General features: G+C 37.5%; 1 protein-coding gene across 2 annotated transcripts; it reads right to left on the bottom strand.

Annotated features, from left to right (window-relative positions):
* Positions 1–25,015: 25,015 nt before the first annotated feature.
* LOC128743216 (putative fatty acyl-CoA reductase CG8306) lies at positions 25,016–54,810 on the bottom strand. Of its 2 annotated transcripts, none has more exons than XM_053839747.1 (11): positions 54,570–54,810; positions 53,886–54,013; positions 53,744–53,824; positions 52,850–53,101; positions 52,145–52,290; positions 47,201–47,310; positions 45,312–45,504; positions 34,120–34,239; positions 25,661–25,780; positions 25,348–25,605; positions 25,016–25,259 (listed from the first exon to the last, which is right to left on the bottom strand). In XM_053839747.1, the coding sequence occupies exons 2-11, from the start codon at positions 54,003–54,005 to the stop codon at positions 25,121–25,123; spliced, it is 1,539 nt and encodes a 512-aa protein (XP_053695722.1). In that variant the 5' UTR covers positions 54,006–54,013; positions 54,570–54,810; the 3' UTR covers positions 25,016–25,120. The 2 variants fall into 2 exon arrangements, with proteins under 2 accessions (XP_053695722.1, XP_053695723.1); XM_053839748.1 differs by lacking the exon at positions 54,570–54,810 and adding an exon at positions 54,179–54,288.
* Positions 54,811–63,785: the final 8,975 nt, after the last annotated feature.

The raw sequence follows: 63,785 nt of genomic DNA, 5'->3' as shown, positions 1-63,785 counted from the left end.
TTCGGAACATAATTCATCTATTGGTTAACGTTGCGCAGGGCGTTGGTTTACATAAAATGTTTGAAAATTGAATAAGTTTACAAAATTGGAACAAAATAGGAACACTTTTGAATTTTGCTAGATCCTTTTTTCATGAAATTGCTGAGTAAGAATAAGTAAGTTGTTATTAATCTGATTAAGTGCAAATAAAAGTAAGTTGTAAGAGGAAATCTTATTCTTTAACACATATATTGCCTAGTAAAGGCCAAGTTTATAGGTTTTTGAACTATGCATAATTTCCTGTAATGCCATTCTATTTGATTCACATCAATAGAGTTTTCTTGAATAATTTTCATCAATTTTTATTAACCTTCGGTTACTTACGCTGTTGTATTTTGTACAACACGTGTAGGTTTTCCAACGCCATATTGTTATAAAGTTAAAAATCGGTTTTTAACTAACGTATATTCTTCAATAAACTTATTATGGGCAAAATGTCATAATTTTTCAATACATTAATAATTTAAATTGTTGGGAAAACAGATCAGCATAAACCGCCATTATACGTTGCTTTGGACTCCAACGCACCGAACATTGTATGGTCAGAATAACCCGCTGCACGCTTGTTGTAGGCTTTTTAACGAAGTATCTCATGTATTTGACTTGAATATCAGTAAAAGTAGGTTTAGAAAGGCAATTGTTAATTAAAGTTGATAGTACATAGTAATACTAGTCTGTACAGAATTTTAAATGAGTTTTATATTTCAGCTTTTGATTCTATAAATGTTATTGCTTATTTTGGAAGGAACCAACCACAGTAAAGATTAAAAACAATTATGAACCTAATTATTTTAGTGATGCGTGGAAGAAAATATTTCTCAATTATACGAGGTTTTGTTAGTAAAGGATTGGAGAAAACACTTGTTGCTTTTAAATTTTATAAACAAGACGTAAACCGAGAAAAAAACTAAAACATTTTATTTTATCGTTAATTATTTTTTTCATAATGTGTTTGTTCGATTACGTTTTGTTCCAAGCATCTACCAACAAAATAAAAGTTTGAGAGATTTTCTTTTTAATCCTAACTCGTTGTTCGTTTCAATTCGTTGTTAGAACCTAATAAAGAGCAGAAAATATATAAAAGATGGCTTAACAGGAGCGGCATTTTGCATCGAGTATATTTCTAACTGCAATAGTTTATGTTTTCATTTTATACACTTGCTGTTGTCGGATGCTTTAAAAAATTGTTATCCAAACAAACAAAAGTCTAGAATTGACGTCAAAATTTTCTTAATGCAAAATTGATAGATATAAGATAGATATTCGCTACATGTAATCGTTATTTCGTTCTGATGCACTGAAACTGAACACTGAAACTGAACAACTAAATAGGACTTAGATTGCAATTTGCAATTGCACTTGAAATTAAACACGAATTTCACTTTGAATTTCATTTGAAATTGCATGTCAAATGGACATGGTATTGGATTTGATATTGGACCAAAATTTAAACTTGAAATTGGACATTAAATTCGAATTAAATGTAGAATTCAAATTGAGTTCAAAATAAACATGAAATTTGACTTGAAATTTTACTTGAAGTTAGGCTGGTATTGCATATAAAATTTGGCTTGAAATCAGATTTGAAATTACACATAAAATTTGCGTTAAATTTTATAGAAAAGGTATGGCACGTTCCCCATTGTGTGTCCCGGGCACACCAGTAACACATGTAACATTTTTAGTAGTGCCCAAAGCCCTAATTCTTCCATATAACTCAATGAGTTATAACTATCAGAATCTGTTACAAACTTAAAACTTTTGTTTTTACTTCCTGATCAGTTTATTTCCGATTTGTAACACAATGTGTTATAAATATCAGAATGTGTTATAAATTTGATGTTATCTTGTTATGTCCTCCTGATCGGGTTCCTGATCAGTTTATTTCCGATTTGTAACACAATGTGTAATAAATATCAGAATGTGTTATAAATTTGATGGTATCTTGTTATGCCCTCCTGATCGGGTAGACATTGAGATACATTGATAACACATTTTGTTATTGAGTAGATATTTGAAACATTGTAAGATGAGTTTAATAACTGATTTTGTTATCATACCTTATTGTGATCTTAAAATGACATTCGATATATTTCATAAAAAACTTTTTATTGATTAAAGGGATTTTAAATTATAAATATTTTATAAAACAATTTTTTAATAAGTCATGTGCTACTACATTTGTTATTCAATACCTTAATAATACTAAAATATGTTATTCTAAACTCTGGATACAGTCATGTTATTGATTTGTTATTGAAATAACACAAGTAGTTATTCTTTTGGCCATAAAGGAGCAAAATTTTGATATTATTTTTTGGTATTTTACCAACTATGTCAGTCAAAACAAGACCAAATTTTGATATGAGTTATTAGATTTCCAATAATACATTTTGATATTATTTTGCTCTTCGCTCCTGCTCGGGTGGAATCGTTCAATGATAGGCAAAATACCCTATTATTGTAATTGAGATTCTTTTCTGGTTTAGGTTGTCTCAGATTGTCGACAATTGCTCTATCAGACCGTCGGCAAATAAAATTAGCTGAAAGAATAAGGGGAGAAAACACCAACCCCTTGGGCAGCTGCCCTAAGTGGTTAAAACTTGCAACTCGGACACGCCAACCCAATCAAATGAAAATAAAAAATTTATAACAGGATGAGTTCTAAATAACATTTTTTTTATAACAAAATCTGCTTTGCATTTTGCTATAAACTTAGGCTCGTTTAAAATAACAAAAATTGTAACAAAATCCGATCTAGGCATATCACAAATATATCAAATTATGGTGTTATTTGATCTAGTTTATATCAAGATGTCAAGATCAAAAACCAGCATTCTGCCCCTGCTTTATAACTAAAATGTAACAAAACGTGTTATAAATAACAGAAAGAGATAGAATCTTTGTAAAACATTTTATGTACCGCAAGTTTTCCTAACATATTTATAACAAACTTTGATAGAAATATCAACTGGAGCTATAATTCTGTAATAGAATCATTTGATGGGGAATCCAAATCCTTGTAATAACGCTAATCAAAAGTCCTGAATCAATAGAAAAATTTAAATCATGATTCATAAGTCAAATCTTTGAAAGTTATGCTACATTGAATTGATTTGAAAATACTTCATACTTTTGGCATCACTAGTATGCATCTTTCATTTGTGTAAAGAATTAAAGATACAGATCAATCCTGCAGTTAAGCGTTCCTCAAGGTTATGCCAAGTCCAGAATATATTATAGAATATATTCTGATATATTAAATCATATATACAGTCATCCCAGTATTATGGGCCAGTTAAGCATGATGATGCTATAAATTTATTGGTAGAAACACAGATTTAAATAATTTACAGTTTATTTTTAACTTAATTGGTTATAAATATTTCATAAATTGATGTCCTGTAGGCAATCTTGCTCCAAAATCCCATACTTTTTTGCAGAACAACAAAATGTAAGCATATTCCATTCCCAGTATTAAGGGCCACTTTTAAACCTGGTCAGAATTATGGGTCAATGTTCCCAGTATTATGGGTCAGTGAACCAAAATTGGTTTTATTTCGAGAAAAACGCGCGCGCTCGTGTGTGTGTGTGTGTGTGTGTGTGTGTGTGTGTGTGTTAAATTCTCGCGATTTAGGCATCTTGTTGTATCTTGTACTGAACTCAGCAACTGTCTGAGTGAGGTAAGGTTAGATTCAATTTTAGTTCTTCTTCAGGAAGCTCATCAAACTGATTCAATCTATGATGGATGGTACTAAATTCTGTGTTCGGATTTCGAATGGATTGTCAAGTTCACAGAGGGTTTCATCAACGTGATGGTCTCTATGGCAAACCAAGTATACAAAAAGCGACAAGCTAAACGGATACGATAGGCAGGACAAGTTGCAAGAATGCCGGACAACTATTCTGTAAAGATGGTATTTTCTTTAAAACCGGTAGGAATATGATGAGCAGGGGCGCAGTGAGCAAGATGGTCAGACTAGGTGCGAGATCTGGCGGAGAGTACACGGTGTCCGAGGAATTGGAGAGCGTTGGCCCGCAACCGAATGCATTGGAGAAACTTTGTTCATCAGGATTTGTCTTAGGACGGCTAGCCAACTAAGTAAAGTAAGTAAGTTCAGGAAGAGGAAAAGTATTTGGTCCTAGCGTATTAGTTTTAGATGGTTTCCAAAGTTAACGCGGAACTGTACTGTGCGGTAGATTGTGATCCCTTGCAAATTCCTGAACTTTTTCGGTTTGTCTTGCTAGATCAAGAGCGTGATGCAATATATCAGGATCATAGTGCTTCGATTTCTGTGTATTGATTTTCCTTGCACGTTTTTTCGTTTTACTGAAAACAAATTACAATTTTAGTCAAAAACAGCGAGTACTGTTGATCTATATGCTTGACCCATAATACTGGGAAAAGTTAATTTTGCTCCCAGTATTATGGGCCATTGTTAAACTTCGTATATTAAAGCGGAAAATGAATTTTTCTAGTTGGTTTCACCATAATTCAATTAATACATACCTATTCCCTCGATTCCCATCCATTTTGCGCCCAGGCATAAACATTTACGCCGCTATTCAGCTTATAATTCACTACCGACTTTTTATAACAACCGCAAAAATAACAACAAATCGACGGTCGATTGGAGCCTACTGACAATTATCGGAAAACTAGGAAAATTAGTGCATTGGAACTAAGTGTATTGTTGTCAAGCATGCAGCGGAATGTTGCTCCTGTCTATTAAACTCATACTCGATGGTTAAATATTAGTTTTCTATGTAGAAAACAAACGTAAAGTATAGATTGGCCCATAATACTGGGTGGCCCGTAATACTGGGGTGACTGTAAGTTCAACGAGCATTTAAACATTAAATTCTGTTTATTATGTATAAAAAACGTTTTAGTTTTGGCTAAATAAACCGAATACTATAATTTTAAACAAAAGTCAAGCGGGAAAATTTTTAAAACCTTCAAAGCAGTAAAAAGAAACAAGTGAATAAACAAAATTTTACGCGAAAATATATATTTTTGAATGATTTAATGGCCGTATTGTGTTAAATAATTAAAATTACATTTTAATCACCAATCGTAATTTAAATATTCATTAAAGCGCATTGACATCAGATTTGCTAATAGCATAACGGTCAGAAGAACATTATCGACACAGTTTCTTTCACCTTTGCTGTGCTGTGTGCACCCACAAAATCAGCAATCCATGCTGAACACATCGCCTCAATTCATCGCAGGTACATCGCGTGCATCGTCGAAGTACATCGCATGATGTTACCAATGTTTCGTACCAAAGTGTGAACCATTTGATCAGAGTATGCGGTCCGCAAAAAACTTTAAACGCTGCGATGAGGCAAGTTTGAGTTGAACGTGAATCAAAGAAAAATGACTTCGATTCAACTTGGGTTCAGCATATGCCAACACTGGTAATTATACACATAAAAATTATACGTTTATGAATAGTATGTGCAAATTTTTCGCTTGCACGTAAATGATAACTGTTTGGTACATAAAAATCTTTTACTGGGCACATTGCAAAAATCTATATGTGGGACACATAGAAATTCTACGAAAAGTTTTCTCAGCGCAGATTCCGGGAATTCAACTTGCAGAATCACCATTTGTTTATAGAATTCAAGGCGGCGTACGATTGAACGAAATGAGTTGTGGCAGATTATGCTTGAACATGGTTTTCCAAAAAAACTGATTAGGCTGATACAATTAAAATCAAGCGTCAGGATAGCGGGTGAGACATCGGACTCGTTTGTGACGTTAGATGGTTGGAAGCAAGGTGATGGACTATCGAATTTGCTGTTCAACATGGCATTTGAAAATGCTACTCGAAGGGCACGCGTGCAGAGAAGCGGTACCATCATCACGAAATCTCATATGCTCTTAGGGTTCGCGAACGACATCGATATCATCGGTGTTAACCGTAGAGCTGTGGAAGAAGCGTACATGCATTTTAAGGAGGAAAGTGCGAGGATAGGGCTTTTCATAAATTCTACCAAAACAAAGTATGTGGTGGCTGATAGAGAGCGTGGTAGCGTGGTTCGGATATTAGAACTACGGTGGTGATAGATGGAGATACTTTTGAAGTGGTTGACGAATTGGTTTACCTTGGTACGTTAGTGACATGGGACAACAATGTGAGCCGTGAAGCAAAAAGGCGGATAGCAGCTGCCAACAGGGCCTTGGTGCACCAGCCAGTGTGAACTGGAAGTGCGCCCGTAAGTACTAAAGATAGAGCAATACTTAGTTCAGCAATTTTATGGATAATAATTTACTCTATAAATGCCCCATATACTTACTTACTTACTTATTCAGCCGAGAGCCACGGTGGCTCTTGCCGTATCAAGAATTCCTCTCCATTGTATTCGGTCCTGGGCTACTCGTCGCCAATTCATTACGCTTCTCGACACACGCAAGTCGGTTTCAACCTGGTCGAGCCCTCTAGCACGATGAGCCCCTCTATTCCTGGTGCCGGTGGGTTTCTTGAAGAGAACGGATTTCACTACACAGTCGTCCGGCACCCTTGCGACGTGGCCGGCCCACCGTAGTCTCCCAACTTTCGCCAGGTGTACGATGGGAATCTCTCCAAGCAGTGCCTGTAGCTCGTGATTCATTCGTCTCCGCCACTCTCCGCTTTCCGTCTGTACTCCGCCAAAAATAGTCCGCAACGCCTTTTGTTCGAAAACGGCAAGTGCACGTATGTCTTCCGTAAGCAAAGTTACTGTCTCAACTCCGTAGAGGACTACAGGTCTGATTAGCGTTTTGTACATCGTCAGCTTTGTGCGGCGGGGTATGCTCCTTGATTGAAACGTCTTGCGAAGGGAAAAGTAGGCTCAATTTCCAGCTTGTATGCGTCGTTGGATCTCCTTACTCATATTATTGTCGGCGGTAACCAGATATCCCAAATATACGAACCCATCAACCACTTCCAGTTCATCGCCGTCAATAGTCACTGTCCGTGGGAGGCAAACGTTACTTTCTCGGGAGCCTCTTCGTACCATATATTTGGTTTTCAACGCATTAATTTGTTGTAACCCTATCCTCCTAGCCTCCGTTTTTAGTCTGGCGTAGATTACCTCCGCCGTCCCACTGTTTCTAGTAATGATGTCGTCTGCAAAGGCTAGGAGTTGGCTACTCTTACTGAAGATCGTTCATCTCGTTTCGATGCCCGCTCGCCGGATCACACCTTCAATATCGATATTGAATAACATACAGGACAGTCCATCCCCTTGCCGTAACCCTCTGCACGATTCGAAAGGGCTTGAGAGTGTTCCCGAAACGCGCACGTAGCACATCACTCGTTCCAGAGTAGCTTTGATCAGCCGCGTCGGTTTGTCCGGAAAACCGTACTCGTGCATTATCTGCCATAGCTGTTTGCGTTCAACGGTATCGTATGCTGCTCTGAAATCCACGAAAATATGATGCGTGGGCACGTTGTACTCTCGACTTTTCTGAAGGATTTGTCGGAGAGTAAAAATTTGATAGTAGTAGTAGGCCCGTAGTAGCACGGGCCCCCATAAAGTCCGCCTGATTCTGCCCTACGAATTCTCTTGCTATTGGGGATAGACGACGCAACAAAATCTGGGAGAGCACCTTGTAAGTGGCGTTGACCAGCGTAATGCCGCGGTAGTTACAGCAGTCTAGACAATCGCCCTTTTTGTAGATGGGACAGACTACGCCTTCCATCCACTCCTCCGGTAGTTTCTCTTCTTCCCAAATCCTTGAAATCAGCCAGTACCGTTACTAGCGGTTCTTGGCCATTTTTGAAGAGTTCTGCCGGGAGTCGGTCCTTTCCGGCGGCTCCATTATTCTTCAGCAGACCGATTTCTCGTCGGATCTATTCGAGATCGGGAGCCGGTACGCTGTTGTCGTTTGTAGGTACTCCGAGGTTAACTTCCATTGCGTCTCCTGCTGCTATATCGCCGTTGAGGTATTCATCGAAGAACTGCTTCCACCTATCGATCACCTCGCGCTCGTTTGTGATCAGATCCCCTACCTCGTTCCTACACATGTCAGGATTTGGTGTAGGCCTTGCGAGTTTGGTTCACCTTCTCGTAAAACTTGCGGGTATCATTAGCCCGGAATAGTTGTTCAAGCTCCTCACGATCTCTGTCCTCCTTCTGGCGCTTTTTCCTCCTCAGGATCGTGGTCAACTCATTCCTCGCTCGTTGATACTTGGATAGTTTTCCCAAGCTCTTTTTTTCCTCTCTATCGCTTCTTGTCATTCCCCGTCAAACCAATCATTTCGTGCACTCGAGGTTTTCACACCTAACACCGCGGTTGGGGCCTCGTTGACGGCCGAGCGTATCCTACTCCATCCGTTTTCGAGGGTCGAAGCATCTAGCTCTACAGAGGAAGGCAGAGCTTCATCCAGTATGCGCCCGTAATTTTCGGCAGTTCGCGGGTTGTCTAGTTGCCGGTAGTCCGTATTTAGTCGAGGAGGGCGACTTTTTCGCGAGGTATAAACCGTCGATAGTTTTGAGCGCACATGTACTGCTACTAGGTAGTGGTCCGAGTCAATATCCGCACTCCGTAGGGAACGTACGTTGGTGATGTTCGAGAAAAACCGACCCTCGATGAGAATATGGTCGATTTGGTTCGAGGTTCGTTGGTCAGGTGATCTCCAGGTGGCCTTGTGGATATCTTTGTGAGGAAAGAAGGTGCTTTTGAATGCCCCATAAATAATATTTTTGAATTTTGCTTGGCTGAGGTGCCACAGTTAAAAATGCAAAATAAGTTCACTGAGTGCGGGACAAGCCTACCCGGCATCAGGGAAACTATGCATTATACATTTGTGCAACAATATGTTTAAAACGAAAGTAAAGGCATGTGAAAATCGGTATCTTTACGGACTACCGGCATTCACGTTCGCCAAATGCGTGTCCAAATTAGTTGAACCGTTTTTGGGCACCTCCACATATGCCGTGAAAGGCGAATTGATAACATGGGAAAACACAGAAATAGTAATAGAAATACTATACGAATCAAACACGGGATTGTAGACAAGCTAAACAGTTTATCTACCCAAGCCCTGCAGTAGCTAAAAAACTACTCCATTTAACTCGTAGTGAACTACGTACAATCACGGGACTCCTAACAGGACACAGCCCCGCTCTTTATCATTCAAAGAATATCGGCAAGGTATCATCCGACAGCTGCCGCTTTTGTAACTCTGAACCTGAAAGTTCAGCGCATCTGCTCTGCAATTGAGGGGCTCTTCCATTATCAAGGCACAACTTCTTCGGAAGTTTCCTTCTAACTCTATATCAGATATGGAGCCTTAACCTCAAAACGGTCATTGGTTTTATTAACCATGTAGTACCGAATTGGGGCACAGGATTACAACTATCCGGCTCAACTCCATCAATGGGTATGAGCGGTCCGTAAACTGTGTACAGCAATCGGGGCCTGCCACAAAAGACGATCATTAAGACTGTCGCAGTGGCCTTTTTAACTTTTTAAAAACCCTGTTACTTATTGGGACCTCCCCTCCCCCTTGTTAGGGCCCACCCCTTACTTACTTATGTGTCCATGTCCGCCGGTCCGGCAGAACAAAGGGATGAAATCAGAGATCTCCACTGCTGACGGTTACCCGCCATGGCTTTTACCTGTCGCCAGGACAGGTTCTCGTCTACAGCCCGGATGTCGTTGACTAAGCTCCGTCGCCATAAGCCTCTGGGTCTGCCTCTTCTACGCTGTCCTTGTGGATTCCAGTCGAGTGCTGCTCTGCAAACCTCGTTCGCTCCTTTCCTCAAGGTGTGTCCGATCCACTTCCACCTACGTTCACGAATTTCTGTGGCTATCGGCCGTTGATGACACCGACGATGGAGTTCCTCATTGGATATCCAATTATCAGGCCACCAGGCACGAATAATGTATCGCAGGCACCGGTTAATGAATACCTGCAGTTTTTGCGTTGTCTCCGCTGAGACGCACCACGTTTCGCAGGCATACAGCAGTACGGATTTAACGTTTGAATTAAAGATTCGGGTTTTCGTACGTAGAGTGATCTGGTTTGGGCGCCAAATGTTTCGCAGACCTGCAAAGGCACCCCTGGCCTTCCTGATCCGTGTGGCTATATCAGTCTTGGTACCACCATCGGGCGTTGTTTGGCTACCAATATATTGAAAGGCGGTTACCTGCTCAACTTGTTGTCCCGCTACTGTGAAGTTAGTGGCATTGTCAGTGTTCACTACCATAGACTTAGTTTTCGCTACATTGACTGTGAGACCTGCTGCCTGGGAGCTCTCGGAGAGGTCATCTAACTTGCTCTGCATGTCGTTTCGGCGTTGTGCGAGCAAGACAATTTCGTCGGCTAGGTCGAGGTCATTTAGCTGCTCCATCGTTAGAGGATTCCAAGGCAATCCTCGATTTGGTCTACTGTCAATTGCTCCAACTAATATCTCATCCATAACGATGAGAAACAGAAGCGGTGATAAAATGCAGCCCTGTCTCACGCCAGCAGTAACCCTTATGGGGTCGGACAAGACGCCGTCGTGCAAAACTTTGCACGAGAACGCCTCGTACTGAGCCTCGATGAGATGGACTAGCTTATCTGGAACTCCTCTACGCCTAAGTGCGCCCCAGATGTTTTCGTGGTTGAGTCGGTCGAACGCCTTTTCGAAGTCAACGAACACCAGCAGAAGAGAGTCCTGGAATTCGTTGATCTGCTCCAATATAATGCGGAGCGTTGTGATATGGTCTACACATGATCGGCCAGCACGGAATCCAGCTTGCTGCCGTCGGAGAGTAGTGTCGATCTTCTCCTGGATCCGGTTGAGGATTACCTTACAGAGTACTTTGAGAGTAATACAGAGCAACGTGATGCCACGCCAGTTACCGCATTCCGTTAAGTCTCCTTTCTTAGGGACTTTGACCAATATGCCCTGCATCCAGTCCACCGGAAAAGTTGCGGTTTCCCAAATATTGCTGAAAAGCTGATGCATCATCTGGGCTGACAAAGATGGGTCAGCTTTGAGCATTTCGGCTGAAATACGATCTATCCCTGGCGCTCTATTGGATTTCATACTCTTGATGGCCGCTACAATTTCATCCAGCGATGGCGCCTCCGAGTTCACGCGATTTATTCGACGAACTGTAGGCGTCGTACGCTGCTGGTTTTGTTGGTCTCTGACATTTGAAACTCGGAAGAGCTGTTCAAAATGTTCAGTCCATCGCTTAAACTGTTCTGTACGGTCAGTCAATAGCTGACCAGCTCTGTCCTTTAGCGGTATCTTTGTATTCATTCTGGCACCACTAAGGCGGCGAGAAATATCGTACAACAAACGGATATCACCATTGGCGGCGGCGGTTTCTCCTTGTTCGGCTAGGGAGTTAGTCCAGGCTCTCTTGTCCCGCCTACAAGCACGTTTAACAGCCGTCTCCAGTTCGGCGTATCGTTGACGGGCAGCTGTCTTAGCCGATCTGGTCCGCGCCCGCTCAATGCCGGCTTTCGCCTCTCTCCGCTCGTCGATCTTCCTCCAAGTTTCATCCGAAATCCACTCCCTCCGCCCACTGCGCGCTTTGCCGGGGGTTTCATCACTGGTCGTGATGAAGGCGTTCTTGATGCTGGTCCATTGCTCTTCGACGGTTCCACCAGGTGGCAACTCCGAGGCTCGAGATTCAAGTTGTTCAACAAAGGCCCTTTTCACCTCAGGGTTCTCCAATCGGCGGACGTCGTAGCGGCACCCAACTTTCTCCTCCCATCGTTGGACACGTGCGACGCGCAGACGTATCTCAGCGATAACAAGATGATGGTCGGATGCAATGTCAGCGCTGCGTTTGTTGCGTACATCAAGAAGGCTCCTTCTCCATTTCCGGCTGATGCAGATGTGGTCGATTTGGTTTTCTGTTCGGCCGTCGCGAGAAACCCACGTGACTTTATGTACTGGTCTATAGGGGAAGAGCGATCCACCAATGACCATGTCGTTATTACCACAGAATTCTGTAAACAGCTCCCCATTTTCGCCATCTCTCCTAGGCCATGGCGTCCCATGACGCGTTCAAGGTCCGCGTTGTTTGAGCCAATCTTCGCGTTGAAGTCGCCCATGTGGATTTGGATGTCCCCCTTCGGGATTTTCTCAACCACGCTGTTCAGCTGGCTCTAAAAGCTCTCTTTCTCCTGCAGGTCGGCAGCATCTGTTGGCGCATAGCACTGGATTGCCGTAAGGTTCCTAACCCGTGTTCTGAATCTGGCAACGATTATTCGCTCATTTATTGGTTCCCGTTTCATCAGGGCCGCATGTGCCCCTGGGATCAGTAGGAATCCAACTCCTCTTTCTCGAGTAGCATTTTCACCTCGTATGCCAGAGTAGAGCAAGACTTGCCCGGATGATGTCCTGTGTTCGCCAGTGCCCGGCCAGCGGACCTCGCTCAGCCCCAAGATTTCAAGCTTCAGGCGGCTAGCTTCCCTTGCAAGTTGAGCCAGCTTGCCCAGCTGGGCAAGGGTCAGTATATTCCATGTTCCGATTCGTGTCCGTGTTTTCATGCTAAAGGTCGTTGCCAATAATCCGGAGAGATATCTTCTTTCATTTTCGGTAACTTTTTTTATGTTCTGGTACAGTAGGTTGTTAACCTAAGGTCCTTATCCCGCTGATGGGGCTGCCATCTTAATGTGGGCGGGAGCCACTGTGCCTGTGCCTTTCCTGTTAGCATACGACAACCGAGGTTGCGTACCCCAGCCGGCACCTCGTGGAGGTAGGAATAGGAGTTAATGAACAGAGGTTATGGAATGCACATGTTCACTCTTTGCCAGCCAGGGCCCACCCCTCCTTTCGTCAAATTTTTCTGTGCTGATTCTTTTATGTCAACGTTCCTTGTAACAAGTTTGATGAAGAACCGTTTCGGCGTTTCGGATTTATATTCACACTAGCTGACCCGACAAACTTTGTATTGCCACAAATTAACCTGTGTTGTACATAAATCATGAATCTCGGATGATCTTTTTCACAATCACGAGTTTTGCAAGTTTCTGAGGAGTTCAACCTTAGATGATTCAGTTTGGCAGTTACGTAACTATGAAAGCATCCCAGGTAACCAATAAGCATCACCAATGCTATTCAAATGTAGGCCAATAAGCATTTAAGTCGCCTTAAATGCTATTTTGGCAAAATATACAGCTACTTTACTGATAACCTTCTTATAGTGCTGACAATGCTAATTTACAGCTAATTACCGACACGAAGAATTTGAATACAATTTTGGACGTCAATTTACAACACCAATGCAGTCAAAAGGCTAATATACAACAACGTGCATATACAAATTTGCAATTTTCCCTCACACTAAAGTAGAAAACAACTCCCCTGTCCCCTCATTGCATAGCCAGCAAGCGGTTAGTAATATTCGCCATGATTGTACAACATTTCACACACTTGCGACCGTCTCTTCCTGAATGATCTAGTGTTACTATAGATAGTTTTTGTGGTCTTGTTATTGACTAATATTTTATGGAAGAGTCTCGAATTTCTCTTGTTCGATTAGTTTTTGAGTTTCGCAAAAAAAAATCTGTTTTATTTGTATGAGAGTCCATATCCCCCTACCACAGGGATGAGAGGTCTCTAACTATCATAAAACAAATTCGCCAAATTTGGTTCCATTTGCTTGATTAGTTCTTAAGTTATAAGGAAATTTGAATTTCATTTGTATGGGAGCCCCCCTCCTAAACAGGGGAGGTGTCTTAATTCATCATAGAAAAAATTTCTGCCATCTAAAACTCCTACATGCCAAATTTGGTTCCATTTGCTTGATTAGTTCTCGAAATAAGAGGAAATTTGCATTTCATTTGTATGGAAGCCCACCCTCTTAAAGGGGAGATGGGTCATAACTCGCTTTCTAAAGAGGAGAGGATTTGATTGATTAATTCTCGAGTTATGAGGAAATTTGCAGGGATGGTTAGATCACTTTGACTCAATTTTGATTCATCTGACAGTACCGTCTCATCCGAGCCAAATATGACAATATTATATATGGGACATTTGTAGAACTAGTTCTAATCTACAATTTTTGTGAACATAGTTTTTCTGTATCTTTTGTAGTTACGGCACTACAATGGTAGTAACTCATCAGTGACTAAATGAACGTTCATTTAGTCACTAACAAGATACTAGCATTGTAGCGCCGTAACTACAGAAGTTATAGCAAAACTTTGTTAGCCAAAATTATAGATAATAACCTGTTCTATAAATGTCCCATACATAACTTTGTCATATTTGGCCCCGTTAAGACGGTACTGCCAAATGAATCAAAATTGAGTCAAAGTGATCGAACCATCCCTGGAAATTTGTATTATCATTTGTATAGGAGCCCCCCCCCCTCCTAAAGTGGATAGGGGTCCTAATTCACCATAGAAAATATTCTTGCCTACAAAAACACGCGCATGCTAAATTTGGTTCCATTTGCTTGATTAGTTCTAGAGTTATGAGCAAAATTTGTATTTCGTTGTATTTCCCTCCTAAAAAGGTAAGGGGTCCTAATTCATCATAGAAAAAATGGTTGCCCCCAAAAACACCCACATGCCAAATATGGTTTCATTTGCTTGATTAGTTCTCGAATTATGAGGAAATTTGTATTGCATTTGTGTAGAAGCCCCTCCTCTTAAAGTGGGGAGGGGTACTAATTCACCATAAAAAATATTTTTGCCTCCAAAAACCTCCACATGCCAGATTTGGTTCCATTTGCTTGATTAGTTCTTGAGTTATGAGTAAATTTGTATTTCGTTTGTATAGGAGCCCCCCCTCTTCAAATGGGTAGGGGTCGTAATTCACCATAGAAAATATTCTTGCCCTCGAAAACTTTCACCTGCCAAATTTTGTTCCATTTGCTTGATTAGTTCTCGAGTTATAAGGAAATTTGTTTTTCATTTGTACAGGAGCCCCCCCCCCCTCTTAAAGTGGGAAGGGGTCCTAATTCACCATAGAAAATATTCGTGTCCTCGAAAACCTTCACATGCCAAATTTGGTTCCATTAGTTTTGATTAGTTCTCTAGTTATGAGGAAATTTGTATTTCATTTGTATGAAAGCCTCTTAAAGGGGAGAGGAGTCATAATTCCTCTTCTAAAGAGGGGAGGGGTCTCAATTTACCATAGAAGAAATTCTTGTTACCTAAACACCCACATGCCAAATTTTGTTCTATTTGCTTGATTAGTTCTCGAGTTATGCAGAAATATGTGTTTCATTTGTATGGGAACCCCCCCCCCCCCTCTTAGTAGGGGGAGGGGTATCTAACCATCAACCTTTCCTAAAACCTTTCCTGGCCCCAAAAAACTCTACATGCAAATTGTCACGCCGATTGGTTCAGTAGTTTTTGATTCTATAAGGAACATCCCGACAGAAATCCATTTTTGTATATAAGACTGCTGGTCCGCTCTTGAGCGACGTGAGCGACACGTAGGTAAGAAATAAAATAGGAAATAAATATACTAGAAGCACGCAATGAATGAACACACATCATTGTGAAAAAATTAGTTGATTATCTGGTTGTAGATTATTCAAAGAAATATTTTTGATATGCATTCATACTTCCACTAAAAAAAACTGATTTAATCCACCTAGTGGTGAAAGAACCTTTATTATACGGTCTTCATCTACGTTAACGTTGCGGTAGTGCGTTTGTTTACATATTTTTTTTGGAAATTGAAAAAGTTTACAAAATTTGAACAAAATAGGAGCACTTATAGTTTTGATAGATCCTTTTTTCATGAAATTGCTGAGTAAGTATAAGTAAGTTGTTATTAATTTGAGTAAATGCAAGTAAAAGTAAGTTGTAAGAGGAAATATTATTATTTAACATATACATTGCGTAGTAAAGGTCTAGTTTAAAGGTTTTGAACTATGCATAATTTCCTGTAATGCCATTCTATTTGATTCAATAAAGTTTTCATCAATTTTTATTAACTTTCGGTTACTCGCGCTGTTGTATTTTGTACAACACGTGTAGGTTTTAGAATGCCATATTGTTATAAAGTTACAAATCGATATTTAACTAACGTATATTCTTCAATAAACTTGTTATGAGCAAAACGCCATAATTATTCAATGCATTAATACTTTAAACTATTGGCAAAATAAATCAGCAAAAACTGACATCACAGAAATGAAGCAATCAGTATGTGAGGTGTACCGCAATCGGCCCCAACTGGAATTTTCTCTCGTTTCTTCATATGGAAAAATGGTGTCTGAATGCAACAAAACTATCAGCAAATGTAAAATACTTTAAATGTATCCGTATGTCGATAGTCGAGTAACTCGGGATCAAAATTAGGATATTTTTAAAATCAAATTTCTACAGTTCCTAAACAAGCAATCAAAGAGGTATAAGGTACCCCGGGGCAAGTGGGAATACGGGGTAAGTGGGAACGGAGCTCATAACTCTGTTCAACCTCATTTTCTCCAACCGAACCTTTCTAGAAATGAAAGATGCAGCTCAAACGCATGTTTTAAAATTATAGATTATTTATAACAGGCATACCAAACATCAAAATTGCACTTTCAATTTGAGCGTTATTTTCAATTTGCGTTGTAAGTTTGACGCACCTTTCTATAAATGATATTTTTGTCGTGTCCGTCGGTTATTTCCAACCGAGCCCTCCGGAATACGGAACAACGTCCGTCAAAGTCTACGTTCGTCCAAAAACTGACTTGTTTAGAGCATGCTATATCATGCCACAGTATGCGTAAGCCTCATATTGAACGATTCATTTCTCTCCTTGTCTCTCATCGTTCGTATGACGGTATTCTTCCTATGCAAGGGGTTTCAGTTACACTCAAGTAAATAATTCAGTTTCATTAGATTTGTTTTACGCTGATTCATCTAACTCGGCTCGTTCCCTACATTCACCCCCTCCTCTACTCTTCTGATTAATTGACCAAAAAAAATCTTATGACCATCATCATTTTTGACATCCGCATCGTTTTAATCATTACCACTATCAATTTCGTCATTACCATTATAATTACCATTACCATCATCATAATTAAAATCGTTAACATAATTAAAATCATCAACATCATCAAAACGTTCAAAATCATCATTCACGCCATCGAAATAATTAAAATCAACATCTATATCAACATCTTCATCAAATAGTCATCATTATCTAAACCGTCAACATTATCCACGACTTCAAAATCATCAGCATCATCAAAATGATCAAAATGATTATCATCCAGGTCAACAAAACTAACATCATTGAAATAACCAAATCGTCAATATCGTCTGCATATTTTTCGACATTACCATCATCATTTACGTCATTATCACTATCATTTTTATCGTCATCATTTTCTATCATCAATACTATCATTGTCGTCATTACCATTATCATTTTCGTTATTACCCTCATCATTTTCGTCATTACCATTGCTATTTTGGCATTACCATCGTCATTTTCGTTATTAGCATCATCGCTTTCGTTTCGTCTTTACAATCATCTCTTTCATCAGATTCGTCATTGCCATCATCATTTACTTCATTTCTATCTTTATATTCGTCATTACAGCCATCACATACGTCAGATTCGATATTACCATAATCATTTACCTCATTTTCATCATCACTTTAGTCATTATTATAATTATTTTCTTCATTGCAATCCTTACTTTCAATATCACCAGAATCAGTTTTGTCATTACCATAATTATTTCCGTCATTGCAATCATCATTTTCATCATCAGCTCTCAGGGAAACCTTCGCACACAAGCGATTTTCTACAGGCCAGATCAAACTACGTATATCAGCGTGTTTCAGTAAACTATTCTATTTCTACCTTCCTAGAGGCACGCGAATCACACACGAAGCATATGCAAAAAGTAGCCCTCACAGAGGCAGCTAAAAAAATAACCAGATGCATACAAGCATCTTTTCAACTTTCTCCGATGAACGTTTACCAGACACCGCTAATACGCCCATACCACCGTATTCCGAAAAGGCAGGCGCACACAAGCGAGTTACTAAAAGTCTCTCTCAGGGGAGCAATCGCATACAAACAAATTTGCACTGTCTTCCCAGAGGCGATCAACTACGCATACCAGCGTGTTTCAGCACGCGAATCACACACAAAGCATATACAAAAAGTCGCCCTTACAGAGGCAGCTAAAAAATAACCAGATGCGCACAAGCATCTTTTCAACTTTCTCAGATGAACTTTGCCAGACGCTACTAATACGCGCACACCAGCGTATTCCAATAAAGTCTGGCGCACACAAGCGAGTTACTAAAAGTCCCACTCAGGGGAGCTTTCGTACACAAACGATTTCGCACAGCCTTCTCAGAGGCGATCAAACAACGCATACCAGCGTGTTTCAATAGACAATTCTGCCAAAGTCCCTCTCAGGGGAGCTATCGCACACAAATGATTTCGCACAGCCTTCTCAGAGGCGATCAAACAACGCATACCAGCGTGTTTCAGCACGCGAATCACACACAAAGCATATGCAAAAAGTCGCCCTTACAGAGGCAGCTAAAAAATAACCAGATGCGCACAAGCATCTTTTCAATTTTCTCAAATAGACCTTTGCCAGCAGGGATGCCACATATAATTCTGTGTTTTTTGTTGGAAAAATCTGACAATCTGTACGGCGAGGAAAAATATCTGTGCAAAAATCTGTCCAATGCAAAACAATGAGAGTGAAAGAGATAGATAGTCATTTTGCTGACTATTTCCGTCTCTTTCACTCTCATGTAAAAGCTCAAAAATCTGTTTAATCTGTGTAATTTGGCGAAAATCTGTATTCTATGCATACAGATTCTGTACAGGCGATTTCTTTCAAATATCTGTTAAACACAGAATAATCTGTGCATGTGGCAACCCTGTTTGCCAGACGCCTAATTCGCGCACACCAGCGTATTCCAATAATAGTAAGACGCACACAAGCGAGTTACAAAAATCCCTCTCAGGGGAGCTATCGTACACAAATGATTACACACAGCCTTCCCAGAGGCGATCAAACTACGCATACCAGCGTGTTTCAGTAAACCATTCTGCCTTCCCGGAGGCACGCGAATCATAATCGCAAATCACACGCAAAAAACAGCCCTCACAGAGGCAGTTCAAAAACCAGCCAGATGCGCACAAGCATCTTTTCAATTTTCTCGAATAGGCGTTTGCCACACGCCACTATTTGTATTCAACTTAACATACTCACCACTTGGGAGCACTACGCCAATGTCGTGTCCGTCGGTTATTTCCAACCGAGCCCTCCGGAATACGGAACAACGTCCGTCAAAGTCTACGTTCGTCCAAAAACTGACTTGTTTAGAGCATGCTATATCATGCCACAGTATGCGTAAGTCTCATATTGAACGATTCATTTCTCTCCTTGTCTCTCATCGTTCGTATGACGGTATTCTTCCTATGCAAGGGGTTTCAGTTACACTCAAGTAAATAATTCAGTTTCATTAGATTTGTTTTACGCTGATTCATCTAACTCGGCTCGTTCCCTACAATTTTGACCACAGGCTTTACGTAAAAGTACATGTTTTTTTGACAGTAGGTAAACATAATGAGTGTATTAACAAATTACACCCGAAAACTAGTTGTTTAATTTGACAAACGGCATTAAAAAATGGGTCGAAATAAGGTCGGCACTTGAAAGCAGGATATTTTTAAAATCAAAATTCTACAGTTCCTAAACAAGCAATCAAAGAGGTATAAGGTACCCCGGGGCAAGTGGGAATACGGGGTAAGTGGGAACGGAGCTCATAACTCTGTTCAACCTCATTTTCTCCAACCGAACCTTTCTAGAAATGAAAGATACAGCTCAAACGCATGTTTTAAAATTATAGATTATTTATAACAGGCATACCAAACATCAAAATTGCACCTTCAATTTGAGCGTTATTTTCAATTTGCGTTGTAAGTTTGACGCACCTTTCTATAAATGATATTTTGACCACAGGCTTTACGTAAAAGTACATGTTTTTTTGACAGTAGGTAAACATAATGAGTGTATTAACAAATTACACCCGAAAACTAGTTGTTTAATTTGACAAACGGCATTAAAAAAATGGGTCGAAATAAGGTCGGCACTTGAAAGCACCCGGGGCAAGTGAGACCTATTAAAAATAAAGTGTTTCAACACAAAACTTCCTGTCTTAATACATTTTTTAGATGAACTATCGAACATTTTCAGTTCAACTACATAATATTTACCATTATCATTTTCGTTATTACCCTCATCATTTTCGTCATTACCATTGCTATTTTGGCATTACCATCGTCATTTTCGTTATTAGCATCATCGCTTTCGTTTCGTCTTTACAATCATCTCTTTCATCAGATTCGTCATTGCCATCATCATTTACTTCATTTCTATCTTTATATTCGTCATTACAGCCATCACATACGTCAGATTCGATATTACCATAATCATTTACCTCATTTTCATCATCACTTTAGTCATTATTATAATTATTTTCTTCATTGCAATCCTTACTTTCAATATCACCAGAATCAGTTTTGTCATTACCATAATTATTTCCGTCATTGCAATCATCATTTTCATCATCAGCTCTCAGGGAAACCTTCGCACACAAGCGATTTTCTACAGGCCAGATCAAACTACGTATATCAGCGTGTTTCAGTAAACTATTCTATTTCTACCTTCCTAGAGGCACGCGAATCACACACGAAGCATATGCAAAAAGTAGCCCTCACAGAGGCAGCTAAAAAAATAACCAGATGCATACAAGCATCTTTTCAACTTTCTCCGATGAACGTTTACCAGACACCGCTAATACGCCCATACCACCGTATTCCGAAAAGGCAGGCGCACACAAGCGAGTTACTAAAAGTCTCTCTCAGGGGAGCAATCGCATACAAACAAATTTGCACTGTCTTCCCAGAGGCGATCAACTACGCATACCAGCGTGTTTCAGCACGCGAATCACACACAAAGCATATACAAAAAGTCGCCCTTACAGAGGCAGCTAAAAAATAACCAGATGCGCACAAGCATCTTTTCAACTTTCTCAGATGAACTTTGCCAGACGCTACTAATACGCGCACACCAGCGTATTCCAATAAAGTCTGGCGCACACAAGCGAGTTACTAAAAGTCCCACTCAGGGGAGCTTTCGTACACAAACGATTTCGCACAGCCTTCTCAGAGGCGATCAAACAACGCATACCAGCGTGTTTCAATAGACAATTCTGCCAAAGTCCCTCTCAGGGGAGCTATCGCACACAAATGATTTCGCACAGCCTTCTCAGAGGCGATCAAACAACGCATACCAGCGTGTTTCAGCACGCGAATCACACACAAAGCATATGCAAAAAGTCGCCCTTACAGAGGCAGCTAAAAAATAACCAGATGCGCACAAGCATCTTTTCAATTTTCTCAAATAGACCTTTGCCAGCAGGGATGCCACATATAATTCTGTGTTTTTTGTTGGAAAAATCTGACAATCTGTACGGCGAGGAAAAATATCTGTGCAAAAATCTGTCCAATGCAAAACAATGAGAGTGAAAGAGATAGATAGTCATTTTGCTGACTATTTCCGTCTCTTTCACTCTCATGTAAAAGCTCAAAAATCTGTTTAATCTGTGTAATTTGGCGAAAATCTGTATTCTATGCATACAGATTCTGTACAGGCGATTTCTTTCAAATATCTGTTAAACACAGAATAATCTGTGCATGTGGCAACCCTGTTTGCCAGACGCCTAATTCGCGCACACCAGCGTATTCCAATAATAGTAAGACGCACACAAGCGAGTTACAAAAATCCCTCTCAGGGGAGCTATCGTACACAAATGATTACACACAGCCTTCCCAGAGGCGATCAAACTACGCATACCAGCGTGTTTCAGTAAACCATTCTGCCTTCCCGGAGGCACGCGAATCATAATCGCAAATCACACGCAAAAAACAGCCCTCACAGAGGCAGTTCAAAAACCAGCCAGATGCGCACAAGCATCTTTTCAATTTTCTCGAATAGGCGTTTGCCACACGCCACTATTTGTATTCAACTTAACATACTCACCACTTGGGAGCACTACGCCAATGTCGTGTCCGTCGGTTATTTCCAACCGAGCCCTCCGGAATACGGAACAACGTCCGTCAAAGTCTACGTTCGTCCAAAAACTGACTTGTTTAGAGCATGCTATATCATGCCACAGTATGCGTAAGTCTCATATTGAACGATTCATTTCTCTCCTTGTCTCTCATCGTTCGTATGACGGTATTCTTCCTATGCAAGGGGTTTCAGTTACACTCAAGTAAATAATTCAGTTTCATTAGATTTGTTTTACGCTGATTCATCTAACTCGGCTCGTTCCCTACAATTTTGACCACAGGCTTTACGTAAAAGTACATGTTTTTTTGACAGTAGGTAAACATAATGAGTGTATTAACAAATTACACCCGAAAACTAGTTGTTTAATTTGACAAACGGCATTAAAAAATGGGTCGAAATAAGGTCGGCACTTGAAAGCAGGATATTTTTAAAATCAAAATTCTACAGTTCCTAAACAAGCAATCAAAGAGGTATAAGGTACCCCGGGGCAAGTGGGAATACGGGGTAAGTGGGAACGGAGCTCATAACTCTGTTCAACCTCATTTTCTCCAACCGAACCTTTCTAGAAATGAAAGATACAGCTCAAACGCATGTTTTAAAATTATAGATTATTTATAACAGGCATACCAAACATCAAAATTGCACCTTCAATTTGAGCGTTATTTTCAATTTGCGTTGTAAGTTTGACGCACCTTTCTATAAATGATATTTTGACCACAGGCTTTACGTAAAAGTACATGTTTTTTTGACAGTAGGTAAACATAATGAGTGTATTAACAAATTACACCCGAAAACTAGTTGTTTAATTTGACAAACGGCATTAAAAAAATGGGTCGAAATAAGGTCGGCACTTGAAAGCACCCGGGGCAAGTGAGACCTATTAAAAATAAAGTGTTTCAACACAAAACTTCCTGTCTTAATACATTTTTTAGATGAACTATCGAACATTTTCAGTTCAACTACATAATATTTATACCAGTAAAGCTTTAAAATAAAGCCAAAAAGCACTAGACCAAGGGGCCCCAAAAAAGAAGCCCATATGCACAGTTTGTGAGGGAACAAACAGTTTGGTCACATTTTGGTTACACCTAAACGATGTTAATTGAATTTGGAAAGTCAAATTTGATATAATTGAGCGAATCTGCAACTGGAATTGAAGCAATAAAATGTTGTGGTTATTATAACGTAACTATCTCTTATGAGTAGCTCTACCGAATTGGGCATAATAGAACAAACAGATCATAATCGTATTTTCGAGCTTTTAAACAATGGTTCATCTTAAATTACGTCTCGCAAGAATTGGATACAACGACATATTCTACTACATTTCATTACAATAATGCTTTACAGCGTAATTGCTCACGATCTGTGGTTTATATACATTATAAAGTCGCCCGTTGTGATCTGATTTTGTTACGCTATTTTTGAATGAACCCTTCATCCAAATATTGTTTTTGATTGCTTCATGCAATGCTTTAACATTGCTGTATATTAACTTACACAATTTACTATTATTTTATGCTTTTTAATCAAATTTGAAAATAGGTCCCAGTTGCCCCGGTAAATGGGGTAAGTGGGACCTATCGCCATAATTTTGAAAATTCTTCTCCAGATTCATTTCATGTAAATTCATAGGCCTTTTTCGTAATTAATCCTTCGAAATGATACCACTGAAGAGTTTCTGTGCTGAAAGAATTTTGAAATAATCATAGGTATAGAAAAGACAGTGGAATAAACCCAAACTATGCATTTTTTAGGTCCCACTTGCCCCGGTGTACCTTACTATATTCAGCAAAGTTGTGTATTTATACTATTTGTACAACATGAAAAAGTCATGCAACTACAAAACGAGCTAAAATGGAAAAACTGATTTTACTAATTCATATAAAATAAATAAGATTTTTCTCTCTTCGCTGAAGAGATAGAAGGTTACTGTCTTCAGCAAAGTTTCTTGTAATAATATGCTCTTAAACTTTACAGAACACATCAATATTGAAACTGAAGAAAAATATTTGATGCCAAACTAATTTAAACTAGATAAATTATCTAAGATGAAATAGTCGAAAATAATTGTAAATTTTAATGTGTTGTATACAATTGCTCATGACTATTGAATTCAACGTCCGATCAAAAAACAAATCAATAGTGATCTATTAGGCTATATTACCTTTCAAATGAGAATAATAGCGCATAAATCGGTTTAGCCAACTCTGAGAAACAGGCAATCATTTGTACCTAGTCAAAACAGGTTTTTTAAGGCTGACTTTTAAACTGCCGTTTTCAATAAAACTTGGTAAAAAGTTTAGTAATAGCAAGAGCTTTCGTTTGGTACTAAGATCGTTAAAAAAAGGTTGTGTAGTTCCGGAGAAACGCGTGTCACGTAGTGTTTTTTTTTTGCTTATAACTTTTAAACGAAACGTCGGACCACAAAGCAATTCAATAGTGATATACCAGGCAATAATACCTTTCAAACAAAAGTAAAAGCGGTCAAATCGGTTCAGCCACCTTTGAGAAACAGGCGATAGAAAATGAGCTGCACACGCACACATACACACACACAGACATTGCTCAGTTCGTCGAGCTCTATCGATTGGTATATGTGATTCGGCCCTCCGGGCCTCGGATCAATTTCGTGTTTTTCGACCAATTTCTAAACCTTTGTTATATAGTATAACAAAGGTAAAAACTGAATTTTATGTACATCTGTGCGTCCGTCATCCGTACCTTTGTTCATCTATTCTGTTTCGCATAAGCAATCGCTTGCTTACGATTTCTTGTGAAGTCAAAAGTGAAATACCAGTGTCATGTATATTCGTCAGTGGAGTGGGATTCGCTGAACGTTAGAGAAGTGGGATTGGGTGAGGTGACTGTCAGCCCCAGGTGTAACTGCTGATTAATCTTACGAATCATATTGATATTTAAAGCCTAAGTGAATAAAAACAAATTTAATAGCTTTCCCGCACAAGTTTTTTTTTTATTTTGCTGCCTGTCACCACTCATTTCAAATTGTCACTCTAATTTCACATAAAGATTCGCCAATCCAAATAACAAAACATTATCTTAGAACAATTGTAACACAAAATACGCTATAGGAACTATGAAAATACAATTTAGAAGAGGTAAACTTAAAATTCTAGAAGCAAACATCCAAATCATGAAGTATAGAAACAACTGAAATGCCACGTGTACGATGTAAAGTCTGTGAAAAATAAATAAAATTATGCATATGTTAGATTGTAATGAATAAAGATTTTTACATGAAAAATAGTACAATTTTGTATACTTACACAAAATCTTTTTTTCGAGCCGACTCTAATGATTTGGGATGTTCGTTATTGAGATAGCGTCTCACTCCTTGTGCAAGAGCAACGAAATATTCAGGCCACTTCAAAGTAGTTATATTTATATTGAAATCATTCACATCCTCCTCAGACAAACGATTGCTGAGCTCCAACGTGTTCCTATTATTAAATTTCCATTCACTGAATATGAATTTTTCTAGTCGATTAAGAGACTCCCAAACATTTGTGTGTAATCGCACCAACCTAGCAAATATATATTTTGTAATATTACAAAGTTTATTTTACACACGTAACCTACATAGGTCTGCCACCTGATAGTTTTAATACGAAGTCAAGTAAATACGCTGGAAGAAAATGTACAAATATAGCTGAAATTTTGTACAACCATAAGCTTGACAAAAACTTCAAATGTGGGTACCTAAAAAAAAGTAATAAAATGACGATTAATAGATATTTTTAACAATACGCACAGGAAATAAAATCGATTTTAATCATCCTAACATTCATCCATCATTCGTCAATTCTACTACCTCCTCTAAACGATTTTTGATTTGGTCTGAGGTTCCTTACGGACTCTTCATAAACCTAAGAGAACTGATGGTCGAAAAACTATTTTGAAGAGTTATTTAAGACATATGGGTCATTCTACGTAAAGTAACCGAGAAAAAGATCAAACGTGTAATTGACCTTCTCGGATTTGAAACAAATTTTGATCGTAAACGGTGTCCCACAACAAATTGCACCACGGAAGAAACGCTGTAGAAAATTATCTAATTGACCGATCCTTTTCCAACTTTCAGACAACAAAATATAACCCATTAGTAAGCTTTTGGCATATTTGTTTCATTCAACTTGAATACCATAACCGTATGCTCGCACCTTACGCTTAACTCCACGCAAAAAGTTATGTACAACCTAGCTGCAGCTCCATCTGTACGGAAAGCCCCTTTTTCTTCATGTCTTCCTCAGACTTAACCTCCTTGGGATGCTTCCGTAATGCCTGCTTCATAATGGCCTAGTATTTTTCGATGGGTCTTAATTCCGGTGCGTTGGAGGCGTTCATGTCCTTGGGTACGAAAGTGACTCCGTTGGCTTCGTACCACTCCAATACATCCTTTAAATATTTGCACAAACGTAGATCCGGCCAGAAGATCGTAGGGCCATCGTGTTGCTTCGACAGAGAAGGCAGATGTTTCTGTAAACACTCCTTGAGGTAGATCTACCCGTTTACAGCCCCGGTAGTCACGAACAGCAATCCGTTTGTCACATGATGTATTTCTTCGCCAAATCATATATTTCTTGGCAAACTATGAAAGTTTCTGCATCCTTACTTCCTCCGGAACATCAAACTTGTGCTGGGCGGTGAAGTACAGTAGCCCCGAAAGCTGCCGGAAGTCCGCCTTGACGTACTCAAATTTTCAAGAGAAAATACCCAATGGGTAATTTTCTATAGCGCTTCTTAACAACGAAGTGCGGAACAACACCTGGATAATATAACAATAGATCAAAATGCTGGTCGTAGTGATAATATCCACACACACAAAAAAAATAGCGCTTCTTCCGTGGTGCAATTTGATGTGGGACACCCGTTAGATTGCTCGTTTCAAATCAGCAAGTAAAACCCCTAAGTTTGGTGCCGGTTGGACCTTCCCTCGATTAATTGGAACACCTGCGTTTTTGTCAAGTCCACTTATTTTCCTTTGTTTGTATTTCAGGAAATATTAGATGTAGAAAAAAAACTATTTTTACATTTTCAAATGTAAATTGCCCAAGGAATTCGAAAAAATATTAGTTTTTAGCGACGGTGCTGTCAATTTTTTTAAATTCGATTTGAAAATGTAAACTTAATTCTGCTCTCAATGCGTACAGTTTTATGTCAAAAATTGCAGTTTCATCGTATTCCACCGAGGTATTCTGTGCCGATTCAGTGAGACAGCGTTTTGAAGCATGCAATCCTCGATTTATTATGAATTACTCTAATGTAGGCGACGGAGTACCTGTGTACCCACGCTTTTTACAGTAGTAGTAGGGGAAAGCCACCATCATTTCAAGGACTTGTCAATGTATGTAGGTAGAATTACAGTAGATCCAAATTTGATTATCAAATGAATTTCACACTAATGCTGTTACAGAAGGGCCAAAAGGGATTGGGCGGACCCACAAGCAGAGGCACTTGTGCGCATTCCGGGGTTATGAGAGTCGCCTTCCAGCATTAGGATCCTACCATGTAATAATCAATTTCGCTGTACCAACTTTAACCCACGTGATGATTTGTTTGTTTTGAGTTGAGAAGTGCCATATTTGCTTCAGGCCTTAAGGATTCAGGTTGGCAATCCACTCCATCATCCAGCCTTCCACATTTATGACATCAATAATAATACTATTAATAATATAATATTAAGAGGAAATGTGGTATATATGGGTATATAATGAAGTTTGGTATATAATAGAACAATCTCACCAGCAGTCCTTCGTATGAAATAGAATAGCGTCCTTTGAAGTTCCATAAGTGCTTCTAATACTTAATTTAATTTTTTTATTCTGGTATCCATGTGCAGTATTAAAACTCGTTTTGGCCAAAGTTTTTACTATATAGCAAGAGATGCTTCATAAGCTAAAACGAAAAAAAATAATTACAATTAGAATTACTAAATTAGGCTTACCTATTAGCAAAGCTGTGTGGCTCCGCCGTCTGCCCAAAATCCCGGTTTTGAGATCAGGCAGCCGGGAACCACCCAGCATCGCACCTCCTAGCTTGGCTACTCAAAAGAACATTACCAGGTATGGCCACGTGGAGGCGCTAGGTAGGGGCTTGGGATGGCTAGAGCTATATTGGACGCTCCTCATTTGCCTTCATACCTCCCGTGTACCCATGCTTTTTACATAGCTTAAACGACACAATAGAATATTTCACAGAAAAGAAATGTTTGTTAAACTTTCTTAGGCCATTGCAAATCATTTTGAAACTTTTTGTCCCCCCCCCCCCTTGGAAATTGGCTTGAAAAATCGGGAGGCAAAAAAATAATTTGTAGGATATGAGTTAATTTTTTTTTATAAAATCAATTGTCTGTGGGCTCTACAGCCTGAAAACCTTGAAAAATGACTGTACGAGTTGAGTTAACGCTTCTAGCATGAAATAGAAATGGAAATTCAAACAGCGGAATTTCCGAAAATTAGCCAAAAATATTATCTTTCGTTTTTGTCTTTTTTTCGTAGATTTTTGCATGTAAATTAACAACGTATATATTAAATGCAAGAATAGATTTCGTTTTCACGTTTAAACTTAAAATAAAAATGCCTAAAATCCATTTTTTTGCTCGATTAAAAAATTCTCTTTGTTTTTTTGTCACCCCCCCTTCAGTGGCCCAACACTGGAGGGACAAAAACTTTTTAAAATATTTGTAATGGCCTTATTTTATATTGCTTATGTCTCCGGAAATATTTGGTTTAAGAAAAAATCATCTTCACGTTCCAAAGAAAATTGACCAAGAAATCCCAAAAAATATTATTTTTTTAACGGCAGTGCTACCAAATACTTTTTAATTCGATTTGAAATTTCTTTACGATAGCTCTTCACCAGATTTTAGAGGGGGAAGGGCGGTAAAGACGGACACTGCGGGAAAGACGGACACTTGTCATATTTCATAAACAATAATTTTTTGAAGCAAATCAATGATGGGAAATGTTTCTATAGACTGAGTTAACACTTTTGGACTAAACCGCCGATTTTTAGCACCGTAGCTGTCAAATTTATAAGCAAAACAAAGAAAAAATGCGTATATACGCTAACCAATGTAATTTTGTGTGTGAAGAAAATAGCTGGTAAATTGTTAAAAAACAACATATTCATACTAAACCGACGACATTGTGTTAGTTTGATCTTTCACTGAATATCCATTGGAAACCTATTGAATTTTCGAATATTCAATAAAAAGTTATCGGAGTTTGAAAAATGGTATCCAAGTCGGGAAAGACGGACACCCTACGGTAGGGAAAGACGGATTTTGAACCCATTTTGCCCAACAACGATTTAACATTGCAAATACTTACATATTATATCTGTAAAAGTAACCAGAAGTCATATAACAGTTGGAATAAGCCAACTTTTAGAAACGATGAATTCGTCATCACTTAAAATATTGAAGGGAATCATTCTATTTTCTCGCTCAAAGGGGAGATCGGGAAGGGGGTTTTCCCAAACCAATTCTTTCCTAAATCCATGATGAAATATGTTAATCTTTCTTAAGACTGATAATTCGACGACGCATGACACCTTTGTCCGTCTTTCCCATATCATGTGTCCGTCTTTCCCGCCCATGCGCAGAAACTCTGATTTATACAAGATGTTTATAATATTAAAAACCCGATTTAATCCACCTAGTGGTGAAAGGAACCTTTGTTATACGGTCTTACTTGCTATTTGAGATAGAAATCGACACATCTTCTGAACATAATTCATCTATCGGTTAACGTTGCGTAGTGCGTTGGTTTACATAAAATTTTTGAAAATTGATTAAGTTTAGAAAATTTGAACAAAATAGGAACACTTAAATTTTGATAGATCTTTTTTCATGAAATTGCTGAGTAAGGATAAGTAAGTTGTTATTAATCTGAGTAAGTGCAAATAAAAGTAAGTTATAAGAGGAAATCTTATCCTTTAGCGTATGAATTGTCTAGTAAAGGTCTAATTTATAGGTTTTTGAACTATGCATAGTTTCCTGTAATGCCATTCTATTTGAATCACATCAATAGAGTTTTCTTGAATAATTTTCGTCAATTTTGATTAACTTTCGGTTACTCACGCTGTTGTATTTTATACATCACGTGTAGGTTTTTCAACGCCATATTGTTATAAAGTTACAAATCGTTGTTTAACTAACGTATATTCTTCAACAAACTTATTGTGAGCAAAATATCATAATTATTCAATGCATTAATAATTTAAATTGTTGGGAAAATGTATGCAGCAAAACTATCAACAAATGTAAAATGTTTAAAATGTATCTGTCTGCTGGTAGTCAAGTAATTCGGAGTCAAAATTAGGGTATTCTTTATAATCAAAGTTCTACAGTTCCTAAACAAGCAAACATACAGGTATTTCAGCAAAGTTGTGTATTTTTACTACTTGTACATTGTACATGTACTACAACATGAAAAATTACAAAAAGAGCAAAAATAGAAAAACTGATTTTACAAATTCATATACAATAAATAAGATATTTTTATCTTCGCTGCAGAGATAGAAGGTTCCTGTCTTTAGCAAAATTTCTTGTAATAATAGGGTCTATAACTTTGCAAAACACATCACAATGACAACGAAGAAAAATATTTTTTTATTTTACTTTTAGGGGGACTAATCAAAATTTAAATTCCACCAGACGATAGAGCTTTCAATTTCAAGAAACTCTTCCAAAGGTTCGATAAACCTAAAACCAAGTTTTCCCAGTCAAAACCCCAGTGCACACGTTTTCTTTGGTTTGGGGCTATTTTGCGCGCGAGTAACCGTGTTATAAAAGTTGGCGCGAGTGTTCGAGGATTAATATCTTTTGACCGGTAAAACCTATTCTTATGAAATTTTGCATATATATTCGTAGCGTCAAAACCTCTCGTATGATATTAAAATAATTGAGATTAGGTAATTTATCTTGGTTAAAATCATTATATATTATTGTTAATTTTGGTGTGGTGTATACGGTTGCTCATAACTTTCAAATTAAACGTCCAATCAAAAAATCATTCAATAGTGATCTATTAGGATATATTATCTTTCAAATGAGACTAATAGCGCATAAATCGGTTTGGCCATCTCTAAGAAACAGGCGATAATTATTACCTTGTCAAAACAGGTTTTTTAAGCATAACTTTTAAACTACTTGTTTGTTTTCAATTAAAAATTCCTGAACAATTTAACTTTAATAAGGGCTTTCATTTGATACTAAGATCGTTGAAATCGGTCATGTAGTTTCGGAGAAACCCGTGTCACGTATTTTTCACATTTTTGCTTATAACTTTTAAACGAAACATCGTGTCACGAAACAACTCAATAGTGATCTACTAGACTATAACACCTTTCAAACAAAAGTAATAGCGAACGATTCGGCTCAGCCATCTCTGAGAAACAGGCGATAGAAAAAATCATTACATACATACACACACACACACACACACAGACATTGCTCAAATCGTCGAACCCTATCGATTGGTATATGTGACTTGGCCCTCCGGGCCTCGGATCAATTTCGTGTTTTTCGACCAATTTTTAAACCTTTGTTATAGTATAACAAAGGTAAAAAGCATAAATTTTGGAAGAAATTTTCCAGCACACGTTGTAACTTTATTAGACAGAGACATAAAGTTCGGTTTGTACGAAAATTGCGATTAATACAGTTATATTTGAGTAAATATTGGGTCTTTACCTTTACCTTTACCTTCAAGAAATATGAGACAAATCTAAGGGAACATGTTTTGAGATAATTCTCATTTTATGGTTTTTATCATGGTTGTTCATGAAATTTTGAAGTTTTTTCTTTCAGTGTAATTTTTTATTGAAAATACACTTAATTTTCGACAACTTTTTCTTTGACGTTATTTTGAACAAATAAGTAGGTTTTGAAATATGAATTTTTAAAAACATAGTATCCTCATTTCTAAATACGCCCGTTTGAAAAATTACGCTTGACGAAAAAAAATAAGTTTCATAGAAAATGAATCCTTGCGTAGTATCCAACATATCTGCAAAATTTCATTTTAATCAAAAATAGTTCGAATCAAACCGTTTTGTTAGTTGAGCTTGAATTGCTCTTCATTACTTATCCTGTATTTAAATGCAAATTACAAAACTGCAAATTGTTCACACATACATCATACATACACACATACATATACACACATAGATACATATACACATACATGCATACATGCATACATACATACATGCATTCATATATACATACATACATACATACATACATACATACATACACACATACATACATTATATACAATCGACCCTTGATTGATATATTTTGGTTTTGGACGTTTTGAAAGTTTTAATATACAGGGATACCTCGATATAAGACAACCTCGTTATAAAACAACCTCGATATAAGACAATTCGATATAAGACCATTTTTGTCTGATATCGAACAAATCCCTTTGACATAGCTGTTAACGATACCAGAGCTATATTTCCATTCCAAAATCGGCGCCATGAAGATGTTCATTATTTCAAAATAACACTAAAATTGTAAAAAACTAATCGGTAGTTCAAACAATAATAAATAGTTCAAAAAACGTTAACACACAACACAGAGCAAAATTGGCGACCGGTAGTTCAATTTTTTTTTGAAAAAAATCATGTTTCGATAGGACAATTTCGATATAAGACAACTTTTTGAAATTATAAATTGTCTTATATCGAGGTATCTCTGTACAGTGCTAAAGTGTTTAAGTTTGAATAAATTTTGAAAGAATCATCCGATTTTCAACAACTCGGTTTCGTTTGATAGATCTCAACAATAAATTTCAAATAATAATAATTTGTAAAGTATTTCCCATTGAATTAATGCTTATATGTAACAAAACTATGCTTTAAATACTTTAGTATCACATTTCTTTATGTAACTTTCAAACCACAAGCCCATTCATCATGAAATTTGGAAGTTAAGCTTGAAAGGGGAGCTTAACTGCAATTAATTTTGTTCAAATCAGTTAAGGGACCTATGAGCAGGGATGCCACATATAATTCTGTGTTTTTTGTAGAAAAAATCTGACAATCTGTACGGCGAGGAAAAATATCTGTGCAAAAATTTGTTCAATGGAAAACAATGAGAGTGAAAGAGATAGAGAGTCATTTTGCTGATTATTTCCGTCCCTTTCACTCTCATGTAAAAGCTGAAAAATCTAAACTGTGTAATTTGGCGAAAATCTATATTCTATGCATACAGATTCTGTACAGGCGATTTCTTTCAAATATCTGTTAAACACAGAATAATCTGTGCATGTGGCAACCCTGCCTATGAGATAATGAAGTCCCATATTTTTCGTATTTTTATACAAAACTTTTGAACTAAAAATCCGATCAGTATGAAATTCAATAACGACCTATGGGATACCTAGACCTTTCATTTAACACTAAGATCATAAAAATCGGTCCAGCCATCTTCGAGAAAAGTGAGTGAGATTGAAAAGCGTCACATACACATACACACACACAGAAAATGCTCAAATGCTTTTCGAAACTGAGTCGAATGGTGTATGACATTCGGCCCGCAGAACCTTCTTTCAATGTCCGGTTTTCCGAGTGATTTCTATACCTTTATACTAGATATTTATATAGTAGAAAGCCAAAAGATTTGAATTCTTGAGTTTCAAACACGAATCACTGATTTCTGGAATTTTTAAAATCAGTTTTTATACTCAAAACTCAAGATATGTTTTCTTTGTGATCTTTGCATCTGTCAGAACACACTGAATCTTAAGCTGCTTTTAAATTTAAATTGACGCCAGAGAACGACTATCATAATAATGAGTGTAAATACTAATTGTGTACGTTTTGCTCTGTGCATAAATTCATTTATTTCAAAATGGATTCAATCCATTATTTATTGGTCATTCGTCAATTCATTCATTAATTTCGTCGTTCGGTGGAGTAAATTACATATTTTAGCGAAGTAGGTGCAACACGATGGCATAAACTACTACTCTTTTTAAAGTATGATTATCAGCATATGTATCATACAAAATAGGTATACTCACCAAATAGCAGACTTCAGTGGGTATTTATGTAGGTATTCATTGACTTGGTCCTTAACTGAGTTCCATCGAAAGGGATTACATGTGCTTGACGTGCAATGGTAAATGGCGACTTCTTTGGAACTAAAAATAAACAAATAATATCAATCAATCTATAAGTATAATATTACAATCTTTATAACATCTACAATAATATTACAAGAAGAAATGGGCGATTTCAAGAAGAAATTTCGATTTCTTGTATGTTATGCATTTCAGCGTTGGTGTTATTTATAAATGAGTTACTAATATCAAAATGAAACACGTCACATCATGTTGGTCGTACAATTTACGGTGTAATGCGGAAATGATGTTTGACAAACTAAAAGTGATTCTGAAAATAACATGTGGAGCGCAGGTAACAGTAGTAGTATTGCGAAGCCCGTACTCGAGTGGTCTAATTTTCTCAAAAACGCGTTCTAGTTCTAATGAACACGCTGGCTTGAGCATTTTTCTCGGACTCCCTTTCTTATTTGTTCATGCCCTACGACTAGTTTTTGCGAGTGTGTATTTAGCTATCAGCCATTGTCCTGGCTCTCGCTCGTCATTGCAACCGGACTAGTTGATACCGAACGATCACAAGGGCTCGCCCTCTTACCCGAGTTAAGAAGAAAAGAAAAAGTAAAGTAAAATCTGCCACCATACATCCTATTCACGGTAGCAGGCTGTTGACAGCTCACGAACTGTTGGTTTCGTGAGCGGGCTGTGCAGAACGACGCTATGAGGCTATGTGCTCGCGTATATGTCGGTAGCTAAATGTATGCATAGAGCATCGCTTGTGGTTGTTTCTCGTACGCTTGCGTAGTAAGCGTTGGATGCTATGCTTCTTACACTCGCTCGCGTACGGGTCGATATCGTTTACTCGATTTGTAACATTGAACAGTAGTGCAGAGTTTACAAACATGTTTAAATAGGGATGATGAAAAATACGAAGCCACGTGACACGTCTTGTCCTTGCTTAAACCCGTAGCTTTTTTTAGTGTATGGTTACTAATAAAGTGGACATTGGCGGAACTAGCGCTCATTTCTAGGGGGGGCTATAGCCCAGATTTTTTTTTTCGACCGTTTTATTGATCGGCCAAGTCAATTTTTCTAGGGGGGGCTAAATCTCTCCTAAATAGGCCCCCCCTAGTTCCGCCAATGAAAGTGGAACGTCTGATCATTAAATTTAAGCAAATAATATTCAATATTGTTTTTTTTGTTAGATTATAGTCACTTTAACCAGCTTGGGTCATTCTTGACTTCTGCGGGGTTGGGATTTGAACCCGGGTCCTCGGCGTGAGAGGCGTGAATGCTAACCATTACGCCGGGACTGACCCCTCAATATTGTGGTTTCTGTTATTTAATTTTTTTTCAAAGCATATTTTTCCTAACTCACCATCTATCACTAACGATGCTATTTATCGTTTTTCTACATATTGCTCAGTTTTTTTTGGAAAATTATTTATTTAATTAGACGTAAAGCTTATTATATATGGTGATTACATTAACCCGAATTAGCCCAATGATGCCATACGGTATAACTTGACATTATTTTATACTTTCCGCCATAAAATAAAATCAAATCGATATTTCCAACATCTAGTAACATTTTTCCGAAGGCAAATGGATACAGTTTAACAAAAAATAGCACATTAGGTATTTGAGGGTTGTATTGTACTTCGATGCAATAGCGGGTATGAAATGGGGAAGGCAAACGAGAAAGCGACCAATATAACTTTAGCCAGCCCAAGCTCCTACCTAGCGCCTCCACGCGGCCATACCCGGTAATACTCTATTGATTGAGCAGCTAAGCTAGGGGGTGCGATGCTGCGTGGTTCCCAGATGCCAGACCTCAAAACTAAGATTTTGCGCAGACGGCTGAGCCACCCGGCCAGGTAAGTCTAATATGTTATTTTAATCATTTATTTCGTTTTAGCTCATCAAGCACCTCCTACGATTAAAACTTTGGCCGTAACAAGTTTAAATAATACTCATGGATATCATGGATATGGAAAAAATTAAATTAATTATTGGATATTAGATGCACTGATGGAAATTCAAACGACGCAATTGTATTTCACGCGACAGATTGCTGATGAGATTGTTCTATTTTTGCATATATATACTCAATATATACTATATACAGTTTATTATTGAATAAATCTTCCTCGTGATCCGTGGTCGCGAGTGGACGTCAAATATTTTCGCGTTCGAATTTTTTCTTGTTTTTTTGCAGGAGAATATTTTACTCAAAATACGTTATTATCAGTGATAAAGAAATTGTATTACAGTTGGGAAAATGCTTAAAGAAGAGTTGCTACTTGCAGTAGCTTGTTCAAGGCGCCTTCCGTTTGAAGAGATTGTTGCCATTTCTTTTTTGGTAGTTGGCAGGGCGGAAAGTGAATTCAGGATGTTTGATATTTTACGCTTGAATGAAATGGAAGAGATCTCAATCAGCGTCAATAAAAAAGGATGTGATACGAGGTCAGCCGGATTCTCTGAATGAGCTGCGCTCGATTTCCACAGAATTGGCACATGGAGTTTTTACTTCGAAGACGAGTTTTTTGACAGAGGATTCCATCGAAAAATATAAAAAAGTTTTCGCTGTCAATTTTTCTTGCGGTTTTTCGAAGGAATTGTTCGATTAACCGGACTGTTAATATTGGTTGACGAATTGTTATTACCGGATTGAAGGTACCGTAATAGATACAGGATGTACTGTAGTCAGTGACATGTCAGTGGATGATCGCTGTACTACTCATACTGAAGCGGTGAGAGCTTGCTGTTAGTTTTGGGAATGACCTTGAAAATTACGACTTAAGGAAAACCAAACTCTGCCAAACCCGGAGCTCCTGGCGGCGACGAACGCCGACAACCACGGAGTCGAAGATTCTTCCCTGCTATATAACTCGTGTTCCTTCCAACCTGACAGCAGGATGGCAGCAAATTCACAAACCTCACTGTGCTGATGGAACGGGCAAGAGAACATTTTGCAAATGCATGGCGGTGAGATCGTTTCGCATTTTAATTATTTATCATAACTATGATTTTCTCTATGCTAAATGTAGAATAGTGGATTTTACAATTCTTTAATCTGACTTATTGAAAATTGGTGTTAAATTTATTTATTTTACTTTTTTTCTTTCGCTGATTTGGTTTTGTATCAATTTTGAATAATTATTAAATTATTATGTCAGCATATTAATAATCAGTTATATGCATAATTTATTAATTAAGCTTTAGTATGAAACCGTTCTCATAATTTTTTCGTTTACACTGGTTTGTAGAACAATTATTTTGCTATTTTTATATCTTGTTCTATTCTAACATTTCGGTAGCTGGTGCGCCTTATCTATTTTCAGAAAGCGAAATAAGGCGCTATAACCTTGGCCTATTGCAGCCTGGCTTATGGTCGAAATGCCATAAGTTCATCCCCGAGGGTCCGGAGTATTATTTAATCTTTACTAGTTTGTATACTCCCAACGAGCATTAAAACTAAACAATAACAATTGACCAAAAACGGTTGGTACGAGACGTCCCCGTTTCTTCCTCCCCTGGTGATTCAGAAATGTATTTATGTGTGAATAAATTATTCACACAAGTTTCATCTCACAGAATCGTCTTTGCGGCAATACCTCACAGTTGACCTGGCCGATTTGATTTTTGTGATATATCTGGGATATTTTACAAATGTCAATACTGACAAGAAAATAGTACCATTAGTTTTTCGTTATTGCCTCCCCACTGCACCTCTCCTTACTTGACAAGCATATTTTCAATGTATTTAGTAAGTACAGGATAATTATTAAAAAACGAATTTGCGTAGGACTCTTAAAATTGCTGCCAGGTTGTTATATTTGTTGTGGTTGTGACTGCGATTGTAATAATAATTGTTTTAATAAGTAACCCTACAAATTATGCATCCCTAGTTCTATGATTCACACAATCTCACCACGCATTGTTGTAGGGAGACACATTGTCAAGCTAGGCAAGACTGCGTCACTCACCCACAGTTCAGTTGATTATTGTATTCACACAAAAAAGGTCGTTAATAACGTATCTAAAAACCTGACTTAAAACATGGTGTCAGAAGTGGGATACATTTGATTTTAGCTGAATTTTCATATTCCGCATGCTCGCTTGGTGTAGTTCGCGTAACGGAACCATAGCAAATGCTGGTATAGTTCTAATAGGCTTTGAAAATTGCACGACAAAAAATTATAAACTGAATCAAAGATGGCTACCGGATTGGATCTTCGACTGCCACAGCTTCTCGATTATGCCAATTTGGCTAAAGAATGGCCTCGTTGGAAACAGGCGTTCGGCAAATATTTGCGTGCAAATAGTAAAATAACTGAAAGTGAGGAAAACAAAATTACCATGTTTCCATGGCTAATTGGACCCCGCGGTGTCGAAATTTTCGATACATACACTCAAAAAAATCGCCACGTTGCATCCACGTGGAAACTCATGTAAACTTCTGTACGGCAACTCACGTGAACTTCATGTACTAGTTAATGGGAAAGTTGATAAAATTTACCAGGATCGCACGTAAACTGGTTAGTATGAGTGCGAGTTACCAATAATTCACGTGAAAATTACATGAAAAGTGTGATGGATGACAATTACGTATGTTTTCACGTAAACTTGACGTGCTGATTTTTTTGAGTGTAGTACCCGGATAGAGCAAGTGCCGAAAATCTTTTCAGTATTAATGTTGTTGTTAGTGCTATCGGCGAAGAAGAAGCTGGCTTTGATGATGCTGTTGAAAATGAAGTGCTTGACCAATCACTAACTTTTGCAAATGTGATCGAATCGTTCTATGATTATTACCTTCCGCGCAAGAATATCGCAATGGAAGGTTTTAAATTCAACACCATTGCGCAGAAACAGAGGCAAACTTTCAACGAATTTGAAACCGAACTTCGTGCACAAATACAATAATGTGAGTTCAAATGTCAGCGATGTCAAACTTCTTATTCTGATCGCATGCTGCGCGATCGAATAATGATTGGTGTGCAGGATAAGAAACTCCAGTTAAAACTCCTCGACCTCCTCGACGGACGAGATGATCCTCTCATGAAACTTGTAAAGTATTTGAGGCCGCTTCCGAAAACAAGCTTATCCTTGATCGCAAAGTGAATTTGTTGTTGTTGTTATTGGTTTATTAGGATTTTTAAACGCAAGGCGTTCATTCAAATTCTTAAAGAATTTACTGGATGTGAAATCGGTTGAAAAACAAACGGATGACGACCAAAAGGAGATTCTGTCCGGCGGCTAACGTGAAATGCTTTGCATGTGGTAATGCAGGACATTTTAGCAAGTGCTGTCGTCGCAAATTGGAGAAGAAGGAAGAACAGCGTAAAGCAACAAACGAAGCACGGACAACTGGATAAACAAAAATCGGTATTCACGTTAAACTGGAGTGACGTAGGTGAGTCTTTCGTTTTAGATGAGGTTATCATGTGGGCAGCATAAAAGTGCGTTTCAAACTAGACACTGGTGCCGATGTAAACTGTATACCGACTGATGTAGTAAATAAACTTGGCGTGCCGATTCATGACGTAAATAATGCTCTTGTTTTGGATTACAGTTCTAATAAAATTAAAATCCATGGAATGGTAAATTTGACTTGCTCTGAACATACAAAAGGTAGTATTCACAGTGCAGAATTTTTGGTTGTCGATTCGAATTTTGAGCCGTTGTTGGGTTTACAGACATTCGTGAAATTCGGACTAATCAGTCGGCTAAATAGAGTTCAGTTTTCTGCCAGTAAAACATAATTTCTTGTTAAGTACTGTGATGTCTTTGAGGGATTAGGAAAGTTTCCTGGGAAGTGTTCAATAGTGCTCAAAGAAAACTCTATACCAACCTTATTCTATAGAAAGCGCATACCTTTATCCTTGCATGACAGAATTAAAACTGTAGGTACTTAAGGTTCAAACACGGACCATCATAAAAGTTTGTTGCTATTATTTTTGCTTTCAAAAGAATCAGTACTCTTTTGTTGTATTTGTGAAAACTGGTAATATGTAGTATATGTGAGGTGTGCACAACCAAATTTCTGATTTGAAAATGACGCGCGACCAGAAATACTCCCTACACCAAAAAAAATCGTCACGTCTAGTTTACGTGAAAACATAGGTAATTGTCGTCCACCGCACTTTGCATGTAACATTCACGTGAATTCAACCGCTTAGTCGATTTCGAGGTACAATGATGTTCTAACAAGCCAGTCGTCGTATTTTCGAATCTCAACTAGGCGAAAAGCCTTGGGTTTAAACGTCTTTTCTAAATTTTGACCCTTATTTATCGACGGACTTCACAGCCAGCTATCAAAGTACAAGACATACGGGGCTACTGCAACAATCCTACTAGCTCTATCTAGCAGCACCGCCTAGACGATATTCGAAAATACGACGACTGGCTTGTTAAACCGGCATCATACCTTGAAACCAACTAAGCGGTTGGATTTACGTGGATATTACATGCAAAGCTAGGCGGTGCTGATAGATAGAGTCAATAGGATTGTTGAACTAGCCCCGTAACTGTTCTGTGCATTAATAGCAGGCTGTGAAGCCTGTCGATAAAAAAGGGTCAAGTCTTAGAAGGACGGTTAGCCCAAGGCTTCGCATTTTTCACTTGAATTATTAGTAGCTTGCACTCATACTAACCGGTGTACGTGCGATCCCGGTAAATTTTATCAACTTTACTCACATCGCTTTCGTAATTTCATAATTATTTCATAATTTCTTTACAATCATCATCTCTGCCGGTTATTGGACATCAATTCAATTCTCGGATCCGCTTGCTTGAGGCGTTTATTTACCTCTCGTAGTAAAGCCTTAGCCTTAGCTTTCCGCTTACGCTATACCGCGTCGCCAAAATTTCAAAGACGTCAGTTGAAAATGCTTCAACAGACAACGTTAGTTGAAAAGCTTCAACAACATACAAAAGCATCGCAACATTGAAACAAGAACAATGGTAACTCGTACCATTTTTCTGAAAACGTTTGCTTTTGAAAGTACCATGAACAGGTTACTATGATTCTTGTAACGTAACGTAACGAAAGTAACGTATAATAATTTTGACTAAACAACGTTAGGGCTAAATCTTTTTAGCCAATATTTACTGGTGCATCCTTTCATTTTTACGTTCTAATATAGTATACCCTACCATGAAATTTTCTGTGTAGCTTACTCTTGCGAGAAAACCCTGAGAGAGAGAGTTGCGAAGACGGTCCTCTTTTTCTCATACTTTGACTGTTCTTCTTCTTCCTATTGCGTTTGGTTTCAATTTCGGGTTGACAAATCCAACTTGTGCGTGAAATCCTCATTGTGCATGTAAACTGTGCGTTTTAGAATGATGAGAAAACAATGTGAAATTTAACATCTACAAGTTGCATCGACAAGTCGTGTTAAATTTATGGGAAATATAATCGGAGATGGAGTTGTTCATCCCTTAGAAAAAATCAGAGGGGTTGTGTACAAGACACGATCGCATAGGTGACACAGGACTACGTAAGTCTTTTTGTAGTGATAATAGCATTTATCCATACATGTAAGAATACGATTCTTCATTTATGCATGCTACATGCAGCGAAATTAACCTAAATGTAATGCTTGACTATTGAAACTATGTAAAGAATTGCAGGCAACTAACTGACACAAAGCAGCAAATGAAACGTTCAAAACTATTCTCTGATAAGAGAGTCGTTGATTTTCCTCGCTTTGAGAATTGCTGCGTCACGTCAAATGCACAAATATCCCTTCAACCCTGTTTTCGAGCAAGACAACAGTTCCGAACAAAGTCTTGCAGCATATGGATGCAATTTAGCAAAAGGGAAGGGTGGCCGCTCACTTTCCTATGAAGTTTGACTTTCAGGAAATCAAATTGGACTAGATTCACTAGATTTAATGTTTAAAGATGATATCAGTTGAAGGAAAGGGGTGGTTTTACATTTCAACTAAATTGTTTACGTTCAGGACGTCAAATTAGACAAGGTTTAATGTTTAATCGATTGGAGTAAGAATATTGAAAATCGATCAAGAAACCGCTAAGCTATTAGCGTTCAAAACCTGACCACTTTTTGAAAAAGATTTTTTGGAATCACACACTATCCCAAACCTTGCCGTAAGACGTAGTCCTACGTCAAAAGACGTAAAGGCTATCACTGGAATGCGAAAACCAGCGAATGTTGCGGATGTTACGCGATTCCTTGGTTTATGCAAATATTTGGGAAAATTTATTCCTAACCTTTCCCGGCGTACAGTGAATCTCCGTAAATTGGTTCATAGCGTTGCTCCGTGGGAATGAAGAGAGGTACATGAACAGGAGATGGGTGATATTTTAAAGACGATTTCGGAAGCACCAGATTTTTTTGACCAAAGTAAACCCATTACTATTCAAACTGATAGTTCCAAGGATGGCTTAGGATAGATATGTCATACGCTTCAAGAACATTAACTAAGACTGAGCAGCGATGGGCCCAAATCGAGAAGGAATTACTGGCTGTTGTGTTTGCTTGCCAACGGTTTCATTATTTCATTTATGGTCGAGAGTTTGTGGTTCAATCTGACCATAAACCACTTGAAACACTGGTCAAAAGAAATATTAATGATGTAACTCCTCGGCTACAGCACATGTTCTTAATTTTATTTAAATATCCCGGACTGTCTTTAATATATAAACAGTTTGCTAGTGGCTGATTGTCTTTCAAGAGCTGCTCTGTCAGAAAATGGCGTGGTTCAGGAGGATTTAGAACATGTTATTCATGCACTTGTTAAAAGGGCATGTATGTCAAAGGATAATTTTAACCTATACGCAGAACATCTAAATCAAGATGAACGCTATTTGCGTGTCATCAAATACGTCAAAAATGCGTGGCCTCCGTATCATAAGTTAGACGATTTTAACCAGCTCTTTTTGCAAGTACCGTGAAGAGCTTCATACGAGAACGGATTTCTTTTCAAGGATCACCGTTTAGTGATTCCCACAGAGCTACAGAAATTATACGCAAATGGTTGCACGCGCCACACTTGGGAACTGAGAATACACCATCCAGAGCAAGGAAACAGTTTTTCTAGCCAGGAATGACCAATGATATTAACCCTCTAGTTCCCAACCCTGCCAATTGGCGGGCTTCAGGAAAATCGTTATAAATCTACTATGCTTATTCGTTTTATGTTGATATCCACCCTAATGAAGATAGTCGGGGACAAAAGCGTGCTATTCAGAAACACTATTATGACCATCATGCAAAGCCATTACCAATTCTCAATCTAGGAGATAGAGTTCTCTTCAAGAAGAACACGCGGGAGTGACACTACAGTGCGGTAATTCGTGACGTTAAACGGTCATTCTTATGTAATCAAGGATATGTTTGGAAATCATTTTCGTCGGAACCGAAGTTTTATGACGCATACTACTAATAACGACGCTGATGCAAGTGAAATTCATCTTGAGGATTATGCCAAAATCCACCAAGAGTCGTTGGGTCACCTGAGAACATGGTTCGAGCTCATGATTTATTATCCTTTTGTCCAGCGCGTCTGTGTTTCATAGGTACACGGGTACCAACGAGCCACATGCCCTGGCGGGTGTTGTGGGTTCAACTCCGGTTATAATCTCAGATTATAGCTTGGTTCGACCCATGCACCTTCCAGCATTGGACAAAAGGTAGGAGTCACAAAGACAACTTGTTAAGCGTAGCTACCTATTATCCCCCCCCCCCCCCCTTCCTTTCCACTCTTTCTCCTCCATTCCCAAAAAATCCTTCTTCATTACTTTCCCTTACCTTCCCTTCATCAATTGTAGAACCATCGTTTCAAAAAATATCATGATTTATTGCCGAATACAAATATTTCGCCGTACAATCCGTCTACTGAAATCAGTCAATCATATGTTGCTAGTCCACGTACAAGTATTCCTAGAGCCGGAAACCGTCTTATAACCCCACATAGTATTAAACCTGAACCTACTGATTATTCAAAGGAGCAAGAGGCTCAACAACATTACGAACTCGATAACGATTGCCAATTCGCACATTTACCCGATTCTGAATCTGATCTGAATCTTCCCTTTGCTAGCTTTACAACTGATTTTTCATCCCATTCATCCCACGGGAAACTGTCAACCGACTCTCACTTTCTCTCTATACCGGTTACATGCTACCGGGGACTGTCATTAACGCACTACGCACATTCCAGACAAATCCTCTAATATGCTGCCACTGTTTTACAATTATTTGGTAAGCATACATAATAAGCATGAGACAGGGCAATTTGTCGGTATTTTTCGTAAGTGTGGAGGGTTTTGCTACTTGCTCAATAAAATTTTTATAGAAAGCTACACACTTAAAAAAAAGTACCGAGTTCTTTTACTGTAAAGTACTGAGCAGCAGAACGTTCGGTAAAAAAATTTCATGATGCCAAACATTACTAATGATCCGTAAACGTCGATTGGCACCATCGAATTTTACCGAACGTTCGGCTGCTCAGAGTTCGGTAAAAAAATTTAAGTGTGTATGATGTCAATTTCTTTCAGATAACGGTGGATAAGCAGTTCTTTACATTTAAAAAGATAGATTAAGTTTGAGCCCACTTTTGTCTTCAGGGAGTACGTTGGGATGCATAGGTAGCAGGTATGGCACAATCACTTTGACTCAATTCACATTCATTTGACAGTACAGTCTCAGCCGAGCAAAATTTGAAAAAAATATGTATGAGACGATCGAAGTACTAGTTATTATCTACACCTTTCCTGTTTGAAGTTGGGCTGTATCTTTTGTATTTACGGTGCTACAATGCTAGTAGCTCATTAGTAGCCAAGTGATCGTGCACTTAGAGCTACTAGCATTGTAGCACCATAACTACAAAAGATGCAGCAAAAGTTTATTCAGAAAAATTGTAGATAACTGATTCTATAAATGTTCCATCTAAAACTTTGTCAAATTTTGCTCGGCTGAGACTGTACTGTCAAATGAATGTGAATTGAGTCAAATCGTGCCATCCATGATTGGTAGTCGTGTTATCTGCTCATTTCGTATAAACGTGTGATCATTTTTTAATAAAATAAAAAATCTAGACTATGAAATGCACAAAAAAAATTAAAAATTAAGAGACTCACGTCACTTCCCGAATTTATTACAGATAAATGTTTCATAATTAGCCTACCTGGTGTCAGATATATAGCATCCTGTAACTAATATTTGGTTAACAACAGTATCCACCGGAATGTAATCGTATATAAGCTCAGTTCCCACTGGTAGCCGTCTTATTACACCCTTAGCTGCCCCCATAAGAAAGCCTTGTGGGCCGTTCTTTGAAATAGTCCATCCAGGCACAGGTTCTTTCCACGCTCCAGTGACTGTAAATAAACAAATTGAAAGATGACGTATTAGGCAAGTTACGACTCAATCATCTCGATATGATTTAGCATTCATAACTATAAGGTATAGAGCTCTGAGACTGATGAAAATGATGAAGATTGATGTAAAGTAACTTCCTGATATGTGTATGTTTACGATGTTGATGTACCTCTGAGTATTATAGTTTGAGTATAAGCTTGGAAAAGATAGCGACAGAGAAACATTCCAAATTTAACCTTCTCTTAATTGTAACTATTTTTTGATTGACTGATTTACTTACAGTGAATACAAGGCTAATCCAAAGAGAAACAAGCAAGTTTACAAAAGATAATCACCAGGCTCTTTTGTAGCAATTAAAACACCAAATAGTCCGCTAACCACTTCTTATATAAATGTCAGGGCAAGTTGATACTACTTTTGGTATGATATGATAGTGATAATGTTAAAAGTTCTATATTAAATATGATTGTTAAAACATGCCTAGGAATGTGTTCAATCACTCCAAAAATCGCCTTGTCGTAACCAAGTCGACTTTTATTGTGAGCGAGGTCATTGTGAAATTGATGGAAATGAAACAGCTAACGCGCTTGCAAGACTTGAATCTTTTCATCAATTCGTATGGCTTGAGCTCTTTTGTGACTTATGTGGTTCTGCCTTGAAAATGGAGCTGATTATACGATGTATGATGCGGATGTACGAAAGTAGAATTAAATTGCTATAACACTTTCATCGCTAGGCTGTCAAAAGGACTTATCTCTCCAAACGTGTCTGTGACTTGTAAAATTGTTTCAAAAACAGACATGACCTAAGCATATAATATTATTCTTAGTTAAGTTATCAATTAAGAAGACTATTTGAACAACGATTTAAAACATTTGTAACTATGTTTGATTTAAGCGTAAAACTGTCCAAAGAAGCCCGGCACGACGGTACATCCTCTAATTTGCGGCAAACCGAACTCGGCAGTAATTTGCCAAAATCCAGTTTGATTCTTAGTCCAACTTGACGTCGGTGTCATTGTCATTTATTATTTAAGTGTTTTAGTAGGATAGCTGAAAATATAAGAAAAGAAATGAAATGATAACATTAGCATTTCTTTTCTTTTCTTAGCTTCTTTATTAAGACGCTCAAATAACCATACTAATTTGCAAGTCGCAAATCTACCAAAGCTCTGAAATCTCAGTGAACTAAACATTATAGCAACGGTTTGAGTAGTCTGGCTAAAAAGATACGAGGTTATGGTAAATGTTCGAAGCGAAAGGAATAAAATCGAATGCCACTAACGATAAGAGGTTTTATCACATCATAAAGGAGAGCAGGTGGGTGACTTAGGGCAGATGGAACTCGAACTCACAACTATCGATTGCCGGTCAAGTGTGTTTTTATGTTACACCAGCTTTACCAGTATCAATTAGACTATGCTCAGATAATTGATTGTAATATAATTAAATAATTTGTTTATTAGCCAGTGCTATCAACCTAGTGCTAGTTTTCTTAGGAATTATGATAAAAAATCTTAGTAATACTTTGAAGAATTATTTAATAATGAAATTTGCATCGTTCTTTCGAAGTTACATTTTAAATTTCCGCGTTAAATAGATAATTTGATAGTAGTAGATAGATAGTAGGAAAATTAAAGGATCTATAAGTGCCTAAAGCGGTCATCAATATCGAAACACTTATCCAAATACTTACTCATGCTAGGTCGGACAATACCGCAAGGAAATAATTCCGCACACTTGTTGACTTCATGTTCTGCCAGGTGTTTAGTAAATGTATAGGTATTTGGATGATCCTTTAATAGCCTAACGAATAAAAAAATTATGTAACTAATTTGAAATAGAAATGAGTTTTTTTTTTGAAAATTCTTCATATGATTCTCTATGTATAGTCATATAAGATATCATCAATACAACTTCATATCATTAACTTTCCACATTTTATTTTCTACTAGCTCACCCGATAAACTTCGTATGGCCACAAATTAAACTGTACTGTACATAAATCGTAAATCTCGAATGACCTTTGTCATGATCTCGACTTTTCCAAGTTTCTGAGGAGTTCAACCTTAGATGATTCATTTTGGCAGTTACGTAACTATGAAACCATGAGTAGTTTAATATACAAATTTGAAATTTTTTCTCACAGTAAAGTAGAAAACGACTCCTTCCATTGCTATGCCAGATAAAATGAAGCTGATAGCATTTAAATATTCGACGTGATTGTATAACATTTTGCCAACATTTTTTTTAGCTTTTAAACTACTTTTTTAGTTATTTTTATTTTTTCAGTATTTTTTCATGAAAATTCAGAATATTTTCTAAAAGTCAATCATAGATAATTTTTTGTAGGTTCGATAGTTTTCGAGTTAGGTTTTTTTTATAAAAAAAACTACAGCCCTAAGGGTTGCACGAAAGGGTAACGTAGGACTATATCAGATCATTAGATCAAAGACTAATGTCAACTGCATTTCTGGCATATGTATGTTTCTAAGAATCTGTGAGTGCCATTGTTTGCGATCATTCAATAATGACGTCCATTGCTTATTGGGGGGAGGGGGCTGTCAATTTTGTGACAGGTTGTGACAAAGGAGGGGAGGGGGTCTAGTCAAATGTGACATCCGTGGAAAAAATTGCATTTTCATCAAAAAGCAGCTAAAATATGTTTCTCATGGCGCTTAGAAGTCAGGCACAATTTATCAATGTTAACTAGATAGACCACGCGTTACATTGAAGGATATATGTAAATCAATTTCAGTTCATTTGCAATCAAAACTTCTATCATTTTACTTAATATTGGATAGAAAAGTACAATGAACTCTAAAAGCTATCGTCACGATGTAGTGAAACCTGCTTCGCCGACGCAGATTGAAGCTTGTTTTTAATCGGAGCCGTGCTGCTTCAATTGAAACCAAAGCTTTATTTCTTCATTGATTTGTAACAATTTGCAATTGAATGTTGTTAAGAGCCTTTGTTCGCAGTTATTATTCGTTATTAGTTGTTATTTTCTATATTTTTTTAATCATAAACTAACTCTTAAAAGGTTAAGCTATTTTTATAAAACACTTTTTACTTTCAACACGCTTTTCATTTTTATTTTTAGTTTGTGTGACGTCCAAAGGGGGGGGGGGGGGAGTTGGTATAAAAAAGCAGAAATTTGGTGGACGTAATATTTGAATCGTCCCTTTACGTGAATGTTTGAAAGAGAAGAGCGAAATATTGGGTGCTTTGCCCAAAGTTAAACGCGGTCTAAAGGAAACACCGCGCTAGAACTGTTGCCAGAATGCTGTAAACAGGCATGTTGTTCACCTAACTGGGTCGTCAAAAGTAACTAAAACTTTATGATTTCTGTGTAATTTCTTCCAATAATATCAAAATCGATCCGGCAACTATGAAAGAGCATTTCATTTATGAGTTGCGCGGTGGATAATTTTCAATGAAACTCACAATATTCAGATTCAATTCTTCATTGAATGCAATGGTGGCTTTGAAAATATGTGGACGTGGATTCATACACTCTAAAAAATCGTCACGTCGCATCCACGTGAAAAATCATGTAAACATCCGTACAGTACAGCAACTTACATGAACTTCATGTACTAGTTAATAGGAAAGTTGATGAAATTTACCGGGATTGCACGTAAACTGGTTAGTATGAGTACAAGTTACCAACAATTCACGTGAATGTTGCATGAAAAGTGTGATGAATGAGAATTACCCATGTTTTCACGTAAACTTGACGTGCCGATTATTTTGAGTGTAAGTACAATCCCTGCAACCATTGAGACATAGACACTGTGGTGGCAGTGTAGTTGTTTTCATGTCCTCTTTGTGCGGTGTTTCGGAGAATGAAAAACGCTGTCGTCTCGTCAGTTCCATGAAGTATTCCACCACGTGCACATATAAAGATTTTTTGACATTAGCTGGGGCCCTTGCTGAGGCTGTTTGCAGTAGGAGTAATATCAACATCAAATTTCAAACTCCCGGATCCTCTCCTCCACTCTTTGCTTCCCTTTTTACTCCTACATAAACAAGCCCCAGCTAATGTCATTCTCGTTAGTGACGAAGCCGCAAATTACTTCATTACCACTTACACTGTGTTTACACGCAGAAAAATGATGATAGTTTGAAACAACAATTAGCTGTTGTTGAGTTCAACTGGCATCATATTTTTGAATCACAAAAAATATTATTTAAGCTGAATTCATACTCCTTTTGCTTCTACTAGATCGTTTATAAACCAAAAACACTTATTTTTGTTTCTACATGTTTTTCTTTGACAGAAACTAGCTATTATTCAAAATAACAAACCTTATTGTTGAACTAAAAGGTCAAACAGTTAGAATCAAAAAAAATATCTGGATTAGCCTTCAGTATACACTCAAAATAATCCACACGTCCTTTCCACGTGAAAAATCACGTAAATTTCTCTACAGGGATTTACGTGACTTTCAGGTGATTTTTATTGGAAAAAATAATAACATCTATCTGATTTACACGTTAACGCATTAGTATGCGTGCGAACTACCTGAAAATCACGTAAATAGTACAGGAAAAGCTGGGTGGAAAATATTCACATAACTTTTCAGGTAACTTCGACGTGAAATATATTTTGAGTGTACAATATTTTTTGTTGAATTTATTCAACATTCTTTTGAATTCTTTTGCTTTTACTATTTATTTTTCTGTGTGTAGGAGCGAGTGAACTAATGATTATACCTCTGCTTCCTTGCTATTTGCTGAGTGAATTGTGTGAATCACTCTTCGTACCCGTTGCAAATTGAGGTGCTGGCCATCCCTAGTCTCAATTCACTTTAGAAAAAATTCTTGCCTTCTGAAATTCTGAAAACCCCACATGTTAAATTTGGTTCCATTTGCTTAATTAGTTCTCGAGTTATGAGGAAATTTGTATTTACTTTGTTTGGGAGCCCCCCCCCCCGTTTAGAAGAGGAAGGGGTGTCAGTACACCATAGAAAATATTCTTGCCTCCAAAAACCCCCACATGCCAAATTTGGTTACATTTGCTAAACTAGTTCTCGAGCTCGAGTTATGAGGAAATTTGGGTTTCATTTGTATAGGAGCCCCCCCCCTCTTACGCCCTCCAAAAAAATTGCTCTTTTACCCCCTGCTGGTTATTTTATCTACCCAACGACATATAAATTGTTCAGTTGCGTTCAGTAGTTTAGTAGTTATTACCATTTGAAATCTTTCATTCAAACGTTACACTTCTGTTTTCGTTTTCACAAAGTGCTACCCAGGCAGGATTTTTTCTATGGTGAATTAGAACCTTTGCCTTCTTTAAGAAGAGGGGCTCCCATACAAATGAGATACAAATTTCTTTATAACTCTAGAACTAATCAACCAAATTTGGAGGTATGAATTTATTTTATGATAAGTGACAAGCGGTAAGTTGTGAAAGTAAACTAGTAAAACCTACTTGGTGCAAGAGTTTTTGAAAATTCGAAAAATTACCAAAATGGCACCAATTTTTTCAAAAGAAAGGTGTTTTTTCATCAAAAATCGCCAATTAGGAGTTCATAAAAAATTGAGATATCAAAAAACGGCTTCGTAGCAATTTTGATAATTCATTTTTACATGCTGAAAAAAAAATTCAGCCAAATCGGTCCACTAGACTCTGAGATATACGTACCGCCAGCTAAAGAAACATGGCTTCGGGGAAAACGCGTTCAAAGTTTTGTACAGCAATGAACTTCCCTTGAGGTGACTCCACAATATTTACCGTAAGTTTTCAATGAGATCAGATATCAAAAAAAAAATTTTGGAATAGCATTTCTGAAGGCTTATGCGTCTCGAAAATGCAAAAAAATAAAATTCGATTTTTCCGACTTTCCAGAGTAGGGTCCCCCCTTACAGGCTACAAGCGAGTTAAAGTAAGATTATTGAAACATGTCAAGCTACGCATGATCATATTTAATACAATAATCTGTGGGCTGGTCATTCATTACTATTTCAACCTTTATGATGCACACAAGCGATTTATAAAAGAAATATATGTCTCAATGGTTGCTGGCGTTGTACTTATGAACCCCCGTCCACGTAAAGCCACCATTGCATTCAATGAAGAATGGAATCTGAATATTTCGCTCTTCTCTTTTAAACAATTACTTAAATAATGGGACTCACAGATTCTTATAAACATACGTATGCCAGAAATGCAGTTTACATTAGTCTCTGATCTAATGATCTGATATAGTCCTACGTCACTCTTTCGTACAATCCTTAGGGCTGTATACCTTGTAGTTTTTTCAACCATTTTATTTGGTCGGCCAACTCTATTTTTCTAGGGGTGGGGGCTAAATCTCTCCTAGGGGGGGCTTACCCCCCCTCTAGTTCCGCCAATGGTTATGCTTGCGATATTCGCCCTTTTGTTGGTTCTGCTTTAATGTATATCCAGCTAACATGCTGATCAACATTTAATGCTGATGCTCATGCTGATCAATCTAATGTTATATCTTTAACCGAGATAGCTGTTGGTCCATTACTGTCAAAACTCGGAAGCGAGTCAAAACAAGTTTGACGAAATTCGTTCAACAAATATAACCTGTAAAAATATAGCGATGCCAGCGGCAATACTTGCCTAGTATTCTTGAGGTATGTTATCTTACCCTGTTGTACATACCTGTTAGTTAATTCGTCTAGAGCTTCATCACTTAACGTGTTCACTAAATCAATTATCTTTTCTGCGTTTTCAGGCGCTGGGTAAAGTTTTTCGTCTGTCTCCTTCAGGTACGAATTTACATAAGCACTGGAAACGTGTACCATACACTGTAAATAGTACAAGCAAGATATTTATTTGGCTTGTTTGAAAAGAAAAAAGGGACTGGTCCTTTAAAAGTATTTTTGCCTTACAAGAAAAAATATTTTAAAAAATCTTTCATTTCAAAGAGAAACAAAATTTGGCGGATGTTAAGTATAAGGATTTATTCCAATACAAACTTTCGAAAATTTTGCTTGAATGAAATATTGAGTGAAATATTGCAACTCACATGCATTTTCACTTCCTGGAAGTACAATAAGCTGCTGTTAGGTAAGTATCACTTATAGAGGTTATTAATCACTAGTAGATTTTTCAGATATTTTATTTAACTAATAATATGAACTGTACCACTAACATCAGCACATGTTACACACATCATCAGCATTTCTTATGTTAATAAATAACCAAATTGTGCTGCAAATCACAATTTAATATGTGTTTCCGAAAAAGTGATAAAATTATTCAATTGTTTAGTATGCCTGAATAATATGCGACTGAAAAATATATAGGTAATATTTTTTCCATAGGTAACTTTGAAAATCTAAATAAAAATACTCGAAAACTTACTTTTAGTTTTTGCATTTCCTTGCAAAGCTGCATCACCCTTCGTGAACCCAGTAAATTAATTTGGACGGTGGGTCTTAACGTAGCTTGAAAGTCCAATGTTGCTGCAGAATGGAATACCACATCAATGGTTGTCACAAGCGTGAATCTATCGTCTGGCGACAAGCCTAAATTCTCTTCTCCAACATCACCGGCGATAGCATGTAACTTGCGAAATACTTCAGAAGAAGCTTGTTGTAACAGCGTTTCGAATATCTACATAAAAAAAGTTAACCAAGTTATTAGGGTAGAGGAACCATATTTCACCAGGTGCCATATTTCACTAGTTGATGAATCCAAAGCCCTTTTGCATATTTTTGGTAGACTTAAAAGAAATTATTTGACGAATTGGTAAAATTGAGGACATAAATTTTACCAATTCGTCAAATGATTTCTATTAAGTCTACCAAAAATATGCAAAAAGGCTTTGGGTTCATCAACTGGCAAAATATGGATCCTCTACCCTATAGCCTCGTGAACAAAATCATGCTCAAAGAACAACAACATTTTTACGTAATACTACAAATAAGTTTGTTTCGTCTCCATTACTGTACAAGGAATTACATATAAACTTTCGTATCGTATTTTCGTGACAAGAGATTTAATTCAATTTAAGTCAGACATGAGTTGATGATAGAAAAATTTAGTTATAAACTGAAAGCCTTACCGCAATGCTTTGATTACTCTGGTTTTGCATTTTTCTTAAAATACATGGTACATTTGGTATTTCCTTACCTTTCGTAACAAATTAAAATGAAAATTTAAACAAAGCCTTCAAGGTAAAGATTATAAGTCGTAAATTACACTACTTACATTCTAGAAAGCAGCTAAAATTGCAGCTATAATTATTATACATACCGCATTTTCTGTAAGTTCCTTCAATCTTTCGACAATTTGCTTTCCTCTTTTTGGTCTCATTAGCAAGTAGATACCTCCGACCTATATTTTTTATTTTTATTTTTTTTTAATTTTTCAGAATTTGAATTTAGTTTTTACTTACATCTGGGCATGATCTTAAAATCTTTTCAACAATTGCAATTCCTAGAAAACCAGTTCCACCAGTTATAAAAATGTTTTTATTTTTATAAAAACTTTTCACAGACGAAATTGATTCTTTCATAGTGGAATCTAAAAGACATACGTTAGAAGCGAACATAACAAAAACGCATAATTAATATTCAAGCAGACTGGTTTTATAAGAAAAAAATAAAATAAAAAAATAATTGTTCAAAAGCTCGTTTCAAATTTATGGATTTTTGAATTTATATTGAGAGAAAGTTAAATAACGGAAACCTGACTTGATGTCAGAGGCAAGGAAGATTTAGCATCTCATAACTAAACCGTTCAAAGATTAGAAACCAAATTGTACATCACTGAAGTCGTAATTTGGTCGTGGATTTTAATCGAGAAAAAGAAAAATTATTTTACGTGTCGCTTATTACACGTTTGTTGATATGAATTTCTATTATTCATAAACCAACGCAGCAGTTTCATACGTTACCTAATATTCATTCAACAAACCTGCTACACACGTTCGAGTAAAACGTCAAAAATTGTATAATGATCTTGATGAATGAATTACTACAATTTATTGCGGAATACTGATTATGCATTTAATAAAAGATGTTTTTTCGAATAATAATCAACACCAGTAGTATTGGTAATATTAAACTATTAAACATACCTATCAAACTTATTTTCCTTATGGTTTATAAAACAAATACAGTCTTTTAATAAAACTAGGACCGAATAGACCTCTTCATCTGAAACCGAACTAAGAGCACTGTGCACACAGTTGTAACATGAAAACAGGTTTTTCGCTTTCTCTCGTATTCCAAAATTCAGTTATCCAGTTGAAAGTATTAGTGCTGGATCGGCAGATGATGATCACGGGTAAACTAAGACGCGGTAATAACGAGCGGTGACTAGGCGGAAGTTGCGTGTTTCTTGATATGTTTTGATCATACACTCATTAGACTGATTTTAGTTTTGCTACTGGTTGGAACCGTCTTTTCGGTTCAGAGTAGCTTCCCAAATATCAGGAATAATTTCGGCTCTTTGTGATATATATTGAGTTGAATGGCACTTCAAGGAGCTTGAAGTTTATATGTAATTTTTTAACTACTTTCATGACACAAACAATACCTTGAGCCTACGACGTGGGCCTATTTTCAACGAATGACTTAAAGTTCTGTAAAGTACAATTTTTTCCGTATTTGAAATCGCTATTACTTAAAAAACTGAACTTCAAACGTGCTGGAGTATGGTATAAGTATCGGGGTCAGTTACAAAAGACAAAACCTCTAGGACTGTCGCAGTGGCTTCTTGAAACTTAGCATTAAAATTGTTTTTATTTTAGTTGGTTGAGGAGCATATTCATGCTCCTGCGCATGCTGCATGCTATGAATTTCAATTAAAAAATATTAAGCTGCAGCTTAATATTTTTTAATTGAAATTCATATTCAGACATTTGAAATTCATGCCCCGGTAATCGGCAATCGGAATCGACAGTAATCAAATTAGCTATGATTTGGCAGAGGTAATTTTTGAACCACACTAACGTTCTTATCTGCGATGAACACTGGAATGACATTTCAAAAACAAAACTCAGGTGTTTCATTTGATCACCACACACTAGAGAATGACGTCAATAGTAACAAAAAGTCATACAAAAAGAGTTTATGCTCATTATTCTATCCGAGGCAGCAGTGGACTCTAATTCAGTCGTTCAGGTTCTAACCTTTTTTTTAAAATTCCAGATAAATTAAATATAATTATGTAATACTGTGAACATGCGTCCTCGGATTTCATTTCCACCATTCCGATCACTGAACCAAAGTAATCGAATTTAAGGAGAAATGAGTCGTCATTGATTTTGAGAATTTCAAAAGCAGTTTTTTTTGTTTGAAACAAAAATTCTGTTCATGAAAATATATTCTCTGTGTTCAGATTGGCAAGAAGAATATTGCAGTGAATACATTTCTAAAAACAGAGCTTTTGTTTGGGCCCAACAACATTTTCCGAAATTTGAAAAGTTAATGACTAATCATTCCCCTTTAAAAAGAGTCAATCAAAAAGCTATAGTTATTGCACCTGGCAGGAATTTAACGAGTCCTACGCAAATTCTTTTTTTAATAATAATTATCCTGTACTTACTAAATACATTGAAAATATGCTGGTCAAGCAAGGAGGGGTGCAGTGGGGAGGCAATAACGAAAAACTGATAGTTCAAATTGCTAAATTGCAAACGTGCGTGGTAAACGCAGAAAATAACCACGCTAATAATTTTCGCGTGGGACTCTAAATAGGTGGAAACTCCGTAATATTATGAATATTTTCATTGACTATGAAATATTTTGCATTATAAAATTTTGACATAAGCTGGTGCCCTAGGTGAAGCTGTTTAGAGTAGGAATAATATCAAATTTCAAACTCTCGGATCCTCTCCTCCACTCTGTGTTCCCCTCTGAACTCTACCCATACGAGCCCCAACTAATGTTATTCACGTTTAATGAGAAAACCGCAAATTACTTCATGGTTTTTAATTCAATCTCCTAAAATCGACTACTTATTCTCTTGAGTGGTGAGAACTAGCATAACAGCAGGATGTCCCTAATAACGATTTCAAAAATATTTTTTTATACAATGCACGCTAAAGTAGCGATTTATTGAATGTTATATTTGAAATTATTTGCTTTGACGTAAAACTACCGTAAATGCACGTAATTCTGCGCACCACACATTTTCATTAAAAACTGGAATATTCTAAAATTAATAACTACAAGTGCACATATTTTCCTAGATGTATTGATTAATTTAAAAATTTACAGGGATTCGAATTCGAAAGTTTTGGCTGAAATGGGGGTGCACAGGAATAGGAATCGCGCAGAACTCGGGCATTTACGGTACGCTTTTTAGAAGGACATTGAAGTAGCTTTTACGCGGTTTGTTTATTACGCGACTATTTCAACGCAAATTCCGGATTTTTCCTGTTTTCTACGCGAATTTCGGAATTTACGCCTTTTTTGTGTGATTTTCGAAATTTACGCGGATGTGCCGGTTTTTTACGTAAATATCGGAATTCAGGTGGCTTTTTCACGTGAATTTCGATTTCGATTTACGCAAACCGTATCCTTCGCGTAAAAAAATGCAAAAATTAACATTTGCTGAAAAGTGGTTAAATTTTGTACGTTTGTAACTCAGCCATTTTTCAATGGATTTTATTTCACCAATTGAACAGAAATTTTTCTATGTATTGACTGATTTAAGGAACGTTTTCTGGTAAGTGCGATGTTTGAAATTGCCATCAATTGAATCGTTCCGGATTATAGTGGTCTATTGACCATTCAATTAGTTTTTTTTGTTAGATTATAGTCACTTTAACAGCTTATGTCATTCGTGACTTCTGCGGGGTTGGGATTTGAACCCGGGTCCTCGGCGTGAGAGGCGTAAATGCTAACCACTTCGCCGGGATTGACCCCATTTACTTAGTTAATTTTACAGGAGACGCAATTGTCTAAAAAACTATAATAAATTCTATACAATTATTTTCTCCAAACCAAGTGTTCTAATGTGTAGTGTATAAAGTGATTCAACATGAGAATACAAAAAATCCCAACTTTTGTCAAAATATACGATTTATTCATACCAATGTACATAGACCACTATGATTTCATATATATTTTTATCTTAATCCCCAAAACATTCCGCAACATAGTGGTCTATATCCATGGGATTTGTAAATGTCAATAAATGATACAAAATCTATACCTATAAAGAAGGATTTCTGTCTGTCTGTCTGTCTGTCCGTATGTTCCTTATAGACTCGAAAACTACTGAACCAATCGGCATGAAAATATTCATGTAGAGGTTTTTTGGGGCCAGGAAAGGTTTTAGTGATGGTTAGAAACCCCTCCCCCCACTAAGAGGGGGGGCTCCCATACAAATGAAACACAAATTTCCTCATAACTCGAGAACTAATCAAGCAAATGGAACCAAATTTGGCGTGTGAAGGTTTTCGAGGGCAAGAATATTTTCTATAGTAAATTAGGACCCCTCCCCACTTTAAGAGGGGTGCTCCTGTACCAAAGAAACACAATTTACCTCATAACTCGAGAAGTAATTAAGCAAATGGAACCAAATTTGGCATGTGGGTGTTTTTGGAGACAAAATTTTTTTCCATGATAAATTGGGTCCCTCCCCGTTTTAGGAGGGGGGATCCTATACACATGAAATACAAATTTCCTCATAACTGAAGAACTAATCAAGCAAATGGAACAAAATTTGGCATGTGAAAGTTTTCGAGGGCAAGAATATTTTCTATGGTAAATAAGGACCCCTCCTCACTTTAAGAGGGGGGGCTCCTATACAAACGAAATACAAATTTCCTCATAACTCGAGAACTAATCAAGCAAATGGAACAAAATTTGGCTCGTGAGTGTTTTTGGAGACAAAATTTTTTTCTATGATGAATTGGGACCCCTCCCCACTTTAGGGAGGGGGGCTCTTATACAAATGAAATGCAAATTTCCTCATAACTCGAGAATTAATCAAGCAAATGGAACCAAATTTGGCATGTGAAAGTTTTCTAGGGCATGAATATTTTCCATTGTTGTTTAGAACCCCTCCCCACTTTAAGAGGGGGGGCTCCTATACAAACGAAATACAAATTTCCTCATAACTCGAGAACTAATCAAGCAAATGGAACCAAATTTGACACGTGGGTGTTTTTGGAGACAAAAATTTTTTCTATGATGAACTGGGACCCCTCCTCACTTTAGGGGGGGCTCCTATACAAATGAAATACAAATTTCCTCATAACTCGAGAGCTAACCAAGCAAATGAAACCAAATTTGGCATGTGAAAGTTTTCGAGGGCAAGAATATTTTCTATGGTGAATTAGGACCCCTCCTAACTTTAAGAGGGGGGGCTCCTATACAAACAAAATACAAATTTCCTCATAACTCGAGAACTAATCAAGCAAATGGAACCAAATTTGGCAAGTGGGTGGTTTTGGAGACAAAAATTTTTTCTATGAATTGGGACCCCTACCCACTTTAGGAGGGGGGGGCTCCTATACAAATGAAATTCAAATTTCCTCATAACTCGAGAACTAATCAAGCAAATAGAACCAAAACTGGCATGTGGAGGTTTCCGGAGGCAAAAATATTTTCTGTGGTGAATTAGGACCCTCTCAACTCTAAGAGGGGGTGCTTCTACACAAATGAAATACAAATTTCCTCATAATTCGAGAACTAATCAAGCAAATGGAACCATATTTGGCATGTGGGTGTTTTTGGAGGCAACCATTTTTTCTATGATGAATTAGGACCCCTTACCTTTTTAAGAGGGGGGGCTCTCATACAAACGAAATACAAATTTCCTCATAACTCTAGAACTAATCAAGCAAATGGAACCAAATTTATCATGTGGGTGTTTTTGTAGGCAAGAATATTTTCTATGGTATATTTTCTATGGATTTCCCCACTTTAAGAGGGGGGGGGGCTCCTATACAAATGAAAAACAAATTTCCTCATAACTCGAGAACTAATCAAGCAAATGGAACCAAATTTGGTAAGTGGTTTTGGACGCAAGATTTTTTTCTATGGTGAATTGAGACCCCTCTCTTCTTTAGAAAGCGAGTTATGGCCCATCTCCCCTTTAAGAGGGTGGGCTTCCATACAAATGAAATGCAAATTTCCTCTTATCTCGAGAACTAATCAATCAAATGGAACCAAATTTGGCATGTGGGAGTTTTAGATGGCAGAAATTTTTTCTATGGTGAATTACGACCCCTTCCCCTTTTAAGAGGGGAGCTTCCATACAAATGAAATACAAATTTCCTTATAACTTGAGAACTAATCAAGCAAATGGAACCAAATTTGGCATGTGGGAGATTTTGGAGTCTTGAATTTATTTTACGATAGTTAGAGACCTCTCACCCCTGTGGTAGGGGGATATGGACTCTCATACAAATAAAACAGAAATTTTTGCGAAACTCAAAACCTAATCGAACTCGTGAAATTCGAGACTCTTCCATAAAACATTAGTCAATACAAGACCACAAAAACTATCTATAGTAACACTAGATCATTCAGGACGAGCCGGTCGCGAGTGTTGCCGGTGACTCGCCGTCGGAAGCGCCGCCCACTGGGGGGCTTGCAAAACTCGAGATTGTGACAAAGATCATCCGAGATTCATGATTTATGTACAACACAGGTTAATTTGTGGCAATACGAAGTTTGTCGGGTCAGCTAGTCTCCTATAAAATGGGCATTAATGAAAGAGTATGACAACTGGGTATGGTATAGAGTAAGGAGGGGTAAAAGTGCAATTCAATGATTTATCGGTGCAGATTCCGAGTAAATTTTCTACATTGGCATGGATGGGTGACAACTTGAATCTAACGTAAACTTTGGTTGCTTACGAAGTATAGTTGCAGAGCTATGTGCAAATGTTATTTTAGGGCGGTTTTGGTGTAATTTTTCGTTATACGGCAAATACGATATCAACAGGAGGATATTACTTGTTGAAAATTTGTAGCAGCGTTTTACATCACTCGCATATCTGTTTTGAAAATATGGTGAAAAGAATTTACAAAATATATTTCGCTTTTCCGTAATTTAATCTAACCCCGTCAAGCGCATAGCGGAGTAAAAGTTCGATTCACGGACGGGGCAAAAGTGCGTTTCATGGATGAGGCAAAAATGTATAGCTAATTATATACAGCTTTAACTTACAGCTTTAGGTTGGTAAAGATTTGATCCGACGGAGGCTGCAATACATCAGCGCAAAATAGAAAAGGTGCAAATTGAGAATATTCCTTACCGAAACATAACGCAGATTGAAGATAATATGGTTTTGTTAGCTACTGCTGGGCTAATTTCATGGATTCTAGCTTCGAACTTTTGCCCCGCGGTATTATATATTTTATAGCGATGCAGTAACTCAATGTCTTCACATTCAACTATAAATCATCTGCGGTAATAGTGTTTTGCAAAATAAATACTTCTTTTTTCTGATCAAGTGCAGATTTGCACTTTTACCCCACTAGCGGGGCAAAAGTGCGAATCTGCACTTGATCAGAAGAAACATTCACATTCAACTTTAAATCAGATGATTTATAGTTGAATGTGAAGACATTGAGTTACTGCATCGCTATAAAATATATTATGTTGTTGTCCATCTTTATATCTCACGAAAATTGATGACAACTTCAAACATCGCACTTATGCCCCTCCCTACTCTATTGTCTTTTGGCGCCATTTTGGAATCAAAGATGATGACTTCCGGTTTTCTGAAAATGGTCGTATATGCGGTTTCGAACAAGAACGTTTCCAATAAGGACGGTCTCGAGTGATTCCATTAAGACGGTCGAACGTCCTTATTAGAGTCTATGTAGCATATGGGAATTGACTTAATTAGTTCCAACATGGAATAAGTCGTAATCCTGACCGTAGTTCAAGGTGGTATGGAAAATAGCGCACAATTGTGGCGCTAGTGTATATGTAATATTTACATACAGGCTGTATCTTGTGCTGCTGACTGTCTAGAAAGTTGCGGTCTTCGAGAAGGTTATTCAAATGACTGCCAGCGTTAAGATAAAATGAAAATAGTGCAGAATTGTCTCACTACTACAAGGCTATGAGAAATAGTGACCTTCAACGCTCAATTTTTTTCTTTAGCAACGTTCACTGCCTGTAAAAAATCCATTTACCATCAAGAAATATTTATATACAGGTACTATAAACAGCCATATTGAATTTTGTGCGTGACGTATGAAATTTCAAAAAGTCATACGATTGCACTGTGAATAAATATTTTGGCTATTTTTTTATTGTTTACATATATTTTTGCAATCCGATATATTTTTACGTGAATCTCTGTTCAATTTTTGGCATCTCGAAACAATTTCTGACATGAATGACATCTTCGACATCTTCGAAATAATTTCTGAAATATCTTCATGCGAGTCCAACATGTTGATCATGAGGGATTTCAATGTGAATTTGTTAAAACCTACCGATCCATCCACGAGAGGCCTTATAAATCAGCTTGATACGGTGACATTTAAAATCGTGCCATCTCTACCCACGTGTCACCGTCCAACCACCCAGAATCTTGGATTGATTTACTGGCAGGAAACTGTACCTTCAATATAAAAAATTTATACCAGTCTTCTTTAGGGGGCATTAGTGACCATGACCTAATATGCTTTGACTACAGGGTAAAAAATGAGAAAAAATATAAACTAAATGAATCTGTAGAATGATCCGAAAATAGGGGTGTTGCAAGTTACCCAGTAAACGGGGTTACTTGCAACACTTTTCTGATTTTGCGTTTCTTATGATTTTATATCTGATTTCAAACCGCGAATGACTATTTTGAGATATTTTGAATGTATTTGTAGTAAAACAAGAGATACTGAAGGCGTTTTTTGTTTCCCAATTTCGTCTATCGCTTTTTTAAAGATATTCGGTAAAAATGCAGCATGTCGGCGAACTCCAAATTGCCGTTTCAAGGCACGTGAAATTTTTCACAATTTTAATTTTTCTGGAGATGGTGGTAGACGAAATAACATCATACAGATGCAAACTTACTTTGTATATACTGTCTATTACGATAATTTTCATTTTTAGAAGTGCTGCTAGCCGCGCCATATTGGAAGTAACAACACGAATTCATCGTTTCTTCTCCAAGTTCAAAATATAAACAAAGCTCAAAGTTGCTATTTGTTAGCTAATATGATGCACTTATTGTGTACAGGAACCAAACAATAAAAAATAATTCCATGTCAATGAACTGACGCAACTTTGCACATCCATTTTTCCTACTCTGAAAGTGGTATTACTTTCCAATCGTATAGCAACAAGCAAAACAATGATGTAATGGATTAAACTTAACTAAACAATAGGTAAACGTCCCTTCTTTAAAATGGCATTGGGTACAAATGGTTATGTTAACAAACAAATGCGTTAGAGCTGTCAAAAATGCGATGCGCCAAAGTGTTGCAAGTAACCCCCGTGTTGCAAGTATCCCCGGATGACGGTATTTAAATCCCGAATACTACTGGACTCGTGAATATGGCAGAATAAACTACCGATTGTTTCTTGAGGACCTAGCCAATGCCGATCTGTCTGCTATGCAACAATGCAGCAATGCAGATGACAAACTAACAGTCTTGAATAGCACGCTTTTATCCATCATTGATCATCACGCTCCACAGTGCGTTGAGCCATAGACAAAAATCATTCTTCACTTTTTTTAAATCGGGTATAGGGTAGATGCTCCAGTAGTTGTGGTAGTACCAGTAGTGGTGGAAACGCGATATATATCATAATTTTGGCGGATTTTGAAATAATTTCAATTTTATATTGTTAAATATATATTTGTTAACAGTTTTATCTAAGATACTCAGTTAAAATTGAAGATGTTGGTGCAAAAATTACAAATTCCTTTTGAGCAGACCCATATAGTGCAATTGCTTAAGAAATTCGTAACAACCCATAACATTTTAACAAGCCTACGCTGTTATCCACCTGCTGCCATGCTTACTGCAAGCGTTACTAAGGGCGGTAAACAAAATTCCACTATTATAGGCAAATTTTCCACTATTATAGGAACATTACCACTACTTTAGGAGCACAGACTAATGTCAGGAAAAGCTATATTTTAGATATATAAACCAACAGAATGGTATAAGTTTGGTATGTATTTAAAACCAACATTATGGTGCACCATATTATCTTGTAGTTCAATTGGAAACTGATAAATTGAGCGTTCAAATTGTCTTTAAACACTATCCCCCGACATAATCCCTCCATGACTGGAGCATCTACCCTACCAAGTATTTAAAATTGTTTATAGATGCCTTCTGCTATCTAAACATGTATTAGTTTGC

Source organism: Sabethes cyaneus, chromosome 3 (genome assembly GCF_943734655.1).
Source record: "Sabethes cyaneus chromosome 3, idSabCyanKW18_F2, whole genome shotgun sequence".
Taxonomy (NCBI): domain Eukaryota; kingdom Metazoa; phylum Arthropoda; class Insecta; order Diptera; family Culicidae; genus Sabethes; species Sabethes cyaneus.
The sequence above is the reverse complement of the archived record's forward strand: the minus strand, read 5'-3'. Positions and strand labels throughout refer to the sequence as shown.

Bases quoted from the DNA above. Each gene is read 5' to 3' on its own strand.
- LOC128743216 (XM_053839747.1), bottom strand. From the start codon at position 54,005: ATGAAAGAATCAATTTCGTCTGTGAAAAGTTTTTATAAAAATAAAAAC. The intron at 34,240-45,311 runs GTAGGCTAATTA...GTTTATTTTTAG, and splicing joins TGCTATATATCTGACACCAG to TTCCAAAGAAGTCGCCATTT. The intron at 25,781-34,119 runs GTGAGTATACCT...ACTTTTTTTTAG, and splicing joins CCACTGAAGTCTGCTATTTG to GTACCCACATTTGAAGTTTT.